A 63145-nucleotide genomic window follows, 5' to 3' on the forward strand; every position below is an offset into this window, starting at 1 on the left:
TAGAAGCCACAAGGAGGCTCTTCCCTTGGTCAGGGGAGAGGTAGATGCTGCAGCACAGGGCAATAAAGGCGTAAAGAGGCATGTGCTTCAAAGTTCCTTAACCCAGGAGCGTAAAGACCCCAGAGCAACGCCCCCGTGACGGGCAGGTCTACAGGCAAGCTGTCTGGATCCGTGTGCTCACTGCCCGGCTGCCTGGTAGAGGCCCCTCGCTGCACTCGCTTCTCATTGGCTCTTCCTTCCCTAAAGGAGTCATTCTCCTCTGTATAGACAGCTGCGTCACCCAGTCTTATATAGTGCCTGGTGGCCGCCTCTGCCCCTTCCAGCTCAACGCCTTGGCTTTAGCGCAACCAATAAATCTATAGCGACTTTCTATAACCTGAATCCCTGTGCGCTCTCCTGTGGGAAGAGAGGGATGGGGTAAGTATCATAACTACGCAGATTAGGAATCTGGTTTTCAGTCCTGGAAAACCTGACCTGGCTTAAGATAAGAAAGGCTGCCTGGCACCTATAATCCCAGCTACTCAGGAGGCAGAGGCAGGAAGGTTGCAAGTTTGAGGCCAGCCCCGGCAACTTAGCAAGGTCCTATCTCATTAAAATGAAGAGCTGGTTGTGTGGGCACAGGCCTGAAGTCCTAGTCCTTGGAAGGCTGGGACAGGAGGGCAGCAGGTTTGAAAGCAGCCTCAGCAATACAGGCTCTCAACCACTTAGGCCCCGTTTCCAAATAAAATCCAGCAGACCTGGGGGTGTGGCTTGGGGACAGAATGCTGCCGGGTTCAATCCCCAGTACCACATACACAAAAAGGACTAAGTCAATGAAAGCGCTGGGGACATAGCTCAGTGTAAAGCACTTGTCTAGCATGTGTTAGACCCTGTGTTTGATCCCCAGCATCACCCATATGTATGAAGAGAAATCGAATTTATTGGCTTATATAACTAGAAAGCAGAGACAGGTCTGGCTCTACCTGAAGCTTATCTAAGTCACTCAGTACGCCTCTAAACACCCGACTGATTTTTAGTCCCAGTGCTCCACCTACTGCAAAATCATCTTAAGCCTGGGTTGCCACAGAGCTAGCCGCACTCCTGAGATTACATGTTGCCAATTTACAGCCAGCCAGAAAGGGGAGCAGTGCCAGGAATTCTGGCAAAAAGCCTGAGATTCACTGATGAGGCCAGCATGGGTCACATGTCACCCCTGCGGAATCTGTCCAGGAGGATATGGCGTGTCAGTTTGCTTATTCTGTACCCGGGGCCACGCCTTTGGGAAGAAACGGTGTGTTCCGGCTCCTTGCCAGCCCAGAGTCCCCAGATGAGGCTGGCTGGGAGGCAGCTGACGCCCGGCTAACTTTGCTAGGCTGAGATGAGCTGACCTCAGCCTTTCACCCTCAGCCTCGCAGTCTCTCAGGAGGAAGGGGAAGCAGTCAGGTCACCCTCTAGGGACTCTCTTCAGTCTCTCAGATGGCATCTCTTTTCCAACCTGCATCTCAGAGATGGCGCTCTCCTGCCTTCTGTTGGAGTTTGCAATTTCTAGTCCCTGCCTCCTCACTCCCAGTCTAGTGCCACCAACGGGACGAGACTCACTTTCTAGTCAGTTCATGGATTCTGTTTCCACCAGGTGTCAGCCCCTTGACATACAGTAAGGACTTAGCCAGGATGCTGGGGTTTGGGCTAGATGTGTAGAATGGAGGTTCTGCATGGAGCACTAACACGAGGGGGACCCAGGCCCTCCAGGAGTACCCCAGGAAAAGCAGTAAAACAACCCCTATTTATTAAGGGACTAACTCTGTCCTCTGCTTAGGATAGCTTCTTTCAGGGAATCTTGGCTCTTCCCAAGAAATAGATTTTCTTTCAGGGAGATACTTCTTTGTCCATTTATTTCCACCACAACAGAGTTGTTGTTGTTTTTTTTTTAAAGAAAAGTTATATTATGTAAGATTTGATATCTATAAAGAATATATGTAACATGAATAAATTATGAAATATAATAAAGTACTTGTAACCCAAACTTCAATTGACATATTAAAAAGAGAAATAACATTGAGTTTGTGTCCCTCCCTGTTCTGTCCCCTCCCCTGCCTCTTAGAGGTAAGCACTGTCCCTAATTTTGTGTCTATTAATTACTTGTTATATCTATTTTAATTGTGTATGTGCATATTCGGTTGAAATGTACTGTTTGGTTTTGCTTGTTTTTGAGCATTACAGTGTTACAATCTACTAGCCCTTGAAGTTTGCAAGTTCTCACTTAACCAGTGTTTCTGAGATTCGTCCATGTCACTGAGGAGCTGCGATTGGTTCATTTATATCTGTATAATATTCCATCAAGTGCAAAAATCACAAAGTATTTGGCCACTCACCTATCAATGAATACTTGGGCTGCTTCTAATATTTTGCTCTTACAAACAATGCTGCTATGAACATTCTAGTACATGTCAGTGCCTTTGTTTTTGGGTTTTTTTGCGGTACTGAGGGTGGAACCCAGGGCTTTTCTACTTCCGGGCTACACTCCCAGACCTATTTTATTTTTTTGCAGGTCTGGGGATGGAACCCAGAGGCATTTGACCTCCGAGCTACACCTCCTGCCCTATTTTTTATTCTTTATTTTGAAACCGGGTCTCACTGAGTTGCAGAGGGCCTCACTAAGTAGCTGAGGCTGTCCTCGAACCGCGATCCTCTGCTCTCAGCCTCCCAAATGCTGGGATTACAAGCGTGCGCCAACACTCCTGGCTTTCCCAGACCTATTTTAATATTATTTGGAAACAGGGTCTCACTAAGTAGCTGAGGCTGGCTTCGAACCTGTGTGATCCTCCAGTTTCAGCCTCCCAAGCACTGGGATTACAAGTGTGCGCCACCACTCCTGGCTTTTCTTTTTTGTGCCACTGGGGCTGCAATCCAGGGGCACTCTACCTCTAAGCTATACCCCTAGCCCTATTTTGCAAAGGGCCTCACTAAGTAGCTGAGGCTGTCTGTGAACAATGATCCTCCTGTCTCAGCCTCCCAAATGCAGGGATTACAAGCGTGCATCATACGCCTGACTCCATTTTCCTTTTTGTGATACTGGGGATTGAACTCAGAGGCATTCTACCTCTGAGCTATAGCCCCAGCCTCCCTTCCCGCCTTTTTTTTTTTTTTTTTTTTTTTTTTTTTTGTGATGCTGGAGATGCAACCCAGGGGTATTCTACCTTTGAGCTACATCCCTATTTAATACCCCCAGCCCTATTTTTTATTCATTCTTTTGAAACAGGGTCTGAGTTGCAAAGGGCCTCACTAAGTAGCTGAGGCTGTCTGTAAACTCTGAATCTCCTGTCTCAGCCACCCATACGCTGGGATTACAAGCGTGAGCTACCACATCAGGCATTTGTTTATTTTTGCAGTATTGGGGATGGAACCCTGTGGCATTCTACCTCCAAGCTATACCCCCAGCCCTATTTTTTTTTCTTCTTCATTTTGAAACAAGGTCTCACTGAGTTGCAGAGGGCCTCACTAAGTAGCTGAGGCTGTCCGTGAACTCATCCTCCGGTCTCAGCCTCCCATACACTGGGAGTACAAGTGTATGCCACCATGCCCGGCTCTCTTTATTTTTAATTTTGAGACAGTCTTGTCCAACTGCTCAGGCCTCAACCTCCTAGGCAGCTAGGATGATGGGTATGCACCACTGCGCTCAGCCCTTTCTCTTGAATGTGTTTGCTTTCCATTTCATTTATTACAGATTTTATCCATAGTATCTCTTTTCTTCTGTTTTCTAAAAGTTTTATGAGTGTGTGTGTGTGTGTGTGTGTGTGTGTGTGTGTGTGTGTGTGTGTGTGTTTTACTGGGGATGTAACCCAGGGGCATTCTACCTCCAAGCTACATCTCCAGTCCCTATTTTACTATTCTTTATTTTCTTTTGGTACTGGGGATTGAGTCCAGGGGTATTCTATCCCTAAGCTACACCCCTAGCCTAATTTTCTTATTTGGAAACAGGGTCTCACTAGGTTGTTGAGAGCCTTGCCAAGTTGACAAGGCTGGCTTTGAAACTGCGATCTTCCTGTCTCAGTCTCCCAAGTACTGGGATTACAAGTGTGTGCCACCACAGCCAGCTATTTTATTCTTTTTTGTTTTGCAGGTCTGGGGTTGGAACCCAGGGGCATTTGACCTCTGAGCTACACCCCCTGCCCAACTGTTTTTGTATTCTTTATTTTGAAACAGGGTCTCAGCTGCAAAGGGCCTCGCCAAGTAGCTGAGGCTGATCATAAACCACGATCCTCCTGTTTCAGCCTCCCAAATGCTGGTATTTCAAGGGTGCACCACCACGCAGGGCTCCAGTTGTATTTTAATGGAAGAGCCCAGCCAGCGGCCCATTAATGTGGTTTTCATATCCTCTCTTGTTCTTTAAGGGCTAGGCACTTGTTAGAAGCAGGAGAGAGTCACAAGCATCATGGAGAACCAGGGGGACGGCACCCAGGTCAGACGGGTGTAAGGTGATTTCCCATGAGACCTGACTGGAGTTAGCAGGACAAGTGCAGTGAATCTCTTGTTTACTTTTGTGGGTAATAATCAGCTTTTTGTGGCTAATAATCAGCTTTCTTTAGAAACATAAGGAAATGCTACATTCACAAAGCATCCTGATTACGGGAATTAAAGTCAGTATATAATTGTTTTTCCTCATGTAGATGGGCTTCATCTAGAAACATCCTACTGATTCCATCCTGTGAATGCAGAGCAAGCATTTTCTAGACATAGAGGGACAGATAGAAAATCTCACAGTATTTCTTAAGAAATGCTCGTGGCGGGCTGGAGTTCTAGCTTGCCTAACATACACGAGCCCCTGGGTTTGATCCCAACACAAGACATACACACACACAAGAAGGCAAGCAGGGAAAAGAAATGCTCCCAGGAGCTGGGCGTGGTGGCACACACTTGTAATCCCAGCGTTTGGGAGGCTGAGACAGGAGGATCGCAGGTTCACAGCCAGCCTCATCTACTTAGTGAGGCCTTCTGCAACTGAGACCCTATTTATTTATTTATTTATTATTTTTATTTTTATTTTTTTGGTGGGTCTGGGGATGGAACCCAGGGGCATTCGACCTCCGAGCTATACCCCCTGCCCTATTTTTTATTCTTTATTTTGAAACCGGGTCTCACTGAGTTGCAAAGGGCCTCACTAAGTAGCTGAGGCTGTCCGCGAACTGCGATCCTCCGGTCTCAGCCTCTGAATGCTAGGATTACAAGCGTGCGCCACCACACCCGGCTTGTTCATTCGTTTTTATTTTTATTTTTTTTGTGTGGTACTAGTTCTTGGACCAAGGGGCATTCTACTTCTGAGCTATACCCCCAGCCCTATTTTATTTGGAAAGAGGATCTTGCTAAGTTGATGGGAGATTGAGTTGCTGAGGCTGGTTTCGAACCTGGGATCTTTCTGTTGACTCAGCATCCTAAGTACTGGGATTATAGGTATGAACCACCATGCCCAGCCAAAATAGTGCTTTTTGGAGGATATGCCGGGCGTGGTGGTGCACGCTTGTAATCCCAGCATTTGGGAGGCTGAGACCTGGAGGATCGCAGTTCGCGGACAGCCTCAGCTACTTAGGCCCTCTGCAACTCAGTGAGACCCGGTTTCAAAATAAAGAATAAAAAATAGGGCAGGGGGTGTAGCTTGGAGGTCAAATGCCCCTGGGTTCCATCCTCAGACCCGCAAAAAAAAAAAAAAAAAAAAAAAAAAAAAGCTGGGCGTGGTGGCGCACTCTTGTAATCCCCGTGCTTGGGAGGCAGAGACAGGAGGATCACGCAGGTTCAAAGTCAGCTGTGTGCTCTGGCTTAGGAGACCCTGTTTCCAAATAAAAATATAAAAATAGGTCTGGGAGTATAGCCCGGAGGTTGAAGGGCTTCCAGGAACCCCAGTACCACCAAATAAATAAATAAATAAATAAATAAATAAATAAATAAATAAAAGTGGGAGGATAGCTGGGTGTGGTGATGCACACTTGTAATCCTAGTATTTGGGAGGCTGAGACAGGAGGATCGCACAGGTTTGAAGCTCAGCTACTTAGTGAGGCTCTCAGCAACTTAGTGAGACCCTGTTTCAAAATAAAGTATAAAACAGGTCTGGGAGTATAGCCCAGAGGTAGAAGCCCCTGGGTTCCATCCCCAGTACCACACACACACAAAAATAAATAAATAAATAAATTAATTAATTAATTAAATAAAAAGAAAATAAAAATACGTCTGGGCCAAGCATGGTGGTGCATGCTTATAATTGCAGTACTTGGGAGGCTGAGATAGGAGGATGCAGGTTCTAGGACAGCCTTAGCAAGTAGTGATACTCCATCAACCTAGTAGTGAGACCCTGTTTCAAAACAAAAATAAAATAGGGCTGGGGATGTAGCTCAGAGGTAGAATGCCCCTGGGTTCACTCTCCAGTACCCCCTTCCTCCCAAAAAAGCTGGGTGTTGTGGCACATGCTTGTAATCCCAGCATTTTGGAGGCTGAGATAGGAGGATCGCAGTTCGCAAACAGCTCCAACTACTTAGGCCCTTTGCAACTCAATGAGACCCTGTTTCAAAATAAAGAATAAAAACTAGGGCTGGGGGCTGGGTATGTAGCTGAGAGGTATAATACCCCTGGGTTCCATTCTCAGTACTGAAAAACAAAAATAAGGCTGGGGGTGTAGGTTCAACTTAGAATGCCCCTGGGTTCCATCTCCTGTACCGCAAAGAGTAAAATAAAGTAATAAAAGAAAAAAAGGGCTGGGGGTGTAGCTCAGAGGTAGAATGACCCTGGGTTTCATCCCCAGTACTGTAAATAAATAAATGAATAAACAAATAAGATCCAGGCGTGGTGGCGCATTGGTTTTTGTTTTTGTTTTTTGTGGTACTGGGGTTCCTGGAAGCCCTACTACCTCCAGGCTACACTCCCAGACCTATTTTTTATATTTTTATTTGGAAACAGGGTCTTTTCGAACTTGCACAATCCTCCTGTCTCTGCCTCCCAAGTGCGGGGATTACAAGTGTGCGCCACCACGCCTGGCGCTGGTGCATGCTTTTAATCCCAGCATTTGGGAGGTTGAGACCAGAGGATCGTGGTTCGCGGACAGCCTCAGCTGCTTACTGAGGCCCTCCGCAACTCAGTGAGACCCTGTTTCAAAATAAAGAATAAAAAATAGGGCAGGGGGTGTTGCTCCGAGGTCAAATGCCCCTGGGTTCCATCCCCAAACCCTCAAAAATAAATAAATAAATAAATAACCCTATATAAGTTTTAGAGATATTCCTGAAATCTTGTGTTTTTGCCCCTGGAAACCCCACAGGGCTGACACATCTCTCCATCTCTTCCTTCAATGTTTCAAAAGGCTAGTTTCATGGGCCCTTGGAACCCTATCCCCGGAGGGAATGTGCCAGCATCTCAACTCTGGGCTAACACAGGTCATCACTTGTTGATGCGTGTGTGACAGCTGGTAGGAAGCTGGCTGGGGCTGCTGGCCTGACAGGTGGACCGGCCATTGCCACCCCGCACATTGGTGACAAACCTAAACTATCTCTGGCACGCTTGTCCTGTTCCTCTCATCTTTCATTAGTGCTTTAGCCTAGTTTATTGGCTTGCTCTGTTCTCATGATTTGGGCAAATTCCCATTTCTATTTATTCTCCCCGCCCCCTTTGTGATACTGGGCAATGAATCCAGGGGCATTCTACTTCTGAGCTACACCCTTGGCTCGCTCTCTCTCTCTCTCTCTCTCTCTCTCTCTCTCTCTCTCTCTCTTTCTTTCTGTACCAGGGATGGACCTCAGGAGCATTGTACCCCTGAGCTACACCCTCCAGTCCTAGTTTTTGAGTATTTTTATTTTTTGAAATAGGTTCTCACTGAGATGCAAAGGACCTCGCTAAGTAGCTGAGGCTGTCCGCGAACCATGATCCTCTGGTCTCCGCCTTCTAAATGCTGGGATTACAAGTGTGTGCCATCATGCCCGGCTCTTGAAGTATTTCTAAGAAGCTTTTCTCAATGCTGGGGATTGAACCCAGGGGCATTTTGAACAGGTTCTCACTAAGTTGCAAAGTGCCTCACTAAATAGCTGAAGCTGGCCTTGAACCTGCCATCCTCCTCCTATCTCACCAGCCTCCCAAGTACTGGGATTACAAGGATGCACCAGCATACCCAGCTTTTTAAGAAGCTTTTTGTTGTTGTTGTTGTTGGTCTGGGGATGGAACCCAGGGAGGACATTTCACCTCTGAGCTACAACCCCTGCCCTATTTTTTTTTCCTTCCTTCCTTCCTTCCTTCCTTCCTTCCTTCCTTCCTTCCTTCCTCCCTCCTTCCCTCCCTCCCTCCCTCGCTTCTTTCTTTCTTTCTTTCTTTCTTTCTTTCTTTCTTTCTTTCTTTCTTCTTTCTTTTGTGGTACTGGGAATGGAACCCATGGGCCTTCTGCCTCCGAGCTATACTCTCAGACCTATTTTTTATTTATTTAGAAATGGGCCTCACTAAGTTGCTGAGAGCCTCACTAAGTAGCTGAGGCTGGCTTTGAACCTGTGTGATCCTCCTGTCTCAGCCTCCCAAGCGCGGGGATCACAAGCGCGCGCCACCACGCCCGGCCATCCTGCACATTTTTTATTGCAGGCTGGCCAATCACTGCTCTCTATTAAAGTCCTCAACTAAGCAATGAAGGAATGAATCTCTTTTTCTTTCATCATCCACCTATATTACTGTGTGAATAATAGTAATAGAGAACTGTATAGTCATCTGTGCTCTTTCGATCTTCACAAAACACCGTAAGGTGTTAAAACTACTGCACCCACTTTGTAGACACAGAGACCAAGGCTGAACGGGTGCCCGTGGAACCTGGAGCTCTGGAGTCCAAGAGTCTGAGATCAGCCTGGAAAAACCCAGTCTCTAAAAAGAAAGCGCTGGACTTGGTGGTGCAAGTCTCCCTATAACCCTAGTACTTGGGAGGCTGAGACAGAAGGCACAGGCTCCAGGCCAGCCTCGATAACTTAATGAGACCTGGTTTCAAAATTAAAAGGTACTAAAACTTAATTGGAGGAACTAAATCTAAAACATGATACTGTGGTAGTTTTTTCTGTGTGTAGTACTGGGTGTAGAACCAGGGCATTTACTACCTCTATGCTATACTCCAGACCTATTCTTTTTTGGTTATTATTTGGAAACAGGGTCTCACCAAGTTGCTGAGAGGCTCAGTATCTGAGGCTGGCTTTGAACCTGCACGATCCTCCTGTCTCAGCCTCCCAAGTGCAGGGATTACAAGCGTGCACTACCTCGCCCAGCTGTGGCAGCAGTTTTAAGTCTTATTTTTACTGTTTATATATTTGAATGCTGCTACACCAGATGATTTTCATCCCTGAAGTTTTCAGTTTGTTAAACTTGGTTTCCTAGAATAGACTTTTAACTTTCAAAATTCCTTTTTCTTGGTGAAATGGAAATACTAATTTTCCTTGAATGAATTTTCACATTTGTAAGTTCTGGGTTTATAATTCAGGTTTGAGCAAGGTGTGGATAACCGAAGAAAATAACTTGCTGGCTATATAGGAAAATGCCGTGGAAATAATCTATGTATATACTCATGGAAAGGAAAAATTTAATCATTTCTTCTGTTAAGCACTAAACAATATAATGCAACTACTGGTTCTGGAATGTATTTAATATGTAATACATATGTTTTAATATTTTAATGTTTGTGCATTAACATTTTCAATTTTTTTTTTTTTTTTTTTTTGGTGGTACTGGGGTTCCTGGAAGCCCTTCTACCTCCGGGCTACACTCCCAGACCTATTTTTACATTTTTATTTGGAAACAGGGTCTCCTAAGCCAGCGAGCGCGGCTGGCTTCGAACTTGCGCAATCCTCCTGTCTCTGCCTCCCAAGCGCAGGGATTACAAGCGTGCGCCACCACGCCTGGCCATTTTCAATTTTTTTAACCACCTTGCTGCTAAGATTTTTGCCATCCCATCCCCATTTTTTCCTTTACAATTGAATTTTAAAAAATTTTTTTTTGTTATTCCGGGCGTGGTGGCGCACGCTTGTAATCCCCCACTTGGGAGGCAGAGACAGGAGGATCGCACTGGTTCGAAGCCAGCCGCGCTGGCTTAAGAGACCCTGTTTCCAAATAAAAATATAAAATAGGTCTGGGAGTGTAGCCCGGAGGTAGAAGGGTTTTCAGGAACCCCAGTACCACCAAAAAAAAAAAAAAAAAAAAAAAAAATTTGGGAGGATGAAATTGAGGGGCTTTCTACCTCAGAGCTATATCCCCAATTCTGCAAATAATACATACATACATACATACATACATACATACATACATACAATGGTGATGAATTGGTCGTGGTGGCACATGCTTGTAATCTCAGTACTTGGAGGCTGAGACAGGAGGATCACAGGTTCTGGCCAGCCTCGGCTACTTAGTAAGGCTCTCTGCAACTAAGGCACTGTCTCAAAATAAAGAATTAAAAAAAAAAGGCCCGGGGTTGTCGGTCAGATATGGAATGCCCCTGGATTCAATCTCCAGTATCACCACCAAAAAGAAAAAAGAAAAAAGAAAAACCTATAGTGATGGGGGGGAGGGGAGAAGGGATGGTGCTTGGAAATAGAATGCCCCTGGGTTCAATCCCCAGTACAAAAAATAAATAAATTAAATAAATTAAGTTAGTGAGGCCAGGGGAAGTGGGAGGAAGGAACAGAAGAGTTTTTTGGTTTTTTTGCTGGGTACTGGGGATGGAACCCAGTGGGATCCTACCTCCGAACTACACTATTCTTTCTTTCGTTACTTATTTATTTATATTTTTTTTGGTGGTACTGGGGTTCCTGGAAGCTCTTCTATCTCCGCGCTAGACTCCCAGACCTATTTTATACTTTTTATTTGGAAACAGGGTCTCTTAAACCAGCGCGGGTGGCTTCGAACCTGCGCTATCCTCCTGTCTCTGCCTCCCGAGCACGGGGATTACAACCATGCGCCACCACGCCCGGCATATTATTCTTTTTTTTTTTTTTTTTTTTTTTTTGTGGTACTAGGGGTGGAACCCAGAGGCTTTCTACCTCCGGGCTATACTCCCAGACGTATTTTATATTTTATTTGGAAACAGGGTCTCACTAAATAGCTGAGGCTGGCTGGGAACCTGTGCGATCCTCCTGTCTCAGCCTCCCAAGCGCGGGGATTACAAACATGCGCCACCACGCCCGGCTGGCATATTATTCTTTATTTTGCAACAGTCTCACTGAGTTGCAAAGGGCCTCGCTAAGTAGTAACTGAGGCTGGCCTCCAACCCTGATCCTCCTGTCTCAGTCTCCCAAATGCTGGGATTACAAGCGTGGGCTACAACGCCCGGCTGGCAACAGAGAGAAGGTGGCCAGGACGGTAGCATCAGCGGCCTGGGCTTAAATAAGTAACCTCAGTGGGGAAGGGGAGAGGGCTTTTAATCAACAGTGCTAATCCACAAACACAACCAACGCCAGAGGCCCACTCGCAGATCCGTCCTGCATGGTCTTGTTTGGAAGAAGGGGGTGTGTCCTGAGTGTCATTTCACTCACCTCTCCCAACCTGGCTCTGTCCGGCCCCTCGGGGGAGGGTTCGGGTCCCGGTGCTGGAGGCCGAGGCGACGCGGTGGGAGCGCCCATCCCCGGTGGGAGCGCCCATCCCCGCAGCGATAAAGGACCAAATCTGGGCCAGTCCTTAAAGATGCGCAGGGAAGGGCCGTGAGGGCGACTACCTTCCTCGCCGGCCCTCTCTTTTTCTCTTCTCCTTTCTGGTCCCCCAGCATCCGTCCCAGGGTCTCATTTACTAAGGGGGTCCTGTACAGTAGGCGGAGGGGGGAGTAGGAGAACCACGGATTGCAATCGCAGTCATTTGCATATAATTTGCATGCTACCCTATTGATGGAAGGACGCAATCTGTCAGTAGTTCTCTAACAGGCCGCCCACGCTCGCCAGCCCGCCCCGCCACTTAGCCAGCAACTTTTACTTCCCTTTGGGCCGCTCCCCGCGTCTCGAGCCCGCCTCCGAGCGCCGGCCCCGCCCCCAGCGTAAGCCCCGCCCCTTCCATTTCTGAGCAGGCACGACCGGGGCAGCTCTCCCGACTGCGTAGGCGACTATGGGCGCTGAGGGGTCCTGACCGCCGGGGAGGCAGGGCAGCCAAGCTCAGGCTTGTCAGGGCTCGGGCTCCGGAGGAGAGCCTTCCCCGAGGCCGGCGGGGGCTCTCAGCGCCGGGCCCGAGCCGCGCGGCCGGGTCCCCCCCCACCCCGAGGCGGCGCGAAGGCCCCTCAGGCAGCGCCGCGGGCAGCCCGCAGCCGGGGCCTGGTGCAGCCGCCGCGGCCGCTGTCAGGGAGGCGCAGGCGGCCCATGGAGCCCGCGAGCGGCCGCTGCTGCTGAGGCGGCGGTGTCGGCAGCCGGACCCCGACCGCCTGCACCCCCCGCGGGGCCCCCGGAGGTAAGCCAGCCCCGTGCCCAAGCCCTGCCGGGGAGCCCGGCCCGCCCCAGGGCTGCCGGGGGGCAGCTGCGCCCCCGGCCCGCTCGCCCTCCCGCCCGGGCTGCCCTGCCCTGGGCTTTCTCTCCGGTCGAGCTCCTCCCTCTGCCCCGGGGGTTCCCTCCCCCCTCCCCCCGATTGCCGCGCTCCCGAATTATTGTATTTTTAAAAGTCATGAATCCTGTCCGCCTTCAACTCCTTCCGTAATGTCCAACCTTGTTCGTCCTTCCTCGCCGTCGGAGCGTCAGCCCCAAGCCTTTCCCCGGGCTCCGTCTCTGTCCCTTTTCCTATTTCGCCCCACTCCTCCGAGGTGTGCGCAACCTCGGCGCTCAAGTTCCCATTTCCCCGAGCGTGCCCCTCTCTTCCTCGGTTGCTTCTGATTCCATTACCTCACCGTCACCCACCCGCTCTGCCCCCCTCTCCTTAAGGGGCCTCGGCCCCTAGTCATCATTCCCAAAGCACCATTTACGTTCTACTTTGACCTTAGCCCTCACCCTTCTCTGGGCTGCTGCACGATCCCTGTATCTATCTCTGACTTCCCTTTGCCCCCTCTGAATCCTTCAGCCCTCTGGAGATTTGTTTCTGTAACCGAGAGATCTGCCAGGACCCTTTCCCCTCCAGGATTTCCGACTTTGACACCTCCCCCTAGTTTGAAATATTTTGCCTATCCTTGTGTCCCTTGGTCCTGTCTCCCCTGTGATCTTTCTGTGTTCTCTGTCACGCTCTTTATCACCACGTGCCACTTATTTCAGGATCATCTAAACTTTGAACTGAGAAGAAAATGTGTTGGGAGGAGGGGGAGCCTCAGCTGTCTCAGGCTTTTCTGGACAGAAGGGTGTTTCTGAAGGATGGAGCAAGTTTTGAAGAAGTTCCTATCAGATTACACTTTGTTGACTACTCAGGAGCAGCCACTAGGAGGGATGAACCAGGCCTGCGTGGAAACTGAGTGAGGTTGTGAGAAATTTTGTTTCAGATTATTTCTTTTGGGGCTTGTGTGTTAAACAGATCACAGAAGTGTCTTCCTACCCCTGTCCAGATCTGAGAGGAATCAGTTTACAGACTGTGGCTTATTTAGAATAGTTTTGGTTGATTTCCTAAGAGCTCCCCTCTGGTGGGGATGGGGGATAACTGGGAAAAGGAACCTGAGACAAAGGAAAGAGGTTGTACATTCAGAATCAGGACCCCTGGGTCCAGCATGTGGTTTATGTGACCTTTTAATGGTCTTTTTGGGAAAATGGCCACTGGATAGGCATCAGTGGAGTAGTAGGCTGATAGCAGGAAGTGGGTTGGGGGAAGAATTGGACTTGGTTTATTTGTTTACAAAACATTGTGGGTTCTCAGACAAAAGGTATTTATTAGTAGTGGTTTTGCGATCTTGAGAATTTTCCTTCTTCTCAATCCTCCAGTTGAATCTTCATAATCTGTAGCCATGAGTCAGTTTGAAACCCACGCTCCTGGCCCTTAGTACGTTAGGTCGCTGACCACCTGTGTCTGTTCCTCCCATACCTAATCCATAACTGCAGATTCTGTGGGCAGAGAGTGTGTTTGTGGGAAAGCCCTTTCAAGAAGCTGACTGAGAAAGTGAACGTGGAGTGAGCTGGGCCTTTGTATAAACTAGTTGCTGTCTGTGTGTCTTCTCTTCACCTGTGATGGTGAAGAGGGCAGGTGAAGTTCCATCCATCTTTGACTGTATCCCTGTTTGGATGTTGTTATGCCATCTCATCCCACTTCTTTCCCCTTGTAGTGAACCAGAGTATATGTTGCTCATAATCTCTATCCCTTTTTGTGGTACCGAGGATTGAACCCAAGGGGTACTCTACCGCTGAGCTACACTTCCAGCCCTCTTTATTAATTTATTTTTTGGAGACAGGATCTCACTAAGTTGCCCAGGCTGGCCTCAAATTTTTTGATCCTCAGCCGGGCGTGGTGGCGCACGCTTGTAATCCCAGCATTCGGGAGGCTGAGACTGGAGGATCACGGTTCGTGGACAGCCTCAGCTACTTAGTGAGGCCCTTTGCAACTCAGTGAGACCCTGTTTCAAAATAAAGAATAAAAAATTGGGCGGGGGTTGTAGCTCAGAGGTCAGATGCCTCTGGGTTCCATCCCCAGACCCGCAAAAAAAAAAAAAAAGAAAAGAAAAAAAATATATATATATATTTTTTGGTACTGGGTTCCTAGAAGCCCTTCTACCGCCGGGCTACACTCCCAGACCTATTTTTATCTTTTTATTTGGAAACAGGGTCTCTTAAACCAGCGCAGCTGGCTTTGAACCTGCGTGATCCTCCTGTCTCTGCCTCCCAAGCGCGGGGATTACAAGCGTGCGCCACCACGCCCGGCGAAAAAAAAATATTTTTTGATCCTCCTGTCTCAGCCTCTTACCTACTAGAATTACAGGTGTGTGCCAGCACACCTGTCTTCATAATTCCTCTTCTAGGAGAAGCTTCTCTCCTTGGAAGTACCCTCAGCCAGAAACCATATTTTCCCTAGTTTTCTTCTTGGATGGGTCCACAGTGCATGCGAGCAGGTTTGCTGAACGCCATCCAAAGAAGCAAATTGGGGTTCTTTGATTTGTGGAAGAGTTTTAGGAGGATCCTTTTAATTACTGGCATGAGACAAGAGAGGGCCTATCCCAAGTGCATTCGGGACTTGGAGTGGAGAGTCATAGTTCAGAGAAAGGCAAGCATACGTACAGTTCGCGTTTTTGCCATCTGTCTGTTTCATCAGGGGCTCCCAGAGCTGGCTTGGGCTGTCTGGCTGGAATCTGCTTATACCAGCTCCAGGCCCTGCACAGACCTCTCAGCCTGATTCAATATTGACTTAACTGCCTGAGACCGCTTCCCTCCCTCCCTAGCCTTCTGCTGTGGCTCGGGAATGCCCTCTCCCCTGATGCCACCTCCTCCAGGGCCTTGGGCACGCATTTACCTGTTTCCTGACAGAGCTTGAGCCTGCTTGACCGCTCAGCCCTGAGTTTCTACAAGCAAACTTATCCTCCATCTTTACCAATGAGCTCAAAGAGGGAAGATGAGTTGAAACCTCCTTAAGGAAAGGTTTGAGCCAGGTACACCCCAGTAACCTTGACTCAGGACCTCTTCCCCTCAAGAAATAGCCCATAGAGAATGGGCTGGGATAGGGGTGGCAGCATATACCTGTAATCCCAGAACTCGGGAGGCTGAGATAGGAGGATCGCAGGTTTGAGGCCAGCCTCAGCGACTTAGACCATTTCAAAATAAACAAACAAACAAACAAACTAGGGCTGAAGGTATAGTTCAGAGGTAGACAGCTTTTGGGTTTGAGTCAGTCATGGTGGGGCTCACCTGTAGTCCCAGTATTTGAGAGGCCAAGACAAGGAGGATTGCAGGTTCCAGGCCAGGTTCACAACATAGTGAGACCCTGAGGGCTGGGGGTGTAACTCAGAGGTAGAACACCTATGATTCAATCCCCAGTACCATTTACAAAAAAATAAAAGGTTTGAGTTAGACCTTAAGAGGAGGAACTCCTCGATAGCAGAAGAGGCAGCCTATGGTAGTAGGAGTCCCTTTTGTAGAGCAGCTTGTTTTAAAATTATAAAGTAATGCCTGCAACATGGAAAGAAACCCAGTGGTGCTGTAATAATTTGTGATGAAAACCAAAACCTAACAGCTCCTTTCCCTCTCTTTCTCTATCTAAACTCTTACTCCCTGAGACTTAACTTTTTTTTTTTTTTTTTTTTTGCAGTACTAGGGATGGTACACAGGGGCATTCTACCTCCAAGCTATACCCCCAGCCCTATTTTTTAGTCTTTTTATTTTTCTTTTAAACAGGGTCTCACTGAGTTGCAAAGGGCCTTGCTAAGTAGCTGAGGCTGTTCGTGAACCGCCATCCTCCAGTCTCAGCCTCCTGGATGCCAGGATTACGTGCATCACCACGCTTGGCACTTTTTCTTTTTTAAAACCAAGCATTCAACCCAGGGGCATTTTATCTGAGCCACACCCCCAGCCCCTTTTATCTTTTTATTTATTTTCTATTATTATTATTATTATTATTATTATTATTATTATTATTATTGTGTGTGTGTGTGTGTGTGTGGTACTAGGGATTAAATTTAGGGGTATTCTACTTCTGAGCGACACCCTCAGCCCTTTTTTATTGTTTATTTATATTTTTGTGGTACTAGGGGTGGAACCCAAGGGGGTTCTACCTCTGAGCTACACCCCCAGCCCAATATTTTTATTCTTTATTTTGAAACAGGGTCTCACTAAGTAGCTGATATTGTCCTAAACTGTGATCCTCCTATCTCAGCCTCTCAAATGCTGAGATTACAAGCATGCACCACCACACCCGGCTTTTATTTTGAAACAAGGTCTCACTAAGTTGCAGAGGGTCTCATGTTGTTGAGGCTGGCTACAAGCCTGCCAGCCTTCTGTCTCAGCCTCCCAAGTACTGGAATTACAAACTTGTGCCACCACACTGGGCTTATTTTTTGTATCAAAACAGGATCTTGCAAGGGAGCTGAGGGTCTCACAAAATTGCTGAAGCTATCCTAGAACCTGAGACAAGAGTCTCAGCCACCCAGGTATGGGATTACAGGCGCGTGCATGCCACCACACCCAGCTGAGAGTTAACTTCTGTAATTATGTCAGTGTTTAGTTCTGAAGCTTAGCACCATAGCTTAAAATGTTTTTTTTGTTTTTTGTTTTTTTTTTTTGCGGTACTGGGCATGGAACCCAGGGGCATTCTACCTCCGAGCTATACCCCTAGCTCTACTTTTTATTCTTTGCAAAGGGCCTCACTGAGTAGCTGAGGCTGTCCTCAAACCATGACCCTCCTGTCTCAGCCTCCCAAATGCTGGGATTACAAACGTGGGCCACCATACCCAGTTATTTTTTGATTTGTTAATTGTTGCAGATTGTTACTTTTTTAACTTTAGAGCACTATACTTCTTGTTTACCTAATTATGCCATTTTTTAATTTCTTCTATTTGACACTTGTGTAACTTTAAATAGTATACTTTGAGTCTTTCTTTTCCATTAACTTTTTTGGATGCATGATACTGGGGATCAAACACAGGTACCTCCTTCACGCTAGGTAAACATTCTACCACTGAGATAATACATCTCTAGCACTCTTTTCCGATAACTTTAATTAGTGCATGAGTGTGTGCAAGTGTGTGTGTGTGTTTCTGGGGCTTGAACCCAAGGGAGCTCTACCACTGAGCTATGCCCCAGCCAGCCCTTTTTTAAATTTTGAAACAGGTGTTACTAACTTGCTTAGATGGACCTTAAACTTGCAATCCTCCTTCCTCAGCCTCCAGAGAAGCTAGGATTACAGGTATGCACCACTGTACTTGGTTTCCATTAACTTTATTTATTTATTATTCATTTATTTATTTATTGTGGTACTACTGGGGATGGAATCTGGAGGCATTCTACTTCCCAGCTACACCCCAGCCCTATTTTTTATTCTCTATTTTTTATTCTCTATTTCTCGCTGAGTTGCAAAGGGCCTCACTAAGTACCCTATTTTTCCACCTCTCATGAGCCACCTGAAAGAATCCCTTCAAAGGAGAGGAGAGGCAGGCATGGTGGCTTGTGTCTGTAATCACAGCTACTTAGCAGTCTGAGGCAGGGAGACTGTATATTGGAGCCACCAGCATGAGCAATTTAGCAAATCCTTGTTTCAAAATGAAAAGCAAAAAGATTGGGGGTGTAGCTTAGTGGTAGAGCACCCTGGCTTTAACCCTCATTACTGAAATAAATAAATGAATGGAAGAAGAAAATTGAGCTTGCCTCTTGCTTGGAGGAAGAGTACTAGATAAGATGATCTCTTAAAAACCATTCTAGCTGGGCGTGGTGGCGCATGCTTGTAATCCCTGCACTTGGGAGGCGGAGACAGGAGGATTGCGCAGGTTCGAAGCCAGCCTCTCTAGCTTAAGAGACCCTGTTTTCAAATAAAAATATAAAAATAGGTCTGGGAGTGGAACCCCAGTACCACCAAAAAAAAAAAAAGAATTCTAAGCCAGGCATGGTGGTGCATGCTTATAATCCCAATACTTTGGAGGCTGAGACAGGAAGACTATAGGTTTGAGGACAGCCTCAGAGCTCCTTAGGCCTTCTGCAATTTAGTGAGACCCTGTTTCAAAATAAAAGAATAAACTATAGGGCTGGAGGTAGAATGCCCCGGGTTCCACCCCTAGTACTGAAAAAAAAAAAAAAAAAAAAAGCTATTCTACGAAAATGCAGGAACATGTAAAAACCTCAGGCTTGGTAGTCCATGGGAAAAGATGTGAAGAAGGGAAGGTAATTAACTGGCTGAGGGGCTCTTCCTCATCCTGTCCTGGCCGGGACCAGTCCAGTAAGTCCTTTGATGGAGGTCAGTGTAAGGTTGTTTGCCTCAACTGTCTTGGGGTGAGGAGATGCAGGAAGCCAGGTGAAGTGGTAGCGCCCCCTCCCTCCGGAGCCCTCTGCAGACGTGTATAGAGCACATGTGTGCATACTCGCCCGTCTCACTGTGCTCTGCCCTGCCCTGCAGTAACTCCTGATGCTCAGACTGTATTCCCTGCTTCACCCAGCTGTCAGCACCCTCCTGCAGGCTCCCAGCCCCTTCCCCTCCCTAGGAGCTGCCTGGGGCAGGGGAAGCCTCTGCTTTTCCTCTTCCAGTCTGTCTGGGATGAGAGTTGAGGCCCCTGGTTTGAAGCAGGGAGCCTCAGTTGTCTGGATGTCCTTGAGGGGTACAGGAGTCACTGAATATTAAAGGTCTGGATTTTCTTTTCTTATTTTTTTCATTATTCCTCTGACTGATGAGGGGGAGGGTGGTAAATATGGAGCTTGTTCCTTCTCCTTTTCTTTTGCTCTTTCTTTGTTTCTTTTTGCTACTGGAGATTGAGCCCAGGGGCATTCCTTCTACCTCTGAGCTACAGTTTCAGCCCTATTTTATTTTTTATTTTGAAACAAAGTCTCGTCCCCAGCCATGGTGGCACACACTTGTAATCCCAGCGCTTGGGAGGCTGAGACAGGAGGATCGCACAGGTTCAAAGCCAGCCTCAGCTACTGAGTGAGGCTCTCGGAAACTTAGTGAGACCCTGTTTCCAAATAACCTATAAAATAGGTCTGGGAGTATAGCCCAGAGGTAGAAAAGCCCTTGGGTTCCACCCCAGTATCACCAAAAAACAAAAAACAAAAAACAAAAAAAAAAAAACCAGAGTCTCACCAAATTGCTGAGGCTGGTGGCAAACGTTCAATCCTTCTGACTCAGCCTCCCAAGTACTGGGATTGCAGGTGTAATCACCACGCCCAGCTTAGTCTTTTAACTTACTTTAGAATGGTTAACCATTTTAGGTGTATTTTCTTTGCATTTGAAAGTGAATAAATTGACGTTGAGGGCCATGTGGACTTGGGTGGTGAAGAATCTCTTCTTTATTTCTACTGTCTAAATCACCAGACCGCCCACCCTGTTTCCTCCAGCACTCCTCCCATGACATACTTCAGGTGCAGGCAGCCCCGAGTCCCCAGAGCCAGGAGAGGCCCAGCCCCAGTTTGGTGGTTTCTAGTGGCAGAGCTGCTTATTTAGGAGAGGAATCTGGTTTTCCTGCACCTCCTGATGTGCTATGGTTCCCTGGGGAAGAAAGGATGTGAATTGCAGAGTCCGTTCACTGGGGAATCCTCTGAACACTGTGATGTAGGCTTCCTAGCTGAGCCCTGGGACTTTGTCTTTGGGATGAAAGTAACCTTGCCTGCCTTCCTGGAGCCAGTAGTAATCCCAATTGTGATTAACTGGGGCAGGAATCTGCTGAATTTGCTAGCGAGGTCTAAGACCCTTTATGTGAGAAAATGTCTGAACATCTCCTATGAAAATGTGGGTTTGCATTTGTGTATGTGTGTGTGGTGGGTGCTGGGGATCCAACCCAGGACTTCGCACGTGCCAGACAAGCGCTCTGCTTTTCAAGTTTTGAAAAATGGGCTTTTAGGAGCTTTTGGTGACTTGGAGTCTCTGAAGTAGAGGGAAAAAGGAAGGATGGACCAAGCATAGATGTTCAGAAAAATATTGAGTTGCTTACAAAGGATGCTTGAGGCCACCTTATGAGCCTCTAAGCAGACCTAAAAGGTAGAGGTCCCAGTTGAACTAAAGTGACCCTGTAATGAGGGTGGCCTTAAAGGTGTGGCGGGGAGTGATTAATGCTTCCTTCATATTATTATTCCTGTGCAGCCCATAGTGGCGAGTAGAGACAGATCCACAGGCCGCCATGCTGGTTCTACTGCTCCGAGGGCACTGCCTGGCTTCGGGAGAGCACAGGAAGAGAGTTGCCAGCCTCTTACTGATACCAAGCTCAAACTGCATCAGAAAGACGAACCTTTTTTTTTTTTTTTTTTTTTTTGCTTTGGTACTGGAGATTGAACCCAGGGACGTTCTACCTCTGGGCCGCACCTGTTTCTTTTTACTTTTTATTATTTATTTATTTATTTATTTATTTTTGCAGTACTGGGGATGGAACCCAGGGCATTCTACTTCTGAGCTACACCCTCAGCCCTACTTTTTAATTTTTTATTTTGAAACAGGGTCTCACTGAGTTACAAAGGGCCTCACTAAGTAGCTGAGGCTGTTCATGAACCACGATACTCCTGTCTCAGCTTCCCGAATGCTGGGATTACAAGCGTGTGCCACCACGCCTGGCTTTACTTTTTATTTTGAAACAGGATCTCACTAAGTTGCTGAGGCTGGTCTCAAACCTATGATCCTCCTGTCTCATCCTCCCAAGTACAGGGATTACTGGGATGAACTACTTGCTTGACAGACTTGAGAGGCAGATGAGCTAAAGTATTCTTTTTTGTTGATCTCAAAACAGAAGAATTCCCCATCTGTCTACCTACAAAACTTTAGTGGTCACTGCTGGGAAATGGGAGCTGGGCTATGTGATATTGAGCAGAGGAAAGCAACCTTGACACTTCACATTTTCAGAGGCCAAGAGAAAGCACTGGAAGGGTGGTGGGAGGAATCAGGGCTTCCCAGATGACTGGAGAGAGAGAGAGAGAGAGAGAGAGAGAGAGAGAGAGAGAGAGAGAGAGAGTGTGTGTGTGTGTGTGTGTGTGTGTGTGTGTGTGTGTGTGTGTGTGTGTTACTAGGGATGGAACCCAGGCGCCTTCTACCTCTGGGCTGCACTCCCAGACATATTTTATATTTTGTTTGGAAACAGGGTCTCACTAAGTAGCTGAGGCTGGCTTCAAACCTTCATACCTGGCGAGCCTCTTGTCTCAGCTTCTCAAGTACTGGGATTACAAGCATGCGCCACCACGCCCAGCTGAGAATATGTATTCTCGTTTTCACCTACCAAAGTACAGGCAGGCAGGTCCACAGGATCAAAGGTGATATCACCAATACTGGAAAGTACCTGCATTCCAGCTCTATGAAAGCCTCTGCCTTCCTCTGGCTCACGCTCTGTGTCTGAGACTCAGACTATTTGCATGTTTGGGAGGAGGCCTTTGAGTCCATCATTGGCGAGAGCCAAATTCTGGAGCCAAGTTGATTGGACAGAATTTCCTCTGTTCTTCACTGATTCTCCTGATGTGAATTTGGCGAGGCTCTGAAGACCTGCTCTTGGAGGGCGGTGGCTTTTATCAGCAGTGTCCTCTGTCTCAGTTATGATTCCTATTCCTCTCTGTTCTTTAGAAGTTCTAGACCCATGAGTCCCAACTGATTTCTTTTCTTTCCTTTTTTTTTTTTTTTTTTTTTTGGTGGTACCGGGTATGAAACCTAGGGGCATTCTACCTCCGAGCTACACCCCCAGCCCTATATTTTATCCTTTTTATTTTGAAATGGTATCACTGAGTTGCAGAGGCCTCACTAAGTAGCCGAGGATGGCCAGGAACCTTCGATCCTCCTAAAAAGTGTGCGCCACCACACCCGGCCTCTTTTTGCCTTCTTACAGCCCCTCCAGTTCTTGGAGTGTGTGTATGATAGTGGGGAAAGTAGTGTTGGCATAGGAGAGGGCTGTCATCGATGTCTTCAAAGCTGAGTCTCAAGTTGGGCATGGTAGTGTATACTTGTAATCCCAGTACTTGGGAGGCTGAGACATGAGGGTCATGGGTTTGCAGGCAGCCTCTGCAACTTAGTAAGACTCTGTTTCAAAATTTAAAAAAAGAAGGCCGGGCGTGGTGGCGCACGCTTGTAATCCCCGTGCTTGGGAGGCAGAGACAGGAGGATCGCGCAGGTTCGGAGCCAGCCGCACGCACTGGCTTAGGAGACCCTGTTTCCAAAATGAAAAATGTAAAAAAATAGGTCTGGGAGTGTAGCCCGGAGGTAGAAGGGCTTCCAGGAACCCCAGTACCACCAAAAAAAAAAAAAAATTAAAAAAAAAATTTAAAAAAAGAATAAAATAGGGCTGGGGGTATAGTCAGAGGTAGAATGCCCCTGGGTTCCATCCCCAATACCACACACACACAAAGAAGAGTCTCAAACAACTCATGTAAAACTCTGCACATCTCTTATAAAATTACATGTGCATGTGCAAGCGTGCACACACACATTGTTTACTAACAATTTAACTGGCATTCACTGAGTACTACCACGTGCCATAGTGTGAGCTCTTTTCATACATGCAAACTTGCTGCTTTTACACGGCAATCACAAGAAATAGGGATCCCCCCCCCCAATTTGCAGTTGAGGAAACTGAAACTCAGAAGACACGTGGCTTGCATAAATTTATACCTCCCATAAACGCAGAGCAAGGATTTCGAACCCCAGCCTGTTTTCCTCCAAGCCCAGGGCTCCTTCCACTTGTGCTTCAGCTGCCACAGCACTGAGAAAGGGTGCGATGTTGTGAAACCAAACACGCAGAAGTGGCCCTGCTGCAGCAGGGCGAGGACAGGTTGTTGTAGAGCTATTTCTGTCTTTCTTTTTTTTGTTTTAAATTTTGTGGTACTGGGGATTGAACCAAGGGGCATTCTGAGCAGTACTACAGCCTTATGCCTTATTATTTTATTATTTATTTATTTATTTATTTTTGCGGTACTGGAGATGGAACCCAGGGGCATTTTACCTCCAAGCTGTAGCCCCAGCCTTATATTTTTATTCTTTTTTTTTTTTTGGTGGTACTAGGGGTGGAACCCAGAGGCTTTCTACCTCCGGGCTATACTCCCAGACCTATTTTATATTTTATTTGGAAACAGGGTCTCACTAAGTAGCCGAGGCTGGCTTTGAATCTGTGCAGTCCTCCTGTCTCAGCCTCCCAAGCACAGGGATTACAAGCGTGCGCTACCACACCTGGCTTATTCTTTATTTTGAAACAGTCTCACTAAGTGTCAGAGAGCCTCACTAAGTAGCTGAGGCTGGCTTTCAAACCTGTGCGATCCTCCTGTCTCAGCCTCCCAAGTACTGGGATTGCAAGTGTGCGCCACCACACCTGGATTTTTACTATTGTTGTTTTCATTATTATTTGCGGTACTGGGGAATGAACCCAGGGGCATTCTACCATTGAGCTACATACCCAGCCCTATTTTTTTTTTTTTTTTTTTTTTTTTTTGGTGGTACTGGGAGTGGAACCCAGAGGCTTTATACCTCTGGTCTGTACTTCCAGACCTATTTTATAGTTTTTTGTTGGAAAGTGGGTCTCACTAAGTTGCTGAAAGCCTCACTCAGTAGCTGAGGCTGGCTTCGAACCTGTGCATTCCTCCTGTTTTAGCCTCCCAAGCGCGGGGATTACAAGCGTGTGCCACCACACCTGGCTTATTCTTTATTTTGAAACAGGGTCTCACCAAGTTGCAGAGGGCCTCACTAAGTAGCTGAGACTGGTGGCAAACCTGCAATCTTCCTATCTCAGCCTCCTAAGTACTGGGATTAACAGCCTGCAGCCTCCTAAGTACTGGGATTACCAGCATGCGCCACCACGCCCAGCTTAGAGCTGATTTGTTCTAAGTGAATCCTGGCACGGTATTTGCTGGCCCTTATTCCCTCGGAGCTATGAATCTAAAAGGGAAGGGAAGAAAGTACCCGTAACTAGAAAAATGCACCAGGGCCAGGTGTGGTGGTGCATGCTTATGATACCAGTATTTGGGAGGTTACCTAGGAAGATTGCAGGTTTCAGGACAGCCTCAGCAAGTAGTGAGACTCATTAACCTAGCAAGACCCTGTTTCAAAAATAAAAATAAGCTGGGCATGGTGGCACACGCTTGCAATGCTAATATTTGGGAGCCTGTGGGTTTGATTCCCAGTTACACACACACACAAATAAATATATAAAATAAAAATAATAAAAATAAGCCAGGTGTGGTGAAGAGACACTAAGACTTCAATACTAAACAAAGGTGCGTTGAGCTGAGCTGTGCAGGGTCACTGTGTGGAGTTTATACGGGTGAGGAAATAGTGTGTGTGTGTGTGGGGGGGGGTTTGGTGGTACTGGGGTTCCTGGAAGCCCTTCTACCTCTGGGCTGCACTCCCAGAACCTATTTTATATTTTTATTTGGAAACAGGGTCTCTTAAGCCAGCTCAGCTGGCTTCCCACATGATCCTCCTGTCTCTGCCTCCCATGCCTCCACGCCCGGCCGGGGAAATAGTTTTAAATGGTAAAGAAAATGATTCCGGCAATTTGAAAAGGGAGACAGGGATTTGCAAGAGGTTAGGAAAGTATTTGAAGAGCCGGGCGTGGCCACACACAGTAGTAATCCCTTCACTAGAGAGGCCAAGACTGGAGGATCTCAGAGTCAAGGCCAGCCTCAGTAAGTCTGGAGAATTTCATCAACCTAGGGAGGTCCTGTTTCAAAATAAAAAAAATTAAATTGGGCTGGGGGTGCAGCTCGGAGGTGGAATGCTGCTGGGCTCGATTCCTAGTACCACAAAAAAGGACATACAAAGTATGTGAAGAATTAAGGACAAGGGAATAAGACCCAGATTGCTCCCCAGTTTCCTTGAGGAATTGATAAGCTCATCTAACCGTAACACGGACAAAGCATCATTTCGCAAGTCTAAGCTAAGAGCTGAGGCCGAGCTAGGTAAGTGCAGAAGGAAAACCCTAGTCAAGTGGCGGCAGGGCAGGCGGGCACCCCGGGGGAGATGACTTTTCATCTGATCTTGAAGGAATCCAGGACAGAAAGAGAAGGTGCCTGGGAAGGTTTCATGACAAAAGGAAGAGCTGAGGACAGTGCCACTAACCAGCGCGTGTAATGTCTCCCTTTCTGTCCCTTTCTCCCTCCCTCCTGTAGCTTGGAAGCTCGAGGTCTGGCCATAGCCATGGGAGACACGGTGGTGGAGCCTGCCCCCCTGAATCCAACTTCTGAGCCTCCTCCTGGCCCAGCAGGGAATAGCGGGAGCTCCCTGCTAAGTGTCATCACAGAGGGGGTCGGGGAGCTGTCGGTGATTGACCCCGAGGTAGCCCAGAAGGCCTGCCAGGAGGTGCTGGAGAAAGTCAAGCTTTTACACGGAGGTGTGGCCGTCTCAGGCAGAGGCAGCCCGCTGGAGCTGGTCAACGGGGATGGTGTGGACAGCGAGATCCGTTGCCTGGATGATCCACCTGCCCAGATCCAGGAGGAGGAAGATGAGATGGGGGCCACTGTGGCCTCGGGCACAGCCAAGGGAGGCAGAAGGCGGCGGCAGAACTCGGCCAAGCAGTCTTGGCTGCTGAGGCTGTTCGAGTCGAAACTGTTTGACATCTCTATGGCCATTTCTTACTTGTATAACTCCAAGGAGCCTGGTGTGCAAGCCTACATCGGCAACCGGCTCTTCTGCTTTCGCAACGAGGACGTGGACTTCTACCTGCCCCAGCTGCTCAACATGTACATCCACATGGACGAGGACGTGGGCGATGCCATCAAGCCCTACATGGTCCACCGCTGCCGCCAGAGCGTCAACTTCTCCCTTCAGTGCGCCCTGCTGCTCGGGGCCTACTCTTCCGACATGCACATTTCCACTCAGCGACACTCCCGTGGGACCAAGCTGCGCAAGCTGATCCTCTCAGATGAGCTGAAGCCGGTCCACCGGAAGAGGGAGCTGCCCTCCTTGAGCCCGGCCCCCGACACGGGGCTGTCTCCCTCCAAAAGGACTCACCAGCGCTCCAAGTCAGATGCCACCGCCAGCATCAGCCTCAGCAGCAACCTGAAGCGGACCGCCAGCAACCCGAAAGTCGAGAATGAGGACGAGGTAAAACTGGGGAGGCGCCGGGCGGGCGGGGGGTGGCGGCTGCACGGAGACAGGGCATCGTGCAGAGGGTGGCTCTGTCCTTTCTGTCCTTCCCTGTTTCATTTCACTGATAAAAGCATGGAATGTTAGAAGGGAAAAAGGCCTTATCTTTCATGTATTCCAGCTGACTCACTTTACAGGAGAGTAGAGACCCGGAAAGATAAGGTGACTCGCCCCGGGTCATGTAGCTAAGGCCCAGGCGGATGCTCCAGACCAGCCAGAGCTGTCTCCACACCCACCCTGCTGAGCACCCACTGCGTGCTCCCCGGAACTCTGGCCCACATGCTCTCCTCTGGCTGCAGTGGGGTAGCCACGGAGCCTCTCAGTGCAGCGGTCCAGCGAAGGGAAAACGGCCACAGCCCTTGCGAGCCGGGAGGGAGGATGTTAAATAGAACCGCAGCTTCATCCTCGGGCCACTCCTCATACTCCTGTGTGTGTCAACATAGGGTGAGGCTCGTTCCTGTCACCGAGGCACCTGCAGAATGTCCCCTTGCCCCCTTTCCTCCTGGAGAAGAGTGCCTCACTAGTGTCTTTCCCTGTCATCTGGGAGAAGAACAAGGGGGAGAGAGAAGCCATCTTGGTAGAGTCAATCTAGTGCTGAGCACTGGCCTGTGGCTGGGGAGAAGAGGCCACGGCAGCAGCGGGGGCCTCCAGCCCAGAGCTGGAGGAGAGGAGGAGAGCAGAGGCGCAGCCTCCACTCCACACTGGACAGCGAGCAAGGAAAGTCGCCAGTGGACAGCCGGGTTCCACGGCCTGCTGTCCCAGCCAGACAATGGCGCCCCACTCCTCTCCCATTCGCCATTTTGGCTGGGCTCCCACCCTGGCCGCCGGCCCAGCCTAGAAAAGAAGGGAGGAAAAAACTGAGGAATTTGCACTGTTGGGAAATGTGTATGGCCGTGGTCCCGGATCTGCCTCTGTGGGGCATAACCCACCCACGCTTTTGATACAATGGGACTTCTCTCAAGTAGACAGAGGTCAGACTGGCCAAGGGAGGGGAGACCGCAGAGCCTGCTGTCCCCAGAGAGTGAATTTTATCACGATGATTTAATAACGGTGTAGCTCAAAGCACTGACATTTACTGAGTACTTACTGTGTGCCAGGCATCATGCCAGGTGCTTTCTGTTTAATCCTCACAACAACCATAACAGACAGTTATTATATCGCCAATGAAGAAACCGAGGCTTAGCGGTTAAGTGAAGCTGGCGTAGTGGCGCACGCTTGTGATCCCAGGGCTCGGGAGGCTGAGACAGTAAGATGGCAGGTTTGAGACCAGCCGCAGAAACTTAACAAGGCCACCTGCAACTTAGAGACCCTGTTTCAAGATATAAAAAAAATAAAAATAGAGCTGGGGTATAGCTCAGAGGTAGAATATACCTGGGTTCATCCCCAGTACTACAACAAACAAACAAACAAAAAAAAAAAAAAAAAAAAAAAAACAGTGATTTGCCCAAAGTCTCTCAACTGGTGAATGGCAGACCAGGACCCAGATCACAGCTATGGGTGGTAATCCTTCAGCTGAGTTACGTTGGTTATTTCTCAGTGTCTGCCTCAGAAACCATTGGGTAAACAGCTTATACTGTGGCCATCTGCACTTCCACCTCCATGCACAAGCCCAGCCTGTTTTCAGAACCGAAAGGGTCCATTTCATTTCTGTTCATGTTTAACAGCAGAGCCCAAGGGTCCATCAAAGGAGGTTGTCCCAATTCTTGTAGGACTAAACTCACGAAGCATTCGAGAGCTGCCTCGGGGGGTCCAGCCTGTGGCAGTGTGAGCGCTGGAGGTGAATTCCTTGGTGCCTCTTCTCACATGTGGCTTTTCTCTGCCTCTACTGTGTGGTCCTCATCTTAGGCCAGAGAAGCAGAAGCCCTGGGGCGTCTCCTACCCAGCACTGATCCTGGGTCCCTCTTCCTAGCATCTGACTTCTGCCCTGGGATGATGGATGCTCCCAGAGGCAGGGATTCTGTGAGCACTTAATTCTCAAGGGTGGATTCTCCAGCTGCCATGCTTCCCAACCTTATCTTGGGTCACTAGATCCAGAAAAGGAAGGAGATGCCACGGCCCCAAGTCCCTCCTGGCCTATCTGATACTGGCAGAATGAGACACCCGAATCCACCATGGCTACTCAGGAAGAGAGGCAGACAGGACAGAAATGTGAATATACTCGTTCCTGAGCGCTGGGGTCTTCAGCGGAGGGGAGACCCCCTGGGCTCGTTGAGGATATGTCTGACAAGGCCTTTATCCCCCAGCACTGAGGGAACACCGTGGGAAGGTACCAGGCACTTTCTGCTCTCCCTCTGCGCCCATCCCGCAGCACTCTTTGACTTAGCAGTTACTTACTGACCTTGCACAATGTGTAAAGCCCTGTTAGGAAGTCAGCAAAGGGTGAGAAATAAGATGCTGGTCCCTCTAGGAACTGGTAGGGGAATATGAAAACTCCAACGTCTAGAGAACTAGTTAGCTGTGTCCTAGACGGGCTGGGCGGCGCACGCTTGTAATCCCAGCCCTTGGGGAGCTGAGACAGGAGGATTTCAGGAGGTTGCGGGACAGCCTCCGCAAAGAGTGAGGCTCTTATGAACCTGGCAAGACCTTGTTTCAAAATAAAAATAAAGCCAGGTGTGGTTGCGCATGCTTGTAATCCCAGGAGGACCACAGCTTTGTGGCCAGCCGCAGCTACTTAGTGAGGCCCTGCTTCAAAAATAAAGAATAGGAACAAAAAATAGGGGTGGGGGTGTAGCTCAGAGATAGAATGCCACTTGGTTCAATCCCCAGTACCACAAAATAAATGGGCTAGGAATATAGCTTGGAGGTAGAATACCCCTGGGTTCAGTCCCCAGTCACACACACACACACACACACACACACACACACACACAATTTCCTGTTCACAAGTGGGAAGTAGACATCTTACTAAATAAAAGTGCATCAGGGGATGGTGGTACACGCTTGTAATCCCAGCATTTGGGAGGCTGAGACAAGAGGATCACAGTTCACGGACAGCCTCAGCTACTTAGGCCCATTGCAACTCAGTGAGACCCTGTTTCAAAATAAAGAATAAAAAATAGGGCTGGAGGTGTCTCTTGGAGATAGATTGCCCTTGGGTTCCATCCCCAATACTGCAAAAAGTAAAAAATAAAATAAAAATAAAAAGTAAGCCAGGCATGGTGGTGCATACTTACAATCCCAGTACTTGAGAGGCTGAGACAGAATTGCAGATTTGTGGCCAGTCTCAGCTACTTAGGCCCTCCCCAACATAGTGAGACCCTGTCTCAAAAATAAAGAATAAGCCATGCATGGTGGCGCATGCTTGTAATCCCAGCACTTGGGAGGCTGACACAGGAGGATCACACAGGTTTGAAGCCAGCCTCAGCTACTTAGTGAGGCTGTCAGCAACTTAGTGAAACCCTGTTTCCAAATAAAGTATAAAATAGGGCTGGAGGGGTAGCCCAGAGGTAGAAAGCCCATGGGCTTCACCCCCCAGTACCACACACACACAAAAAAAAAGAAAAATAAAGAATAAACCAGGTGTTGTGGTGTTTGCTTGTGATCCCAGGACTTGGGAGGCTAAGACAGGAGGATCATGGGTTTGAAACCAGCCTCCAGAACAAGAAAAGAAGTTTTTAGTTTTTATTTTAATTTTTACCAGGCTTCCCAAGGAACTCTGCCCAGGAAGTTTCCTTCCCATTTGTAACCAAATGATAAACGTTCTGGCCTAGAGTGGGGCGCAGGGCTAGAGAGGGATCGGGCCCGCCCCACCCCACACAGAGTGCTAAGTAGATGAGGCCGTCTTTTCAGGACTGCAACCTTTGTACAGAGAAATCTGCCGCGTGTCGCGCTGGATGCCCGTGGCCCGGCCTGTACTGCGCGATGTCAGCCTCTTGGCCCCAGCCTCACTCCTGGGAGCTGACTCAGTCAGTGACTCAGGCCCAGGGAACAGGGCAGGCTGCACTACACCTCCCTTCCTCTGAGCTGCTGATGAGGCTGGCGTGTGGCTCGCCTCTGCCTGCTGTTCCTTCCCAGCCAGCTCCTGGCTAGAAATTGAACCACCAACTTAGAATGGACTGGCATTCTCGCTGCCTCAGTCCTCCCCCGACCTGGACCACAGTGGAAGAATGACGGCCTTAGGGAAGTGTTACCAAGTGTGGCTTCTTTCTCAAAGTATTCTGCTCAGATTCTTCAAAGGCCTGCTGGGCGCAGTGGCACACACTTGTGATCCCAGTACTTGAGAGGCTGAGACAGGAGGATCACAGGCGCAGAGCCAGCCGTAGCAACTTATCAAGGCCCATAGCAACCTCATGAGACCCTGTTTCCAAATAAATAAATTGGGCTAGAGGTGTAGCATGGGGGTCAAATGCCTCTGGGTTCAATCCTCAGTACCAAAAAAAGAAACCGAGCGTAGTGGTGCACGCTTGTAACCCCTGCATTCGGGAGGCTGAGACAGGATCATGGTTCACAGACAGCCTCAGCTACTTAGTGAGGTCCTTTTTAAACTCAGTGAAACCCTGTTTCAAAATAAACCCTGTTTAAAAATAAAGAATAAAAAATAGGGCTGGCAGTGTCACTTGGAGGTAGAACGCCCCTGGGTTTCATCCCTAGTACTGCAAATAATTTTTCAAAAAAGAAAGGAAGCAAGGAAGGAAATAAAGAGAAGGAAGGAAGAAAAGAAAGAAAAAAGGAAGAAAGGCCTGCCTGAAGGACCTCCAGCTAGAGTAGAACTGAAACCGTGGATTTAAGTTGATGCTGACAGTACAGTGTGCACTGCGCCCCTGCCCTAGGAGCTGTCAGGACTTTGCCTCCTGGCCAGGCCCCTCCCTCCCAGCACGCTGGCCGCTCACTGCCCTGGGACCCCATCAGAGAGCCCGTGCCCGCCCTGTGTGTCAGAGGGCCGAAGGAGTTCCCCAGCCGTCCCTCTCCATGCTGTTCATGGAACCTGATAAGACACAGGAAGGGGTGATGTTTACAGTGTTCCTGCACTGCGGCGGGGTGCAGGTGCTGGCCTTGCTAGTCAGCTTTCTAGGCTGGATTTTGCTAGGACCTGACTCCCCAACTTAAGTCAAAACGTAGTAGCTGAGCAGTGTGGTACACACCAGTAATCCCAGCTCTTGGAAGGCTGAGAGAGGAGGATCGCAGGTTCCATCCAGGCTCGGCAACTTAGGGAAATGTGTTGTAAAATAAGGGGCTGAGGGTATGGCGTAGAGGTAGAATGCCCCTGAGTTCCATCCCCAGTACCCCACCCCCCAAGAACAATTGTACTGCATTTATTGTCATTTGAAATGACCCGACAGGAAGCCCAAGGCGGCTCGGTAGCTGTGAGGTGAGTTTGTCCTCACCGCCACCCCGTCCAGCCCAGGGGCTCCGGCTCATTCATGGGTCTGGGTTGCCCTGTGTCACACAGGGTCACAGTCATGGCCAGGCCTTCTGGCTTCTCCTCACCGCCACCCCGTCCAGCCCAGGGGCTCCGGCTCATTCATGGGTCTGGGTTGCCCTGTGTCACACAGGGTCACAGTCATGGCCAGGCCTTCTGGCTTCTCCCATGCCTGGCCAGAATCGGAGCAGGTGGCATTTCGGAGTGACTCTGGTTCATTAAAGCAGGAAGGTGGAGCTGTAGGAGAGAAGCAGTGTTGGTGGCAGCTGTGGAGCTAAATTCTTTGCCTTTGTCTCTCCCTCCCTCCCTGCCCCTCCTCCTCCCCTCGCCCTCTGGCCCTTTCCCAGGAGCTCTCCTCCAGCACCGAGAGTATTGATAATTCATTCAGTTCCGTAAGTGGGGCCAGGCTGGGACTGGGTGGCAGGCTCCCCATGGCCGCGTTTCCTCTCCCGTCCTAGGTCTTCAGAGCCCCCAGGCTGAGGCCTCTTTGATTCCTTGGAGATCAGCTTCTCCCTGTCAGTTTCCCAGACCCTTGCCACGGGTCTCCCAGCCCCCTGTGCGGGTGCCTGCACCCAGGCGAGGATGAGCTCAGTGGGACCTTCTCTCAGGGACAACTGGAATGCCTCTGCTCCTCTGCTCCCAGCTCCTGGGTCTCTGGAGCAAACAGCTAGGAGAGAGGTAGGATTCACTCCTGGACAAGAGCCACGAAGTGCTTGGTAACCCCAGGATCCCGTTTCTCCCACACAGAGCCCTCCCCATGGCTTCTGCCATGGCACCATCAAATGTTTATTCAGCCTGCTAAATGCTAGGCCCTGTGCTGGCAGAGCCAGCTCCAGAAGGAACAGGGCCTGGAGGGAGGCTTTACCTCCCCACGGCCGCCTTTCTGTGCCTACAGCCACTTTCTTCCAGGTCGGAGTCTTCCCTCTCCCCAGCTCCCTGCCAGGATGGCCCTTAACCCCCCTCTCCTTTCTTATCCCTTCTGGACTGACCCCTGGCCCTCTGGTCCCACAGGGTCTGGACCCTTGTTGCTGGGCAAAGACGGGAGAGGAAATGCTGGACCCTCTGGGAGTTGGATGATTTCTTTACATTTTACTTTGTCTCCCCAGTCAGTTCTCTGTGTTCTGTGCCAGTGCCCTGTCAGTCATGACGCTATCTCCCTCTGTGTGGCAGAGCCTTCCCGGAGGCCTGGGTCACGCTGCCAGCGCGCTCCTGGAATTTAGGGTCCCTAGCTCAAATGCTGATCTGAGGGTGGGAAGGAACTGTGCCTTTTCTAAAGTCAGATGACTATGAATCGGTTGGGGGCGGGGGCCCTTGCACGGTGGCCACTTACCACCTGAGTGATGGACTAGGGGATCGGGCTGAAGGAGTGAGTCTTCAGAGTTCCTCTTCTGAAAGCCAGGCATGGTGGCGCACCTTGTAATCCCAGCATTTGAGAGGCGGAGACAAGAGGATCGCAGCTACTCAGCTACTTAGTGAGGCCCTCTGCAACTCCGTGAAACCCTGCTTCAAAATAAAGAATAAAAAACATTTCCTCTTTTGTTCTTTGGGGCCCCCAGGACATTTCCAGGGGGCCATAGAAACCCAATTCAATTGTCTTCCTTTTGTCTCTCTCTCAACCCTGCCCCCTCAAGCATTTCCAGCTGATTTGGGCGCCCTGCCTCATCCTGGTGGCCTGGCCCTCTAAGCCAGCAGCCTCCTCCCACGCGGGGAGAGGCTGAGAGGTGAGCTGCCCCACTGAGCTGCCTACTGGCAGAGCCGGTGCTGCGCAGCTCTCAGAAGCAGCTCTTTTTTTTTTTTTTTTTTTTTTTTTGCAGTGTGAGGGAGTGAAGGGCAGAAATTCTTAATCAGGAAACTAAGCAAGAAACGCTCAGAAAGGAAGAGAAAAGACCGAGGAGTAGTACAGTGCTGTTTCTATCAGAGGAGCAGCTGTTGAAGCTGGCTGGGACAGCCGAGGAGCAGGGGGGCTGCTTGAGAGAAAGCCCCCGTTCCCTGGACTGAGGCCAGAAACAGCTGTCTACAAGCCTGAGGCCACCCTGCCCCACCTTGCCCTGCAGGCTGATTTTGCCCTTAAAGTCACTGACCCCCGGGGGACCACCACACAGGCCTCGGCAGCAGCGAGCGCCTCCCACCCACCTGCCCATCCCCTCCCTGCACCTTCCTTTTCTTTGCTCCTTGGTTGCTCCCTCATGGATGCAAAGTTAGCCTATCATCTTCTCATCCCTGCATGCTTGACCCTTGGACCAGATGGGAGAGGGAGCCCTGGGAGGCTACAGAAGCCATTCCTGTGAAGAGTACATTCCTCCTTCAGAGGGGACGCTCCCCTGCAGAGCCCCCAGCAGGGATCCAGCCAGGGCCCAGATGGGGAGAGGGTAGCCTTCTCCTGGAGCTGGGCGAAGCACTTTTGGGTTTATGCAGCTCTTCTCTTGGGGCCCTGGTTGACATCTCTAGATGTTGTGCCCTGCCCCTCCTGAAGCCTTGGGACCAGCTGGGCATGGGGGTGCAGGCCTGTTATCCCAGTACTTGGGAGGCTGAGACAGGAGGATCACAGGTTTGAGAACAGCCTCAGCAAATTAGCAAGACTCTTTCTTAGCAACCTAGTGAGACTTTATTTATTTATTATTAATTTTTTTTTGGTGGTACTGGGGGTGGAACCCAGAGGCTTTCTACCTCCGGGCTATACTCCCAGACCCATTTTATATTTTATTTGGAAACCAAGTCTCACTAAGTTGCTGAGAGCCTCACTAAGTAGCTGAGGCTGGCTTTGAACCTGTGCGATCCTCCTGTCTCAGCCTCCCAAGCAGGGGGATTACAAGCGTGAGCCACCACGCCCGGCTTGCAACCTAATGAGACTTTAAAACAAAAATATAAAATAGGGCTAGGGTATAGCTCAGAGGTAGAGTGCCCCTGAGTTCAATCTCCAGTATTTTACACACATACACACACAGGTTGAGAAATTCTTTGAGGAGCTCAAGTCTGAGAGGAGAGGGGCACTTCCACGGAACTGGACTCATGGACTCTTTACCCTCAAGAAATAGTTCATCCATCCCTTGATGGGCTGAGCCAGAGTGGGAGCACATACCCGTAATCCCAGTACTTGAGAAGCTGAGGTGGGAGGATCCCAGGTTCATGGCCAGCCTCTGCGACTTAGGTCCTCCGCAACTCAGTGAAACCCTGTTTTCAAAATAAAAAATAAAGTAGGACTAGAAGTGTAGCTCTGAGGTAGAATGCCCCTGGGTTCAATCCCCAGTATCTATCTCTCCCTCGCTCTCATTCACACGCACACGCACGCACATGAATGGGCTGCTGTTCTCAGTTCAAGCTGATCTGGGTGTAGCAGGATCTGCCCCTGCCAAGACAGAGCTGTCCTAGGGCCCTGCGACAGGCGTGACTGAGGGCGACCACCTTTCTCTGCTTGCTTCATCTTTTGTCTCATCTCAACCCTTATAGCCTGTCCGACTGGCCCCTGAACGGGAATTCATCAAGTCCCTGATGGCAATTGGCAAGCGGCTGGCCACGCTCCCCACCAAAGAGCAGAAGACACAGCGGCTGATCTCAGAGCTTTCCCTGCTCAACCACAAGCTCCCTGCCCGCGTCTGGCTGCCCACCGCTGGCTTTGACCACCACGTGGTCCGCGTGCCCCACACACAGGCCGTCGTCCTCAACTCCAAGGACAAGGTAGGCGCGCGCTGGCCCGAATCCTCCCCGACCCACTCTGCCGCCAGCACTGCCCAGGGTCTGTGCGCATGCCCAGGGACTCCCCTGAGGACATCCTGGATGCCGCTCATAGTTCACACTGCGCATGGGACCCACGACTCGCCCCAGTGCTCTGGTGATCCCAGGAGCCCTCCTGTCCTTGTTTTTTATTTTTTTATAGTACTAGGGATTGAACCCAGGGGCATTCTACTTCTGAGCTACACCCTCCGCCCTGTTTTATTATTATTATTTATTTATTTGTTTGTTTATTTTTTGTGGTACTGGGGGTGGAACCCAGAGGCTTTTCTACCTCCGGGCTACACTCCCAGACCTGTTTGATACTTTATTTGGAAACAGGGTCTCACTAAGTTGCTGGGAGCCTTTCTAAGTAGCTGAGGCTGGCTTCGAACCCGTGCGATCCTCCTGTCTCAGCCTCCAAAGCACGGGGATTACAAGCATGTGCCACCACACCCGGCTTTATTCTTTATTTTTGAGACAGGGTCTCACTAAGTTGCAGAAAGCCTCACTAAGTAGCTGAGGCTGTCTGTGAACCATGATCCTCCTGTCTCAGCCTCCTGAATGCTGGGATTGCAAGACCACGCCTGGCTTCTGTCCTTGTTCTTGGCATGGCTTTTCTGAGCCACAGAGGCCTGATCGTTCCTGCTTACCCCTTGCTCTGTCCTAAAGAGTTGCGCTCTATCCCTCCCTAAAGTCATTTCTCTAGCTCTTCTCTAGCCCTTCCACAATTCTCAGGCTGCCGAGATACAGCTACCACAAGGAGAGAGAAATAGTTTGTTTTTAAGATCTTTTCTGATTAGAGTGATCACAGAGAAGAAAGCCAATTCCATCGGAGAGAATTAGTCTAATTTATGGCTGCAGTGAGGACTCATAATTCAGATTCCTCCTTCAGCTGGGCGCAGTAGCACAGGCCTGTAGTCCCAGTACTTGGGAGCCTGACACAGGAGGATCACATGTTCGGGGACAGCCTCATAAGTAGTGAGACTCCCATCAACCCAGTGAGACTCTGTTTCAAAATAAAAATAAAAGCCGGGTGTGGTGGCGCACGCTTGTAATCCCCGTGCTTGGGAGGCTGAGACAGGAGGATCGCACGGGTTCGAAGCCAGCCTCAGCTACTTAGTGAGGCTCTCAGCAACTTAATGAGACCCTGTTTCCAAATAAAATATTAAAAAAAAAGGTCTTGAGGTATAGCCCGGAGGTAGAAAGCCTCTGGATTCCACCCCCAGTACCACCAAAACAAAACAAAACAAAATAAAAATAAAAAAGGCTAGAGATGGAGTTCGGAGATAGACTGCCCCTGGGTTCAATTCCCAGTAAACACCCTCCACCCCACTAGATTCCTCCTTCAGAGGCAGTATTGAAGATTAGATTCCCCCTTGGGACAGTGCCAGTTTTGCCCGGTCTTGTGTGCACAGCAGCTCCCTTAGCCCTGTCCTTAGGACAGCTCCACAGCGCCCTCTCTTGGAGCTAATTGACAGCTGGAGCTGCTTCGCCCAGTTGCATTACCTGAGCCTTCCAAAGCCCAGGTGAAACATTTGGAAGACTGGTATGCTCTTGCCAAGTTTCTTACATAGGTGATCATATGACAAGTTCTCGCCCTGTTTGTTCATGGTGTTAAGGGGCAGGTGAATGCGGGCTTTTTTGGGAGGTTAGCTGGGCGTGGTGGCGCACGCTTGTAATCCCCGCGCTTGGGAGGCTGAGACAGGAGGATCGCACAGGTTCGAAGCCAGCCTCAGCTACTTAGTGAGGCTCTCAGCAACTTAGTGAGACCCTGTTTGCAAATAAAGTATCAACCAGGTCTGGGAATGTAGCCCAGAGGTAGAAAACCCCTGGGTTCCACCCCCAGTACCACACACACACAAAAAAAAGGATTTGGGAGGTAACATGGAGGTGATTGGCACATGCTCTTTCCCCTGCCCCGCCAGGCTCCCTACCTGATCTACGTGGAAGTCCTGGAATGTGAAAACTTTGACACTACCAGTGTCCCCGCCCGGATCCCTGAGAATCGAATCCGGAGCACACGGTCCGTCGAGAACCTGCCTGAGTGTGGCATCACCCACGAGCAGCGCGCGGGCAGCTTCAGCACGGTGCCCAACTACGACAACGACGACGAGGCCTGGTCGGTGGACGACATCGGCGAGCTGCAGGTGGAGGTGAGCAGTCCAGTGAGCCCCAGGGGGCGCCTGTTCTGCAGGGCGAGGCTGTGGGGATGGGGCGGGAGGGGACACCCAGGTAGCAGGTCTGCAACAGCGTGGAGTAGAGCTGTAAGGAAGAGCTTCTAGCTCTGGGCCAAGAAAGAGGGAGCGCACTGAAGGTGCGCACGGCGGCCCTGCCACACGAAGCTGGCATGGGAGAGCGTGCGTTCTTCCATTCAGAGGCCTTGTTGAGGGCCGCCCGTGGGCCAGACCTGATGCGTGCGCTGGTGAGTGAGACATGGCCCCTCTCGCAAAGCAACTTGTGGCCTAACAGGAGAGGGCAGGAGCGGTAGGCAGGTAGTGGAGTGTGGAGGGACAGAGGACCGTGCGGTGGAAGCACCCTTGGGTGGGGATAGCGCTGACTGCAGATGGCGTAGGAGGCAAGAGAGCTCCTGGCGGAAGTCCTCTCTCAGCTGAGGTGGAGTAGGAATTCTCAGATTTAAGGGCAGAGGAAGTGTATCCAGAGACTGGAAGGTGAAAGGTTGGAGCCGGGAGTGATGGCACACACCTATAATCCCAGTACTTGGGAGGCTAAGACTGGAGGATCACAGGTTGGAGGCTCTTCTCACTCAGCAACTTAGTGAGACTATTTAAAAAAAAATTAGGTGCGTGTGGTGGTGAATGCTTTTAATCCCAGTACTTAGGAGGCTGAAACAGGAGGACCGCAGGTTCTTGGCCAGCCTCAGCTCCTTAATGTGAGACCCTGTGTCAAAACAAAAGGTAAAAATAGAGCTGGGGGTCTCAGAGGTAGAATGCTGCTGGGTTCCATCCCCAGTACCACACACACACAAAAAAACCCAACATTCTTAGGAGGCTAAGACAGGAGGATTATAGGTTCAAGGCTAGCCTCAGCAACTTATTTAGACCCTGTCTCAAATAAAAATAAAAAGGACTGGGTCTGGGTGTAGTTCGGAGGTAAAATACCCCTGGGCTCAATCTCCAGTACCAAAAGGGGGGGGTGGGGGCTGCTGGGAGTGTAGCTTGGAAGTAGAATGCCCTGTGTTCAGTCCCCAATAGAGAGAGACACAGAGACAGACAGACACACACACACACACCTGGGAACTTGGCACATGCTGTGGGCAGCGGGCGGCAGCGGTGAAGAGCGAGGCCGGCTGGCTCAGCCAGGCTGTAGGAAGGCTCCTGCCAGCTGCAGAAAGAGCCATGGACTTTACTCTGAGGGTCGAAGGAACCAGAGCAGAATTTTACATAGGGCCATTCTGTAAAAAGACAGAATCTCTGTTTGAGAGCTTTCCATCCATATAGGGAGGTTAGACCTCAACATTTAAGAAAAAAAATTAAGCTGCACAAAGCAGCATGTACTAGGTACAAGCAGAGTTGAAGAGAGGCACGGTGGGCCAGAGGAAGAAGATGTGCGCCTTGGGGTCTTATAGGGTGTTTTATAGTTGGAGGGAAACAAGAAGATTAGATTGAGGGACTTAGATGAAGAAATGGTCTGAGGACACTAGTCTGCCAGGGTCTGCTCTGAATCCAGGGGAGAATGCTTCCCCGCCTCTCAGTTTGAGGCTGAAAGTTCAGGTTTCTGTGACAGTCATGGAACAGTTTGCGAACTTCAGCCTGTTAGGAGACTTCCTTAGAAAATCAGACCTCCGAGAGTGGGGCCTGCTGGCGCTCACTTGTAATCCCAGTATTTGGGAGGCTGAAACAGAAGGATCACAGGTTCAAGGGAACCTCAGCAAGTAGCGAGACTCTAGTCAACCTAGCAAGGCTGTTTCAAAATCAAAATAAAGCCGGGCGTGGTGGCGCATGCGTGTAATCCCGGCATTCTGGAGGTGGAGACCAGAGGATCACGGTTTGCGGGTTTGGGTTTGCTGAGGACAGCCTCAGCTACTTAGTGAGCCCCTTTGCAACTCAATGAGACCCTATTTCAAAAAACAAAAAGACTAAAAAAAAATAAAAAAAATAGAGCCAGGTGTGCTGGTGCACGCTTGTAATTCCTGCATTCAGGAGGCTGAAACTGGAGGATCGTGGTTTGCAGACAGCTTCAGCTACTTAGTGAGGCCCTTTTCAACTCAGTGAGACCCTGTTTCAAAATAAAGAATAAGAAATAGGGCAGGGGGTGTAGCTCAGAGTTAGAATGTTCAATCTCTAGTACAAAAAAAAAAAAAATATATATATATATATATATATATATATATATATATATATATAATCAGACCTGCTAAGTGTGTTGACGCATGCCTAAGTATTTAGGAAGCTAAAACAGGAGGATTGCAGATTCTTAGCCAGCCTCAGCTACTTCGTGAGACCCTCCACAACTTAGTGAGACCCTGGTTCAAAATAAAGAATAAAAAATAGGTCTGGGGATGTAGCTTAAAGGTAGAATGCCCCTGGGTTCAATCCCCAGTACCATATACACACAAAATAAATAAAATAAAATAGGGCTGGGGGACCCGCTCATAGGTAGAATGCCCCTGGCTTGAGCCCCAGTGCCAAAAAAGCAATTTTTTTTCAGACTTCCTTGGGAGGCTGAGATAGGAGGATCACAAGTTCAAACTTAGCCTAGGTAACTTAGCAAGGCCATGTCTCAAAGTAAAAAATACACAGAGGGCTTAAGGAGTAGCTCGGTGGCAGGGCCCTGGGTTTTCTCTCTAGTATAAAAACAAACAAACAGACCTCCCATTTTGTTTTTAATTTTTTATTTATTTTTGGTGGTACTGGGGATGGAACTCAAGGGCCTTCTACCTCCGGGCTATACTCCCAGACCTATTTTATATTTTTATTTGGGAACAGGGTCTCTTAAGCCAGCTGAGGCTGGCTTTGAACCTGTGTGATCCTCCTGTCTCAGCCTCCCAAGTAGGAGGATTACAAACCTGGGTCACCACGCCCGGCTCAGACCTCCAGTTTTCATTCCCAGAGATTCTAGTTTAGATTGTGGTGGGGCCTGGGACTCTGCGTCTCAGCAAGCATCTCCATTCAGTCCTGTGCAGCCGTTGGCACTTTGAGAAGCACTGCCATGGGGTCCGCGGGAGTGCTTGGGCACTTTGGGGTCTGAGTGGCCAGGTCCACGGGGCCCGCAGGAGTCTGGCGGGGGGATGACCACACTCTGGTAGTAGCAGGAAGCAGGAGTGGGAGGGAGGCCTGGGATCAGCACCTCTGACCAGCACCCTGCTCTCCCCAGCTCCCTGAAGTGCACACCAACAGCTGCGACAACATCTCCCAGTTCTCCGTGGACAGCATCACCAGCCAGGAGAGCAAAGAGCCCGTGTTCATCGCGGCAGGGGACATCCGGTATGGCCGGCCCACCTCATCCTGCAGCCGCTGCCGGCCACGCCCTTCCTCTCTGTCCTTCCCTACTGTCCGGGCGTCTCCCCTGCCCTCCTTATTTTTTTCCTTGTCCTGTCACCCCCAGTACAGAAAATATCCCGACTTCCAGTTTTCCTTCCCAGTGACTAATTCAGATTGCTGGCGGAGCCCGGGAATCTGCATCTCAGCAAAGCATCTCAGTTCTTTCCGAACTTTTGCAGGCAGTTTGCAAACTTCAGCGTGTTGGGAGTCTTTCACCAAAAGGGTGAAGGCACCCAGAGAAGGAGGTTGAGTGGTGTTTCTCAAAGTGGGGTCTCAGCCGGGCACGGTGGCGCACGCTTGTGATCCCAGGACTTGAGAGGCGGAGGCAGGAGGATCACAGGTGCATGGACAGCCTCAGTGACTTGTGAGGCCCTCCATAACCTAGTGAGACTTTGTTTCAAAATAAAGAATAAAAAATAGGGCTGGGAGTGGACCTCCAAGGTAGACTGCTGCTGGGTTCCATCCCTAGTACTACACACACACATACAAAAAGTGGGGTCTCAAGGTGACATGAGTCAGAGGGGAGAGAGAGGCCTTGTTGGAGAGGCAGATTCTGGGGTCACACCCACCCCAGACCAGTCTTGGGGTAGAGGGATAAGGGAGGACAGCTACTCTGAATTTTTTTTTCCAGTACTATGAATTGAACCCAGTGGCATTCTACCTCTAAGCTATATCCCCAGCCCTGTTTTTAAATTTATTTTGAAATAGGATCTCATTGAGTTGCAAAGGACCTAAGTAGCTGAGGCTGTCTGCAAACTACGATCCTCCTGGCTTAGCCTCCCGAGTACTGGGATTACAAGTGTGCACCACCATGCCTGGCTTGGTACTGTGCTTTTTTTTTTTTGGTGTGTGTGTGGTACCAGGGATGGAACTCAGGGGCATTGTACTTTTGAGCTACATACCCAGCCCTATTTTTTAGTCTTTTTTTTTTTTTTTTTTTTTTTTTGGTGGTACTAGGGGTGGAACCCAGAGGCTTTCTACCTCTGGGCTATACACCCAGACCTATTTTATATTTTATTTGGAAACAGGGTCTCACTAAGTTGCTGAGAGCCTCACTAAGTAGCTTAGGCTGGCTTCGAACCTGTGCGATCCTCCTGTCTCAGCCTCCCAAGCGCGGGGATTACAAGTGTGCGCCACCACGCCTGGCTTAGTCTTGTTTGTTTGTTTGTTTGTTTGTTTGTTTATTTATTTATTTATTTATTTATTTATTTATTTTTGGTGGTACTGGGGTTCCTGGAAGCCCTTTTACCCCCGGGCTACACTCCCAGACCTATTTTATATTTTTGAAACAGGGTCTCTTACGCCAGCGCGGCTGGCTTCAAACCTGCACGATCCTCCTGTCTCCGCCTCCCAAGTGCGGGGATTATAAGCGTACACCACCACGCCCAGCGTCTTTTTTATTTTTTGAAACAGGGTCTCACTGAGTTGCAAAGGGCCTTGCTAAACAGCTGAGGCTGTCCGTGAACGATCCTCCAGTCTCCAATTCCTGAATGCTGGGATTACAAGCGTGCGCCACCACGTCCGGCCCAGTGCTCTGCATTTTCAACATAATCACAATCTATTAGTTAGCAAAGCGGTGCCACTAGTCATGAGGTCCCATGAACCTCTCAGCTGCAGTTCCTATCTCTGTGCCCAGACTCCAGGAACTATACAGAGAATGCCAGGCTCTCAGCTATATCCTCCAAGCAAATGATGTATTTTTTTTCCTGTTAGTCGTCGCCTTTCAGAACAGCTGGCTCACACGCCCACAGCCTTCAAGCGAGATCCAGAAGACCCCTCTGCTGTTGCTCTCAAAGAGCCCTGGCAGGAGAAAGTGCGGTGAGTGGGGGCGGGGTGGTCGGCCCCTCCAAGGTGCTCACTCCACCAGCTTCCAGAAGTTAGCCCCAGGCACTAGAGTCCCCCCCTGCCTTGCCCCTTGACGCCCTTCTCTCCTCACAGGCGGATCAGAGAAGGCTCCCCCTACGGCCATCTCCCCAACTGGCGGCTGCTGTCAGTCATTGTCAAGTGTGGGGATGACCTTCGGCAGGAGCTGCTGGCCTTCCAGGTGTTGAAGCAACTTCAGGTAAGGACAGGGAGAGGAAAGGAGAGGTGCCCAGTCCCAGCCCAGCCATCCCAGTGACCACACAAGTGCTCTGCAGACAGCTCTGCTGAGGCTGGTTTCCTCAGGGTCTCAGTTGGAAGCAGATCATAGCCGGCCATCCAGGTTTCCCTGGGAAGCGCAGCCGTGGCAACAGCTCCATGGCGACCTCTGTTGGCTGTTGTGTGGACTGCACCTGCCCTGTTCTGACCACCGACCCAGCTGGGTGATGGGTTTCTCCTTTTTGGAACTGGGGATGGAAGCCAGGGGCATTTACCCCTGAGGTACACTCCCAAACCCTATATTATTTTATTTTGTGTGTGTGATACTAGAGGTAGAACCCAGGGGTCATATACCTCCAGGCTGCAGCCCCAGCCCTGTTTTGTTTTTTATTTGGAAACAGGGTCTCGCTAAGTCACTAAGAGCTGCACTAAGTTGTTGAGGCTGACTTTGAGCCTGCAGTCTTCCTGTCTCAGCCTCCCAAGCATTGGGAATACAGGTGTGCGCCACCATGCTGGCCATACTTTATTCTTTTATTTATTTATTTATTTATTTATTTATTTATTTATTTATTTTATTTTTGGTGGTACTGGGGTTTCTGGAAGCCCTTCTACCTCCAGGCTACACTCCCAGACCTATTTTATACATTTTATTTGGAAACAGGGTCTCTTAAGTTAGCGTGGCTGGCTTCGAACCTGCGCGATCCTCCTGTCTCCACCTCCCAAGCGCGGGGATTACAAGCGTGCGCCACCACGCCCGGCTATTCTTTTATTTTGAAACAGGGTCTCACTAAGTTGCTGAGGCTGATTTTGAACTTGTGATTCTCCTGTCTCAGCCTCTCAAGTACTAGGATTACAAGCATGCACCACCACACCCAGCAATTTAGGCATTCTACCTCTGAGCTACATGCCTAGCCCTATTTTATCTTTTTTTTTTTATTTTTTGTGGTACTGCAAATGGAACCCAGGGACCTTCTTCTTCTTCTTCTTTTTTTTTTTTTTGGTGGTACTGGGGTTCTGGAAACCCTTCTACATCTGGGCTACACTCCCAGACATCTATTTTTTATATTTTTATTTGGAAACAGGGTCTCTTAAGCCAGAAAGGCTGGCTTCGAACCCGCACGACCCTCCTGTCTCCACCTCCCAAACGGGGGGATTACAAGAGTGTGCCACCACGCCCGGCCCAGGGACCTTCTAACTCTGACTACACTCCTATCCCTATTTTGTTCTTATTGGGAAACACAGTCTTCCTAAATTGGTGACACTGGCTTTGAACCCGCAACCCTCCTGTATCAACCTCCCAGGTACTGGGATTCTAGGTGTGTACCACCCTGCCCAGCTTTTTTTTTTTTTTTTTTTTTTTTTTTTTTTGTGGTACCAGGAATGGAACCCAGGGGCTTTTCTACCTCCTGGCTACACTCCCAGACCTATTTTATACTTTATTTGGAAACCGGGTCTCACTGAGTTGCTGAGAGCCTCACTAAATAGCTGAGGCTGACTTCGAACCTGTGCGATCCTCTGGTCTCAGCCTCCCAAGTACTGGGATTACAAATGTGTGCCACCACCCCTGGCACACCCAGCATTTTTTAGTCTTTTTTATTTTTTTTCCTGTTGTAGTGGGATTGAACCCAGGGCCATTCTCACTCCAAGCTACACCCCCAGCCCTATTTTTTATTCTTTATTTTGAAATAGGGTCTAAGTTGTAGAGGGCTTCACTAAGTAGTTGAGGTTGTCTGCGAACCGTGATCCTCTGGACTCAGCCTCTCAAATGCTGGGATTACAAGTGTGCGCCACCACGCCTGGATTTTATCTTTTATTTTGAAACAAGGCTCCACTAAATTGCAGGAGAATTCCACTAAGTTGCTGAGTCTAGCTTCAAACCTGTAATCTTCCTGCCTTTGCCTCCCAAGTACTAGGATCACAGACGTGCGCCACCACGCCCAGCTCATCAGCAAGCCTTACTTACTGGCCTAGACTCCAAAGCCAAGCTGGGCGTGGCAACACGCACTTGTAATCCCAGTGCTGGAGGCTGAGACAGGAGGAGCCACAGGTTCGAAGCCAGCCTCAGCTACAGAGTGAGGCTCTCAGCAACTTAGTGAGACTCTATTTTCAAATAAAGTATAAAATAGGGCTGGGGGTGTAGCCTGGAGGTTCCACACCCCAGTACCACAAAAAAAAGAACCCCAAAAAAGAACCCAAAGTCACCAAAGAGAGAGTGGGGAAAGAGTTTGCAGAAAGATGAGAATTCTGATGCCTCCGTGTGTCCTCACAGTCCATCTGGGAACAGGAGCGAGTGCCCCTCTGGATCAAGCCATACAAGATTCTCGTGATTTCGGCCGACAGCGGCATGATCGAGCCCGTGGTCAACGCTGTGTCCATCCACCAGGTGAAGAAGCAGTCTCAGCTCTCCTTGCTCGACTATTTCCTCCAGGAGCATGGCAGTTACACCACGGAGGCGTTCCTCAGTGCCCAGCGCAACTTTGTGCAGAGTTGCGCCGGCTACTGCCTCGTCTGCTACCTGCTGCAGGTCAAGGACAGGTGAGCCACCTTGGCCTCATCCCGGGGGCCAGCGCCCATCCCTTTGTGTGGGGCTCTCAGCTGGCAAACCAGAGACAGATGTGTGCGCGTGACTTTAAGCCAAGGAGGCAAAACATCAAAACAAAAAGCCGGGCGTGGTGGCGCACGCTTGTAATCCCTGCACTTGGGAGGCTGAGACAGGAGGGTCACGCAAGTTTGAAGCCAGCCTTGCTGGCTTAAGAGACCCTGTTTCCAAATAAAAAATATATATATTATAAAAAAAAAAAAAAAAACAGGGCCGGGCATGGTGGCGCACGTTTGGGAGGCTGAGACAGGAGGATCGCACAGGTTCCAAGCCAGCCTCAGCTACTTAGTGAGGCTCTCAGCAACTTAGACTCTGTTTCCAACTAAAATATAAAATAGGTCTGGAGTATAGTCTGGAGGTAGAAAGCCTCTGGGTTCCATACCCCAGTGCCACCAAAAAAAAAAAAAAAAATAGGTCTGGGAGTGTAGTCCGGATGTAGAAAGGTTTCTAGGAACCCCAGTACCACCAAAAAAAAAAAAAAAAAAAAAATCAAGAATAATAATTAGGGCTGGGGATGTAGCTCAGAGGTCAAATGTTCCTGGGTTCCATCTCCAGACCCGCAAAAGAATATTTAAAAATTAAAAAACTAAAAAAACAACTGGGCATGGTGGTACATGCTTGTAATCTCTGCGTTTGGGAGGCTGAGACAGGAGAATCGCACAGGTTCAAAGCCAGCCTCAGCTACTTAGTGAGGCTCTCAGCAACTTAGATCCTGTTTCCAAGTAAAGTATAAAATAGGCCTGGTAGTATAGCCCAGAGGTAGAAAAGCCCCTGGGTTCCACCCCCAGTACCACCAAAAACAAAAACAAAAAATAAAAATAAAAAAAGAGCCAAGAAATGAAGGATAGAGGCCGGGCGTGGTGGCGCACGCTTGTAATCCCCACGCTTGGGAGGCGGAGACAGGAGGATCGCGCAGGTTCGAAGCCAGCCGTGCTGGCGTAAGAGACCCTGTTTCAAAAATATAAAATAGGGCCGGGCGTGGTGGCGCACGCTTGTAATCCCCGCGCTTGGGAGGCAGAGACAGGAGGATCGCGCAGGTTCGAAGCCAGCCGCCGCGCGCTGGCTTAGGAGACCCTGTTTCCAAATAAAAATGTAAAAATAGGTCTGGGAGTGTAGCCCGGAGATAGAAGGGCTTCCAGGAACCCCAGTACCACCAAAAACAAACAAACAAACAAAAAAATATATAAAATAGGTTTGGGAATGTAGCCCAGAGGTAGAAGGGCTTCCAGGAACCCCAGTACCACCAAAAAAAAAAAAAAAAGAAAAAGAAAAATGAAGGATTGAGGGGCGGAGTAAGGGTGAGAGCCAGGACTGAAGAGAATATGGACAGATAACTCTATAGGGGAAAATATGCCACGTGCCATTAAAGCTGGGCAGGTAGCGACTCGGCCCACACGGAGGGCGTGGCTGGCAGGAAACCAGGAGAACACGGGGCTTTCCTTTAGAAAACTGATTTGTGTGGAAGATGAAGGTCTGTTGTTTGTTTGGTGCTGGGGATTTGACCCAGGAGCATTTTATCTCTGAGCTTCACCCTCAGCCCTATTTTTATTCTTATTTAGAAACAGGGTCTCACTAGGTTGATGAGAGTCTCACTGCTTGCTGAGGCTGTCCTCGACCCTGCGATCCTCCTGTCCCAACCTCCCAAGTACTGGGATTGCAGGCACGTGTCCCCATGCCCAGCTGAGTATATTCTTTCAAATGAGGGGCCTCAGCTGGGAGTGGTGGCACACACCTGTAAGCTCTGTACTTGAGAGGCTGAGACAGAAGAATTGCAGGTTCGAGGACAGCTTCAGCAAGCAGTGAGACTCATCAATCTAGCAAGACCCTATTTCCATATAAGAAAATTGAACTGAGGGTGTAGCTTGAAGGTCCAATGACTCTGGGTTCAATCCTCAGTACCACAAAAAAATAAAAATAAAAATAAATGAGGGGCCTCAGAGACAGGCATTGTGGCACATGTATGTAACCCTAATACTTGGGAGCCTGAGACAAGAGGATCACAGTTTGAAGCCAGCCTCAGCAACTTGATGAGACCCTACTTCCAAGAAAAAAAATAAAAATGGACGGAGTTGGGCGTGGTGGTGCACGCTTGTAATCCAGCACTTGGGAGGCTGAGACAGGGGATCACATAAGTTCAAAGCCACCCTCAGCTACTTAGTGAGGCTCTCAGCAACTCAGACTCTATTTCCAAATAAAATATAAAATAAGTCAGGGGGTGTCGTCCCGAGGTGGAAGGCCACTGGGTTCCATCCCCAGTACCACACACACCAAAAAAAAAGTAAAATGGGCTGGGCACGTAGCTCAGAGGTAAAATTCCCCTGGGTTCAATCCCATCACAAAAAACAAATACATAAAATGAAATAAAATGAGGGGCTAGAGGGCTGACTGTTAGGGGGAAGATAGTGGCCACAGAGAAGATGAAAAAACCAGGGTCCTCGATCAACTCTAGGCTCCATCTTGTTACAGTGGCAAGTACAGCAGGTGTGGTGCACGCCTATAACCCCTGTGGGAGGCCGAGACAGGTGGACCAAAGATTCAAGGCCGTCTCCGCAACTCAGTGAGACACAATTTTAAAACAAAAAGTAAAAAGGGCTAGAGATATAACTCAGAGGTAGAATGTCCCTGGGCATAATCCCCAGTTCCAAATAAATAAATAAATAAATAAATAAATAAATAAATAAATGGAAATTACCTAGCCAGACATGGTGGCACAGGCCTGTGATCCCGTACTTGGGAGGCTAAGACAAGAGGATCTTAGGGCAGCCAGTCACAGCAATTTAGTGAGAGCCTGTTTTATTTATTTATTTATTTATGTAGTGTTACTGGAGATTGAACCCAGGGGCATTCTACTCCAAGCTACATCCCCCAGTCCTTTTTTTTTTTTTTTTTTTTTTTTTTTTTTTGGCGGGTCTGGGGAAGGAACCCAGGGGCATTTGACCTCCAAGCTACACCCCCTGCCCAATTTTTTATTCTTTATTTTGAAACAGGGTCTCACTGAGTTGCAGAGGGTCTCACTAAGTAGCTGAGGCTATCCGCGAACCACGATCCTCCAGGTCTCAGCCTCCTGAATGTCGGGATTACAAGCATGCGCTACCACACCCGGCTTTTATTTTTCTTATTTTTCTTCCTTAATGTTTTTTTTTTTTTTTTCAGTACAGGGGCATTCTTCCTCTGAGTGACACCCCTACCCTTATTTTTTATTCTTCATTTTGAAACAGGTCTCACTGAGTTGTAAAAGGACTCACTAAGTAGCCAAGGCAGTCCTCGAACTGTGATCCTCCTGTCTCAGCCTCCTAAATGCTGGGATTACAAGCATGCAGCATCACACTTGGCAAGTGAGACCCTCTTTTAAAATAAAAAGACTTGGAAGCCGGGCGTGGTGGTGCATGCTTGTAATCCTCCTGCTTGGGAGGCTGAGACAGGAGGATCGCGCAGGTTGGAAGCCAGCCTCAGCTGGTTTAAGAGACCCTGTTTCCAAATAAAATATAAAATAGGTCTGGGAGTGTAGCCCAGAAGAAGAAGCCCCCTGGGTTCCATCCCCAGTGCCATCAAAATAAATAAATAAATAAATAAATGAATAAATAAAAATAAATAAAAGACTTGGGGGTGTAGCTCAGCAGTAAAATACTCGTGGGTTCAATCTCCAATACCAAAAAAAAGTGGGAAGTACATGCTAGGTACAGCAATCCCCTGAAGATGATCAGACCAGACAAAGCAAAACTGGTCATCTTCACTGACAACTACAAGCTTTGAAGAAATCTGAAATAGAATACTATGCTATGCCAGGCGTGGTGGCGCACGCTTGTAATCCCAGCATTCGGGAGGCTGAGACCAGAGGATCACGGTTCACGGACAGCCTCAGCTACTTAGTGAGGCCCTCTGCAACTCAGTGAGACCCGGTTTCAAAATAAAGAATAAAAGCTGGGTGTGGTGGTGCACGCTTGTAATCCCCGCGTTTGGGAGGCAGAGACAGGAGGATCGCGCAGGTTCGAAGCCAGCCGCGTGCACTGGCTTAGGAGACCCTGTTTCCAAATAAAAATGTAAAAATAGGTCTGGGAGTGTAGCCCAGAGGTAGAACAGCTTCCAGGAACCCCAGTACCACACAAAAAAAAAGAAGAATAAAAAATAGGGCTGGGGGTATAGCTCGGAGGTTTAGCGCCCCTGGGTTCCATCCCTAGTACTGCAGAAAAAAGGGGGGTTAGGGGGTGTGGTTCAGTAGAGCACCCTTGGGTTCAATCTCCAGTACAGAAAAAAAAAAAAATAGATGTAGCCAAGTCATGAATGGAACAAGGTGCACGCGTTTGAATGGGCCTTATCCAAGGCCCTTCTCTACTTCAGAATCAGTCCCAAGCAGCTTTCCAGCTGGAGCCAACTCCAGTAGTGAAGAGATAGCCAGGTATAAGCCTGCAGTCCCAGTTCTTGGAAGGCTGAGCTAGGAGGATGACAGACTCAGGTCAACCGCAGTGACTTAGCGAGACCCTCCGCAATTTAGCAAGACCCTGTTTCAAAATAAAAAAATAAACTGGGCATTGTGTTGCACATTTGTTATCCCAGGACTTGGGAGGCCGAGACAGGAAGATCGCAGGTTCTCAGCCAGCTTCAACAACTTAGTGAGACCCTATTTCAAAAGTAATAAAAACAGGGGCTGGGCATGGTGGCACACACTTGTAATCCCAGTACTTGAGAGGCTGAGACAGGAGGATCGCAGGTTTGTAGCTAGCCTCAGCTACTTAGGCCCTCTGCAACTCAGTGAGACCCTGTTTCAAAGTAAAGAATAAAAGCTGGGCGTGGTGGCGCGTGCTTATAATCCCAGCATTCAGGAGGCTGAAACCAGAGGAGCACGGTTTGTAGCCAGCCTCAGCTTAGTGAGGCCTCTGCAAGTTAGTGAGACCCTGTTTCAAAATAAAGAATAAAAATAGGGCTGGGGGTGTAGCGCGGAGGTCAAATGCCCCAGGAAATCCAGGTCAAATCCATACCTGGAAAGGAAGGAAGGAAAGAAGGAAGGAACGAACGAACGAAGGAAGATAGGGATGGGGGTGTCGCTTGGAGGTAGAATGCCCCTGGGTTCCATCCCCAGTACTGCAAAAAACTAAACAAAACAAATAGGACTGGGGATGTAACTTAAAGATAGAATGTCTTTGGGGTCCCCAGTACCATAACTAAATAACTAGATAATAAATATAAAATAGGGCTGGGGGTATAGCTCAGAAGTAGAACACCTAGGGCTCAATCACTAGTACAAAGAAAAAAAGATACAGCTGCCCCTCCCTGGCCTGGGTCTGTGGGCAAGGACTCGGCTCACTCATCACCTGCAAATGAGCTGGGTGGACTAGGGCAGATGCTGTCATCAGTGCTTCCCAGAGGGGACAGGCTCGGTGGGGCTGGTTGTCCAGTCCCTCTTTGGGCCAGCCAGACCAACCCGAGAAGGCGGCCCTCAGACAGCGGCTCTTAGCCTGACAAAGCTCCCACTGCCGCAGGAGGTCAGCAGCATGAATAGCCAGCCGGGCTTGCTTGGGTGTTATTGTTCTCTGGCCATTCATGTGAGATCACAAAAACCTGGGATTTATCTCCCTTTCACTCTTCCTCCCCTCCAGCTGTCCTAGAGTACTTGCCTCCTGAGGTTTTTTAAGTAAGTGATTTAAAATGTATCTGCTGGAAGCACCCCTGCTATTTTACACTTAAATCCCACTCGGGCTGCTTGCCTGGTGGTTGCTCCCTTGGTGGGGTCCCATTCTGCAGTGGGCGGACAGGGATTACAAGCAGAACACAGGACCTTCAGCCCGGCGACCTCCCTCGGCCTCTGTGCTGGCCCGTGGGCAGGAGCCCTCCTCCCTTGCTTCTGCGTTCTCCACTAGATTGGATGTCTGGGTGCCAGAAGTCAATTTCTGGGAAATTGGGATAATTTTTAACTTTTTATTACGTTGTTAGTAGCAATTTCAAGCTGGGTGTGGTGGTACCTGCGTGTAATCCCAGTACTCAGGGATACAAGTAGCCAGGTGTGGTGGCGCATGCTTGTAGTCCCAGCATTGGGGAGGCTGAGACTGGAGGATCGCGGTTCGTGGACAGCCTCAGCTACTTAGTGAGGCCCTCTGCAACTCAGTGAGACCCTGTTTCAAAATAAAGAATAAAAAATAGGGCTGGGGGTGTAGCTTAGAGGTCAAATGCCCCTGGGTTCCATCCCCAGACCCGCAAAAAAAAAAAAAAAAAAAAAAAAAAAAGATACATATAAGTCAAGCATGATGGTGCACACCTGTAATCCAGTATTTAGGAGTCTTAGGAGGATTGCAAGTTCGAGACCAACCTCAGCAGTTTAGTGAGGCTCTCATCAACCTAGTGAGATCCTGTTTAAAATCAAACAGCAAAGCCGCGCGTGGTGGCGCACGCTTGTAATCCCAGCATTCGGGAGGTGGAGACTGGAGGGTCGCGGTTCGCGGACAGCCGCAGCAAAAGGCAATTTTGACCCCTGCAGCTTTTGCTAGCGGGTTTCTTTCTGACTTCGTTTCGTTTCACTGCCAGTTTTAGATCCTAAAAGATTGAAAGAGACAAGAGTTACAGCAGGAAACCTGGCGGGGAGCTCCCCAGGCTGGTGTCCTGTGGCCAGCGTGGGGAGGTTTAGATTCTGGCCTCTGTCAGACTTCTGCATCTTCCTTTCTTCCTCCTCCCCAGACACAATGGGAACATCCTTTTGGATGCAGAAGGCCACATCATCCACATCGACTTTGGCTTCATCCTGTCCAGCTCGCCCCGAAACCTGGGCTTTGAGACGTCGGCCTTTAAGCTGACCACAGAGTTTGTGGATGTGAGTTGGGAAGGGGAGGTGTCTGCAGGATCACTGTTCTTTCTCAGCGGTGGGGGGGGGGCTGGTGGGCTCCCCACTCAAGAGACCATGGAACAGAAACTGCAGTGAGGCAGGAGTTCCTGGGAGCTTTCTGCCTTCTCAGGCTGTGGGGAAATAGTGGGAGCTTGGCATGACCGCGCCACGAAAGGCAGGCGTTCTGGAAGGCCCCGGGGCTAGGGACCACTCCCACCGCAAGCCCCGTGCCCACAGCTCTCCCCGCTTACCAGGTGATGGGCGGCCTGCACGGCGACATGTTCAACTACTACAAGATGCTGATGCTGCAGGGGCTGATCGCCGCCCGGAAGCACATGGACCGGGTGGTGCAGATCGTGGAGATCATGCAGCAAGGTGGGGCTGGGGAGAGGCTGGCCGGAGCTGTGGACCACCAGAATCCCATCCCACCTCAGGGCTTGGCCTGGGGCCCCAGGGTTCTCCAGCTCTGATCCTGTGCCGGGCCTCCTTGCGGACACTCCTCCTGAGCCTGGCAGAGCGGGGGCGTGTGGCGGGAGGCCACCTTTGGGAAAGAACAGCCCCATTTGCAGCCTCCTGGCCCTTCCGCCTTGTCCAGCTCTCTTCCCTTTACCAACTCGAGTGCCTGCAGCCCCTTCTCCCCTTTCCACTCTGAGCTCTTCCCTCCCAGGCCTTCCCTGTGCCCTCCTCAGGGCTCCAGGGGTATCACATCTAAGCTGCCAGTCTCCTCCTCCTCCCACCCTGCCCGCCCACAGGTTGTCGCTGTTGCTCAGGAGCGCCCCCGTCTGGCCCCGTGATGGCGGTGGCCCAGGTCATCTGTGAGTGTCAGACAGACATAGTGTAGGCAGAGGCCTGCAACCAGATAAGTGTTCCAGCTCAGGCCTGGGCCCAGAGCTGCTTCCCGACCTGCCCTCTACCTTCCTGGGGAGCCGGCACTGGCCCTCTCCCCCTGCCCCCTGCTCTTGCCTCCAGGGACCTGGGCGTGTGGGATGCCAATGACACAGGCTCTTCACCCACTCCCTGCTCTGATGGCGCGTGGGCTGGCCGGCCGGGCCAGGGAGGGAAGGGCCCTGCGGTGGCCCTGACCGGTCTCCTGGCCGTCACCGCCAGGCCTCCCTGCCGCCGTGACGCTAACAGCCCTGCCTCTCCTCTCCGCAGGCTCCCAGCTCCCTTGCTTCCACGGCTCTAGCACCATCCGCAGCCTCAAGGAGAGGTTCCACATGAGCATGACGGAGGAGCAGCTCCAGCTGCTGGTGGAGCAGATGGTGGACGGCAGCATGCGCTCCATCACCACCAAGCTCTACGACGGCTTCCAGTACCTCACCAACGGCATCATGTGACGCCCCCTTGGCCACAGACGAGTGCCTCTGGAGGGCCCTGCTCAGAAATCACCAACAGGAAACCCACCTCTGCAGCTGTCCAGCCGAGGGAAGGCAAGACGGGCTCACGCAGTAACGGGAGAGCCTGCCAGCTGGGAGCCAGGCGGCGGCCACTGGTCCCCCCCCCCCCCCCCCGTCAGTATTACCACCCACAGCCTCCAGGACTCACTGCCCGCGAGACTGGAGGTGACAGCGCAAGGGGCAGGGCGCTCTCCCCGGGCCACCCTTGCTGTTCAGGGTCCCAGGAGAGGGAAGAGTGGGTTCTTGGTACTTAGGACTCGATCCTGTGGTTGGCCCTTGGCCATGCTGCTGCCCAGCTCTGTCCCCTCCTGGGCCTGAGCCCTAGCGCGAGTGCCCCTGGGTGGGCTGGCACCCTCGGGCCCTTCACGAGCTGAGGAAGGGGATCACCATAGTCCCTCCAGCAAATCAAGGGCACTGGCCTCGCTGTGGGGAATCCTTACCCTGAGCCCTTCCTTATACCCAGGGAAATAGCTCTCAATTTTTTTATTTTTAATTTTTGTTTGAAATAAAGTCCTTAGTTAGCCATCTGTGTCATCTCTGGGTCGTTCCCTGGGCCTTGGGTGGGGAGGCTGCCTCCCGCCTGTCCTGGTGAGCAGCCCCTCCCGGAACGAGCCAGCATGGGCCTCCCAGTGCCCGCTCCACTCCCTGTCAGTCCATTGTCCAAGTCACAAAGAGAGGAGCCTGAGTGGGATTAAACCACAAGCAGTTTAATGGTCTGGTTTTCTCCCTCCTGCTTCTCTCACTGTTAGTATTATTACTACAATAAAGGATTCCTGAGAGCCTGTCCCCTCCTCTCCCGGGGCCCCTTGACAGGACTCAGCCCCACCACCCCCGGGACTTCTGGGGAAAAGACACGAAGGCACTGCAGGGCGGGCTGGAGTGCCAGGGAGTGGGCGCTGGGCAGGGAGGGCCCGAGGGCGGTGGGGCCAGGACCCCTCGTCCCTCCCAGGCCTGTCTTGCAGGCCCACCACCATCCTGTCCTCCCACCCCAGTCACACACTGTGTGTGCAGCAGGAGCATAATTAGTGTTGGGTTCAGAAAGGAGGCATGGAGGGCCCACTTAACTGGGGCCCAAAGGCCAAACCCAAACAGGGTTGCCAAGCTGCAGTCCTCGAGCTCTTCCCTTCAGGGCTGGAAGAGGCCCGGCACGTGGAAGTCAGTGGACCCTGGCGGGGCGGGCAGCGGCGGCGAGGCCCCGCACCCTGCAGGCCGGGCCTAGTTGTCCCCGCTGCCCCCCTGCCGCGCCCTGATGAATGCCATGCCGTGGGTGCGGAAGTGGGTCTTGAGGTTGAGAGGGCTGTCGCAGCTCTTGCCACAGACCTTGCAGGTCAGCGGGCCTCCGGGAGCGGGCAGGGGCGAGTCTGCTCCCTCGGGGTCAGAGCGGCAGAGAGAGGCCTCCTCCTCGCCGTCCCCCAGCCCCAGGGCTGCGGCCCTCCCCGTGCCCCGTCTCTTCTTGTGGCTGATGAAGCGGTGCCGGCTCAGCGAGCCGGGGGAGGCAAAGCACAGGCCGCAGTCGAGGCACTGCTGGGCACCGCCCACCCGCAGCCCCACCAGCAGGCTGGCCTCTGCAGAGCCCCCGGCGCGCAGGGAGCCCTGGCTTCCTGCTCCAGGGCCACCCTTGGGAGACTTGGCTGGGGGTGTGGTGCTATCAGGCTCCTCACTGCAGGAGTCCGAGGACGGGCGGCGTTTCCGTCCCAGGCCCTAGGGGCAGAAGACAAGGGATCACCCTCAGCCCGCTGTCCCCAGTGGCCGCACCCCAGCTCGAGGCCAGCGTCTCGCCACATGCTTTCCCATCCCATGGCCCTACCGGCGGGCCGGGGCTCTGCTTACCTGGGCCCTGACACCAGGCCCTCGAGCCAGCGAGCCCCCTCGGCCAGGGGAGTGGTCCCCGAGCTGCAGGCCATGCCGGACCTGGACGTGTTTCTCCAGGATGAGGCGGCTGCTAAAGGTGCGTTTACCCTCCGTGCAGTACCTGGGAGGGGAAAGGGGCAGGATGGCGTGGGGGAGCTCCCCAGGACAGCAGCGGGCAGGTGCTGGGGCAGGCAGCACGGGCAGGTCACCTGCAGGGGTACACTCGCTTGATGCCCTCGTGGTTGACCCTGACATGGCGCCGCAGGCTGGGGGCGGAGCAGAAGGAGCGCTCGCACAGGCGGCACGGGAACTTCTTCACTGCCTGGGGGGAGGCGGCCGTTAGAGCGCCCGCAGGCTCAAGTCCCCCCACCTCCGCAGCCCCACGCACCTTGCCGTGCTCCTTCTTCATGTGGGCCACATACTCGTCTCGCTCGGGGAACCAGGAGTGGCAGAGGCCACAGGTCCAGCCCCCTGGGCCCCCGCCCCCGCTGCCTTTGTTCCCCAGCTCCCGTCGGGGCCGTCTGGCTGGGCGCTGGGGCTCCGGGGAGCTGGGCAGCTCCTCCTCTTCTGAGGAGGAGGAGGAGTCCTCGGTGGCACCGGCTGCCCCTCCCCGAGACACAGCCAGCTCCTCAGGCTCAGTCTTGGGGGTCAGGAGGGCCCCGCCAGCCCCTTTCCCAGAAGTCTCCTCCCCTGGGCGCCCAGACTGGTGGGTGTTCTGTGAGGGAGACAAGGCGGGGGTGGCTATTTGGGGAGGGCCAGGGCTCCCCATGACCTGGCCCCAGCCGGCTGAGCTCCCATACCTTGAGATGTTCTAGCATGGTTCTTTTTTGTGCAAAGAGCAGAGGACAAGACGGGCACTTGAAGACACTGACGCGCTGGGGCAGCAGGTGCTGGTCAAAGTGTGCGGAGAGGAGGGGCTTGTGGGTGAACACCGTGTCACACATGGCGCACTTGTAGATGAGCCTGCGGAGGGAAGGGCAGCGTGCACACAAGGCAGGGAGGCGACCCCGCCCGGCTCCCTGCAGCCCCCCAGCCTGCTTCCCGCTGCCTCCGGGGGTCTCACTTGGCCTGCTGCGTGAGGAAGCTGGGGTGCTGGGTGTAGACGTGGGCGTGGGCGCTGGGTGCAGACTTGAAGGCCATGGGGCAGATGGGGCACTTGTGGAAAACCTCGCAGTGCGACGCCTGGATGTGGGACTTGATGGAGTTCGCACCTCCAAACACCACTGCACAGCTGGGGCACCTGGGGGGGGGGCGCCGCCGTGAGCTGGGGGCATTCCCGCCCCCTCCCACACTTATTCTTGGGGGACTGGGCAGGCGCCCAGAGGCCATCAGAGGTGGAGGAGAGGGGGCCGGGGTCCAGTCCCAGGGAAGGCCTCTGGAGGCCACGTGGGAGCCCTGCGGCTGTGGCCAGCCATGGAGGCAGGGCGCTACGTCTCAGGGCTGCATCTCACTGCAAGCCCGCTGAGGGACAGAGGAGAGAAAGGCTCTTCTGGAGCGGCCATCTACAAGGTAGTGCTGAGACCGAGGCCCTAAAGTTCTACCAGGAGGTGGAGCACGAGGCACCTGTATCCTACGCGGCGCGAAAAATGCAGACAGGCGTCCCGCAGATGGGTCTGAAAATTGGCTTGCAGGAAGTTGCCCCCACACTCTGGACACACGTGGGGGGCCCGGTTCTTGTGTGTGCGCTGGTGGGCGCTGAAGCTGCAGCGGTTGGGGAGCATCATGGGGCAGGCCGGGCACACCTGTCGGGGGGTCACGGAGCAGGTCAGTGGTGGGGGCTGCCCGCAGCCCGGCCCTCCCCCAGCACCGGCACTGGCGGGCGCTCACGTTGCTGGCGGCGCCGGGCACGGGGGGCCCAGACTGCTGGAAGTGGGCTGCCATGCCGGCCCTGTCCCGGCACTGCTCCTTGCACTCCAGGCAGCGGAAGCACGCGGACGCAGAGGGGGTGGGCATGGTGGGGGGCTCCGTCGTGAGCGGCAGAACAGGCGCCTCGGCCGCCACCGTGGCAAGGGCGGCCGTGGGGATGGCCCCCTCGCTCCTGCCCAAGACGGGCAAGGCCAGAGGCCCGAGGACGGGCGGGACGGCCACGGGCAGCAGGGGCGTGATGTCCGGCTGCCCCACCATCTGGTCCAGGGCCACGGGCCTCATGACCAGGTGTGAGCACTGCATGACGAGCCCCTTGTCCTTGTGCTCACGCGCATGCAGCAGCAGGCTGCACTTGTTGAAGAAGACCAGACGCCGGGCGCAGTGGTTACAGGTGACCTCGATGCGCATGCTGCGGCGGTCGTAGTGGCGCGCCAGGCTCTTCTCCAGGGAGAAGGCGTCCCCGCACTCCAGGCAGCGGTAGCCGGTGGGCGGCAGGGCCAGCCCCGCCTCGGCCGGTGGGCTCAAGTTGGGCCTGTAGGCCGGCAGCAGGTTCTTGCTGTTGAGGATCTTGTTGAAGGCCTCCACCAGGCTGGTCTGGGTCCGCGAGATCACTGTGCCGCTGGCGCTGCCCGGCCCTGCGGCGGCCTTCGACGGCTGCAGCATCACCAGCGACGTGCCGTTCACCTTCTGCCCGCCAGCCCCCAAGCCCGCCCGCCCCTCAGCCTTGGGCAGGGCTTGGGGCACCAGGCCCAGCACATTCTTGGCCAGGGCCTTAGGACTGGTGGCTCCGGGCAGGACCACGGCCTTGCGGGCCACACTGGCAGCCATCAGCATGGCCGTGCTGGCGTTCTGGATGGTGGCTACCGGCAATACAGTGCCCTTCAGCCGCGTGCCGTCACCCAGCTGCACACTCACCACCTTTGGGCCCTCGGGAGCTGGGGCCACCGGGGACAGCTTCAGGAGACCAGCCTCAGCCAGGAGGCTGGCCTCGGCCAGGAAAGTGCCCTCAGTCAAGGGGACAGGGGGCTCGGGGTCTGAAGGGACCCGGGTCACAGTCCTCGTGATGTTCCCGCAGGACGTTTTCACAGTCTTGATGCGCACCTTGAGGGGCCTAGAGGAGCTGGAGGAAGCCGGGGAGTCATTGCTGTCCTCATCGGCGGCCTCGGCTCCACTGGAAGGGCTCTGGGGGCTCCGCGAGGGAGACTTGTCCCTGGGCCCCTCATCTTCTTCCTTCAGGGGCTTACAGCTGAGCACTTTGGGGGAAGGAGGGGGGCTGTGGTGCCCTAGAGACTGCTTGAAAAAGGGCTCCCCAGCAGCCTGGGGAGGGGAGGCGCTGGCGGGGACGCCTGCGGCCTCAGGGCTGGAGCCTGAGCCTGGTTGGGCCGGGCGCTGGGGGCTGCAGCTGCCCTCCTTCAAGGCTGCGGCTGGTGGGGAAGAGCTCGGCGGCAGCAAGGCTGAGCCATTCTCCACAGCCAGCTCAAAGGAAGCCGGGAAAGAGGGTGAGGTCACGGCCCCCTCGGGAGGCGGGGAGGTCACGGAAGGGGGCAAGGGGTCTGGGTGCTCCCCTGACTCAGGCCCAAAATGAGCAAAGAGGTCCAAGGGAGCCTTGCCTTCTATGGCTTTGTCTTTCCACGTACTCCCACTGGGAGGAGCTGGAGAGTGGGGGGTGCCGGGGAGCGACGGCTCGGAGCCCCCAAATCCATTCTGCATCACACAAGGCCCCACAGGCCCGTCCTTGGCTACCCCTTCAACCTGGGCACCTTCCTCTCCTGAAGCCCCAGCCAGGGTCTCCGACTGCTCAGGACACACAGTGTTCTTGACAATGACGCTGACTGTGGAAATGTCCGGTGGAGGCAGGCCGTGCTCAGAGGCCTGGGCGGGGGCCTCGGGGTCCTCCCCAACAGCTGCTGCTGCTCCGTCTTGGGCTGCACCTCCTGTGCTGGGTTCTGGCTTCCCTGGGCCTGCGGGCCCCTCGTTCTCTTCAGGCCCAGAGTGGATGGCATCATTGGCATCAATGTCGGGGATGTCGAAGGCAGCAAGGAGGTCATCAAAGTCAGGGGTCTTCATGTCCCCCATAGCGGCAGGCCCCAGACCTGATGAGAACAGGAAGAAAGGGAGAAGCTGAGATGCCTGGAATGAGACCCTGCAGCTTTCCTTCAGCACCTCAGTGTTTACTCTGTTTATCCTGGTCTACCTCCACCATAGCAGAACAAATCCTAGAGAGCTGCTGCAGGTGCCTGGTGTGCAAAACCCCAAAACGAGATCAGCGCGCACACACTCAACAGCGCAAGCACCCAGACCCAGAGGAAGCACAGGGAGACTTTGTAAGAAATAAAAGAGGCCCATGCCTGGTGTGGTGGCGCACGCTTGTAATCCCAGCATTTGGGAGGCTGAACCGGAGGACTGAGGTTCAAGGACAGATTCAGCAGCTAGTGAGGCCCTCTGCAACTTAGTGAGGCCCTGTTTCAAAATAAATAAAAAGTAGGGCTGGGAGCCGGGCGTGGTGGCGCACGCTTGTAATCCCCGCGCTTGGGAGGCAGAGACAGGAGGATCGCGCAGGTTCGAAGCCAGCCGTGCGCTGGCTTAGGAGACCCTGTTTCCAAATAAAAATGCAAAAATAGGTCTGGGAGTGTAGCCCGGAGGTAGAAGGGCTTCCAGGAACCCCAGTACCACCAAAAAAAAAAAAAAAAGTAGGGCTGGGAGTGTAATTTGGAGGTAGAATACCCTTGGGTTCCATCTCCAGTACCGCAGAAACAACAACAACAACAACAATAATAATAGAGGTCTAGCTAGGCATGGTGGCTCATGCTTGTAATTGTAATCTCAGTACTTAGGAGGCTGAGGATCACAGATTCTCAGCCAGCCTCAACTACTTAGTAAGCCACTCTGCAATTTAGTGAGACCCTGTTTCAAAATAGAGAATAAGGCTGGGTGTGGTGGCACACACTTGTAATCCCAGCATTTGGGAGGCTGAGACTGGAGGATTGCGGTTCACGGACAGCCTCAGCTACTTAGTGAGGCCCTGTTCCCTGTTTCAAAATAAAGAATAAAGAATAGCCGGGCGTGGTGGTGCACGCTTGTAATCCCTGCACTTGGAAGGGGGAGACAGGAGGATCGTGCAGGTTCGAAGCCAGCCTCGCTGGCTTAAGAGATCCTGTTTCCAAATAAAATATAAAATAGGTCTGGAGTGTAGCCCAGAGGTAGAAGGGTTCCATCCCTAGTACCACCAAAAAAAAAAAAAAAAAAAAGGAATAAAGAATAGGGCAGGGGGTGTAGCTTGGAGGTCGAATGCCTCTTGGGTTCCATCCCCAGACCCACAAAAAATAAAGAATAAACAACAGGGCTGAGGGTATAGCTTGGGGGTAAAATGCCCCAGGTTCAACCCCCAGTACCCCCATCAAACGAAATTAAAGAGAAAAAAAAAACATAGAGGTCGCACATGGTGGCACACGCCTATAATCCTAGTACTTGGGAGTTCGTGGCCAGCCTCAGTAACTGAGTGAATCCCCTCACAACTTTGTAACAGCATTTCAAAATAAAAACGAAAATAGGCTGGGGATGGAGCTCAGAGGTAGAATGTCCCTGGGTTCCATCCCCAGGACCATACACACACACACACACACACACACACACACACACTCTCTCTCTCTCTCTCTCTCTCTCTCTCTCTCTCTCTCTCTCCAGAGAGTAGTAATACAGACAGGAGCTCAGTGAACATCTTGGTTGGAATCAGTTCACCCCTTTCCTGTGCCCGGCACACAACCAACTAATCAACGCCAACATCAAGGACCAACACAATGCTCTGGGCGCAAGGGTTCCTTCCTGTTAGCACAGGGCCAACTCCCACTCTTCATGGATCTCGGGGCACGGAGCTCCGAAAGGCCACCTGGACAGCGGGGCCCTGACCGCAGCCAACAACACTTAGGAGCAGTGTGCTCAGTCCTCCCACCCCCTGCTCTACACGTCATCTCGCCTTACTTTTGCCATTTGGAAGAGGAACCAAGTAATCTAGGTATCCCGGGGTTATTCTGAGCATGATGTGGAATTCTCAATGTGAGAGTCAGACCAAGAATATGATTTATCAACATAGCTGGGGCGAACAAGGACGCAGGAAGAGCTGGGGAGGAACAAGCACTAGACTTCTAGGGCTGGGGTTGGAGATAAGAGCCAGGGACCATGCACGCTCGAAGCTGGGTCACTTGAGGCCATCACTGACGCCTGCAGATCCAACTTGATTGGGGAGGAATAGAGGGGGGGGGGATCGCCTAGCAGACTCAAGGGGAAAGAATAAGACACAGGAAGGGAAAGAGAAGAGAGGGGGGGGAGTGGCAGCCCGGTCACAAGGGCCCAAGCCAGGCCTCTCCTATATCACAAACACCTGCTGCTCGCTCACCTACCTTCCCTAGAGCGCCTCCCCCCCCTCCCCACCTTGCTCTCTCAGGGCTAACACTCCTGGGTACACGCTTCTCCGTGGCAGCTGCCGGCTCCCTCCCTTTGCCATTTCAGCTCTGAGCTCACCTAAGTCCAACTCCTCCTCACCCTTTCAATTTTCCTTTGGCAACAGTAGCCCAGGGACTCTCGGCCAATTCTAACCTGCCCGGCGCAAAAATGTCCCAAGAGACTCGGGTGGCACTGAACGGACAAGAAGGCCAGCCCGCTTTGTGGGCACCCAGGTCTGTCCCTCACCGGCTCTTCATCGGAACTGTTTCTGTACTAAGCGGCGGCAAATGAAGGAGTCTTTCTGCCTCCTTCATTCCCTGCCCAGGATGCGAGCCGTTTCCCAGGCCCAATTCTCTCACCTCTTTAGAGCCTTCAGAGTGTAACTGGAGATAGTCCCAGCAGGTGGCAGCTGGCATTGCTCTGACCAAGGTGGGGGTGGGGGGAGAAAGGTACCAACTAGAGGGAAAAAGAGGAGTCTCTCTAGCAGCCTGCCTCCCTGCTGAGCTGTGCAGACTTAAACAAAGCCCTTGTCTGCCTGGAGGAAGCCCTGCAACCCTCCTCGGCCAGCTCAGGAGAGACCCGGGCTGCCTCCCACTCAGGCCCCAGCAAAGTGGGCTGGCGCAGCCCACACACCAGTGGCGACCAAGAGAAAACACCTGCGAACTTGCCGCTCCCCACCACCTCCCTCCCCGGCGAGCCAGTGACTTAGAGGTCATCCGATAGCCACCTGGAGCAGACAGTTGACCCAGCAGCAGCGCTCAAGGCCGCGGAGGCTGCCCACTCCAGGGCTTTCTGCGGCTGGTGCTGCGTCTCTAGAGCTCCCATCTCCCCCGCCCCTTTTTTCCTCTGTTCTTCTCCAAAAGCCAAAGGAAGGGGCTTAACAGGAAGAGTCTCAACAGTCCAGAGCGGCGGGGGCTCCGCGGCCCTCTGCGCGGGCCCAGGGCCTGCTGCGGATGGGAG

At 51.4% G+C, this 63145-nt stretch overlaps 3 protein-coding genes across 9 annotated transcripts in view; 2 read left to right on the forward strand and 1 right to left on the reverse strand.

The window, feature by feature from the left end:
* RFX5 (regulatory factor X5) overlaps positions 1–139 on the forward strand; it is a gene marked incomplete at both ends in the record, with an annotated part of 6075 nt that extends 5936 nt beyond the window's left edge. For all 4 annotated transcript variants that reach the window (XM_080690668.1, XM_080690669.1, XM_080690667.1 and 1 more), the window contains one exon: positions 1–139. This exon is cut by the window's left edge and continues 836 nt beyond it. In XM_080690668.1, the coding sequence (XP_080546794.1) occupies positions 1–139 (139 nt within the window).
* Positions 140–25602: 25463 nt separating this feature from the next.
* Positions 25603–53968, forward strand: PI4KB (phosphatidylinositol 4-kinase beta; the record flags this gene model as incomplete). Of its 4 annotated transcripts, XM_080693270.1 has the most annotated exons (12): positions 25624–26529; positions 32278–32322; positions 35378–35605; positions 37567–37794; positions 40976–41085; positions 42856–42960; positions 43081–43204; positions 45491–45756; positions 52487–52619; positions 52886–53006; positions 53384–53446; positions 53787–53968. In XM_080693270.1, the coding sequence occupies 12 exons, from the start codon at positions 25624–25626 to the stop codon at positions 53966–53968; spliced, it is 2511 nt and encodes an 836-aa protein (XP_080549396.1). The 4 variants fall into 4 exon arrangements, with proteins under 4 accessions (XP_080549399.1, XP_080549396.1, XP_080549397.1 ...); XM_080693273.1 differs by lacking the exon at positions 32278–32322 and having other exon boundaries at positions 25603–26529; XM_080693271.1 differs by lacking the exon at positions 53384–53446.
* A 1275-nt stretch (positions 53969–55243) lies between these two features.
* Positions 55244–59833, reverse strand: ZNF687 (zinc finger protein 687; the record flags this gene model as incomplete). Its single annotated transcript, XM_080692812.1, has 8 exons — positions 57707–59833; positions 57443–57621; positions 56943–57119; positions 56680–56842; positions 56268–56594; positions 56089–56201; positions 55859–56000; positions 55244–55729 (listed from the first exon to the last, which is right to left on the reverse strand). The coding sequence occupies exons 1-8, from the start codon at positions 59819–59821 to the stop codon at positions 55244–55246; spliced, it is 3702 nt and encodes a 1233-aa protein (XP_080548938.1). The 5' UTR covers positions 59822–59833.
* Positions 59834–63145: the final 3312 nt, after the last annotated feature.

This window comes from Muscardinus avellanarius (genome assembly GCF_963383645.1).
Source record: "Muscardinus avellanarius genome assembly, chromosome: 3".
Taxonomy (NCBI): Eukaryota; Metazoa; Chordata; class Mammalia; order Rodentia; family Gliridae; genus Muscardinus; species Muscardinus avellanarius.